Source organism: Petromyzon marinus, chromosome 47 (genome assembly GCF_048934315.1).
Source record: "Petromyzon marinus isolate PM22_M1 ecotype Great Lakes invasive population chromosome 47, UKy_Petmar_22M1.pri1.0, whole genome shotgun sequence".
In the NCBI taxonomy this organism is placed as follows: domain Eukaryota; kingdom Metazoa; phylum Chordata; class Hyperoartia; order Petromyzontiformes; family Petromyzontidae; genus Petromyzon; species Petromyzon marinus.
This window is the reverse complement of record NC_133713.1, coordinates 76984-149072: the sequence shown is the minus strand read 5'-3', so window position 1 is coordinate 149072 and position 72089 is coordinate 76984.

Below are 72089 nucleotides of genomic sequence, written 5' to 3'. Positions count from 1 at the left end.
CCTTAATACATGTTGTTTTATTGGTCGTTCGTCCATTTCATATCCCATAGCTTAACCACTTATAACTTTGGATTCCTCTCGACGAGGCGAGCAGTACGAGTACCACCTTAATGGGTCTGCGACGTTTCCTTCCAGAGTTATAACCAAAAAAACACAAACATCCCAGAATCATCTCGGTATGGGGTCAAAATGTTGTCGCTTATTAAATCCCATGAGAATCGTCGCATCAAAATAAATGTGATTGAATGCTCCCCGTCTGGACGACCGGAATTGAATGGTGCAACTGATTTTGCTGTGCTGTGTTAAATCAGATATTTGCATGACTGCTTTTTTAATTTTGTGAATAGCAAAAAGCATTCAATCCATAATTCATGTTGTTTTATTGGTCCCTCGTCCATTTCATATCCCATAGCTTAACCACTCATATCTTTGGATTCCTCTCGACGAGGCGAGCAGTATGAGTACCAGCTTTATGGGGCTGCGACGTTTCCTTCCAGAGTTATTACCAAAAAAACACAAACATTCCGGAATTCTCTCGGTTTGGGGTCAAAATGTTGTCGCTTATTAAATCCCATAAGAAACGTCGCATCGAATGAATGTGATTGAATTCTCCCCGTCTGGACCAGCGGAATTGAATGGTGCAACTGATTTTGCTGTGCTGTGTTAAATCAGATATTTGCATGACTGCTTTTGTTTAATTTTGTGAATAGCAAAAAGCATTCAACCCCATAATACATGTTTTTTTATTGGTCGCTCGTCCATTTCATATCCCATAGCTTAGCCACTCATATCTTTGGATTCCTCTCGACGAGGTGAGCAGTACGAGTACCACCTTGATGGGTCTCAGACGTTTCCTTCCAGAGTTATTACCAAAAAAACACAAACATCCCAGAATCATATAGGTTTGGGGTCAAAATGTTGTCGCTTATTAAATCCCATAAAAAACGTCGCATCGAATGAATGTGATTGAATTCTCCCCATCTGGACGAGCAGGAATTGAATGGTGCAACTTATTTTGCTGTGCTGTGTTAAATCAGACATTTGCATGACTGCTTTTGTTTAATTTTGTGAATAGCAAAAAGCATTCAACCCCATAATACATGTTGTTTTATTGGTCGCTCGTCCATTTCATATCCCATAGCATAACCACTCAAATCTTTGGATTCCTCTCGACGAGGCGAGCAGTATGAGTACCAGCTTGATGGGGCTGCGACGTTTCCTTCCAGAGTTATTTCCAAAAAAACACAAACATTCCGGAATTCTCTCGGTTTGGGGTCAAAATGTTGTCGCTTATTAAATCCCATAAGAAACGTCGCATCGAATGAATGTGATTGAATTCTCCCCATCTGGACGAGCAGGAATTGAATGGTGCAACTTATTTTGCTGTGCTGTGTTAAATCAGACATTTGCATGACTGCTTTTGTTTAATTTTGTGAATAGCAAAAAGCATTCAACCCCATAATACATGTTGTTTTATTGGTCGCTCGTCCATTTCATATCCCATAGCATAACCACTCAAATCTTTGGATTCCTCTCGACGAGGCGAGCAGTATGAGTACCAGCTTGATGGGGCTGCGACGTTTCCTTCCAGAGTTATTTCCAAAAAAACACAAACATTCCGGAATTCTCTCGGTTTGGGGTCAAAATGTTGTCGCTTATTAAATCCCATAAGAAACGTCGCATCGAATGAATGTGATTGAATTCTCCCCGTCTGGACGAGCGGAATTGAATGGTGCAACTGATTTTGCTGTGCTGTGTTAAATCAGATATTTGCATGACTGCTTTTGTTTTATTTTGTGAATAGCAAAAAGCATTCAATCCATAATTCATGTTGTTTTATTGGTCCCTCGTCCATTTCATATCCTATAGCTAAACCACTCATATCTTTGGATTCCTCTCGACGAGTCGAGCAGTACGAGTACCACCTTCATGGGTCTGCGACGTTTCCTTACAGAGTTATTACCAAAAAACCACAAACATCCCAGAATCCTCTCGTTTTGAGGTCAAAATGTTGTTGCTTATTAAATCCCATAAGAAACGTCGCATCGAATAAATGTGATTGAATACTCAACGTCTGGACGAGTGGAATTGAATCGTGCAACTGATTTTGCTTTGCTGTGTTAAATCAGATATTTGCATGACTGCTTTTGTTTTATTTTGTGAATAGCAAAAAGCATTCAATCCATAATTCATGTTGTTTTATTGGTCCCTCGTCCATTTCATATCCTATAGCTAAACCACTCATATCTTTGGATTCTCTCGACGAGTCGAGCAGTACGAGTACCACCTTCATGGGTCTGCGACGTTTCCTTCCAGAGTTATTACCAAAAAACCACAAACATCCCAGAATCCTCTCGTTTTGAGGTCAAAATGTTGTTGCTTATTAAATCCCATAAGAAACGTCGCATCGAATAAATGTGATTGAATACTCAACGTCTGGACGAGCGGAATTGAATGGTGCAACTGATTTTGCTGTGCTGTGTTAAATCAGATATTTGCATGACTGCTTTTGTTTTATTTTGTGAAAAGCAAAAGCATTCAATCCATAATTCATGTTGTTTTATTGGTCGTTCGTCCATTTCATATCCTATAGCTAAACCACTCATATCTTTGGATTCCTCTCGACGAGTCGAGCAGTACGAGTACCACCTTCATGGGTCTGCGACGTTTCCTTCCAGAGTTATTACCAAAAAACCACAAACATCCCAGAATCCTCTCGTTTTGAGGTCAAAATGTTGTTGCTTATTAAATCCCATAAGAAACGTCGCATCGAATAAATGTGATTGAATGCTCCCCGTCTGGACGAGCGGAATTGAATGGTGCAACTGATTTTGCTGTGCTGTGTTAAATCAGATATTTGCATGACTGCTTTTTTTAATTTTGTGAATAGCAAAAAGCATTCAACCCCTTAATACATGTTGTTTTATTGGTCGTTCGTCCATTTCATATCCCATAGCTTAACCACTTATAACTTTGGATTCCTCTCGACGAGGCGAGCAGTACGAGTACCACCTTAATGGGTCTGCGACGTTTCCTTCCAGAGTTATTACCAAAAAAACACAAACATCCCAGAATCCTATAGGTTTGGGGTCAAAATGTTGTCGCTTATTAAATCCCATAAGAAACGTCGCATCGAATGAATGTGATTGAATTCTCCCCATCTGGACGAGCAGGAATTGAATGGTGCAACTTATTTTGCTGTGCTGTGTTAAATCAGACATTTGCATGACTGCTTTTGTTTAATTTTGTGAATAGCAAAAAGCATTCAACCCCATAATACATGTTGTTTTATTGGTCGCTCGTCCATTTCATATCCCATAGCATAACCACTCAAATCTTTGGATTCCTCTCGACGATGCGAGCAGTATGAGTACCAGCTTGATGGGGCTGCGACGTTTCCTTCCAGAGTTATTTCCAAAAAAACACAAACATTCCGGAATTCTCTCGGTTTGGGGTCAAAATGTTGTCGCTTATTAAATCCCATAAGAAACGTCGCATCGAATGAATGTGATTGAATTCTCCCCGTCTGGACGAGCGGAATTGAATGGTGCAACTGATTTTGCTGTGCTGTGTTAAATCAGATATTTGCATGACTGCTTTTGTTTTATTTTGTGAATAGCAAAAAGCATTCAATCCATAATTCATGTTGTTTTATTGGTCCCTCGTCCATTTCATATCCTATAGCTAAACCACTCATATCTTTGGATTCCTCTCGACGAGTCGAGCAGTACGAGTACCACCTTCATGGGTCTGCGACGTTTCCTTACAGAGTTATTACCAAAAAACCACAAACATCCCAGAATCCTCTCGTTTTGAGGTCAAAATGTTGTTACTTATTAAATCCCATAAGAAACGTCGCATCGAATAAATGTGATTGAATACTCAACGTCTGGACGAGTGGAATTGAATCGTGCAACTGATTTTGCTGTGCTGTGTTAAATCAGATATTTGCCTGCCTGCTTTTGTTTTATTTTGTGAATAGCAAAAAGCATTCAACCCCTTAATACATGTTGTTTTATTGGTCGTTCGTCCATTTCATATCCCATAGCTTAACCACTTATAACTTTGGATTCCTCTCGACGAGGCGAGCAGTACGAGTACCACCTTAATGGGTCTGCGACGTTTCCTTCCAGAGTTATAACCAAAAAAACACAAACATCCCAGAATCATCTCGGTATGGGGTCAAAATGTTGTCGCTTATTAAATCCCATGAGAATCGTCGCATCAAAATAAATGTGATTGAATGCTCCCCGTCTGGACGACCGGAATTGAATGGTGCAACTGATTTTGCTGTGCTGTGTTAAATCAGATATTTGCATGACTGCTTTTTTAATTTTGTGAATAGCAAAAAGCATTCAATCCATAATTCATGTTGTTTTATTGGTCCCTCGTCCATTTCATATCCCATAGCTTAACCACTCATATCTTTGGATTCCTCTCGACGAGGCGAGCAGTATGAGTACCAGCTTTATGGGGCTGCGACGTTTCCTTCCAGAGTTATTACCAAAAAAACACAAACATTCCGGAATTCTCTCGGTTTGGGGTCAAAATGTTGTCGCTTATTAAATCCCATAAGAAACGTCGCATCGAATGAATGTGATTGAATTCTCCCCGTCTGGACCAGCGGAATTGAATGGTGCAACTGATTTTGCTGTGCTGTGTTAAATCAGATATTTGCATGACTGCTTTTGTTTAATTTTGTGAATAGCAAAAAGCATTCAACCCCATAATACATGTTTTTTTATTGGTCGCTCGTCCATTTCATATCCCATAGCTTAGCCACTCATATCTTTGGATTCCTCTCGACGAGGTGAGCAGTACGAGTACCACCTTGATGGGTCTCAGACGTTTCCTTCCAGAGTTATTACCAAAAAAACACAAACATCCCAGAATCATATAGGTTTGGGGTCAAAATGTTGTCGCTTATTAAATCCCATAAAAAACGTCGCATCGAATGAATGTGATTGAATTCTCCCCATCTGGACGAGCAGGAATTGAATGGTGCAACTTATTTTGCTGTGCTGTGTTAAATCAGACATTTGCATGACTGCTTTTGTTTAATTTTGTGAATAGCAAAAAGCATTCAACCCCATAATACATGTTGTTTTATTGGTCGCTCGTCCATTTCATATCCCATAGCATAACCACTCAAATCTTTGGATTCCTCTCGACGAGGCGAGCAGTATGAGTACCAGCTTGATGGGGCTGCGACGTTTCCTTCCAGAGTTATTTCCAAAAAAACACAAACATTCCGGAATTCTCTCGGTTTGGGGTCAAAATGTTGTCGCTTATTAAATCCCATAAGAAACGTCGCATCGAATGAATGTGATTGAATTCTCCCCATCTGGACGAGCAGGAATTGAATGGTGCAACTTATTTTGCTGTGCTGTGTTAAATCAGACATTTGCATGACTGCTTTTGTTTAATTTTGTGAATAGCAAAAAGCATTCAACCCCATAATACATGTTGTTTTATTGGTCGCTCGTCCATTTCATATCCCATAGCATAACCACTCAAATCTTTGGATTCCTCTCGACGAGGCGAGCAGTATGAGTACCAGCTTGATGGGGCTGCGACGTTTCCTTCCAGAGTTATTTCCAAAAAAACACAAACATTCCGGAATTCTCTCGGTTTGGGGTCAAAATGTTGTCGCTTATTAAATCCCATAAGAAACGTCGCATCGAATGAATGTGATTGAATTCTCCCCGTCTGGACGAGCGGAATTGAATGGTGCAACTGATTTTGCTGTGCTGTGTTAAATCAGATATTTGCATGACTGCTTTTGTTTTATTTTGTGAATAGCAAAAAGCATTCAATCCATAATTCATGTTGTTTTATTGGTCCCTCGTCCATTTCATATCCTATAGCTAAACCACTCATATCTTTGGATTCCTCTCGACGAGTCGAGCAGTACGAGTACCACCTTCATGGGTCTGCGACGTTTCCTTACAGAGTTATTACCAAAAAACCACAAACATCCCAGAATCCTCTCGTTTTGAGGTCAAAATGTTGTTACTTATTAAATCCCATAAGAAACGTCGCATCGAATAAATGTGATTGAATACTCAAAGTCTGGACGAGTGGAATTGAATCGTGCAACTGATTTTGCTGTGCTGTGTTAAATCAGATATTTGCCTGCCTGCTTTTGTTTTATTTTGTGAATAGCAAAAAGCATTCAACCCCTTAATACATGTTGTTTTATTGGTCGTTCGTCCATTTCATATCCCATAGCTTAACCACTTATAACTTTGGATTCCTCTCGACGAGGCGAGCAGTACGAGTACCACCTTAATGGGTCTGCGACGTTTCCTTCCAGAGTTATAACCAAAAAAACACAAACATCCCAGAATCATCTCGGTATGGGGTCAAAATGTTGTCGCTTATTAAATCCCATGAGAATCGTCGCATCAAAATAAATGTGATTGAATGCTCCCCGTCTGGACGACCGGAATTGAATGGTGCAACTGATTTTGCTGTGCTGTGTTAAATCAGATATTTGCATGACTGCTTTTTTAATTTTGTGAATAGCCAAAAGCATTCAATCCATAATTCATGTTGTTTTATTGGTCCCTCGTCCATTTCATATCCCATAGCTTAACCACTCATATCTTTGGATTCCTCTCGACGAGGCGAGCAGTATGAGTACAAGCTTTATGGGGCTGCGACGTTTCCTTCCAGAGTTATTACCAAAAAAACACAAACATTCCGGAATTCTCTCGGTTTGGGGTCAAAATGTTGTCGCTTATTAAATCCCATAAGAAACGTCGCATCGAATGAATGTGATTGAATTCTCCCCGTCTGGACGAGCGGAATTGAATGGTGCAACTGATTTTGCTGTGCTGTGTTAAATCAGATATTTGCATGACTGCTTTTGTTTAATTTTGTGAATAGCAAAAAGCATTCAACCCCATAATACATGTTTTTTTATTGGTCGCTCGTCCATTTCATATCCCATAGCTTAGCCACTCATATATTTGGATTCCTCTCAACGAGGCGAGCAGTATGAGTACCAGCTTGATGGGGCTGCGACGTTTCCTTCCAGAGTTATTTCCAAAAAAACACAAACATTCCGGAATTCTCTCGGTTTGGGGTCAAAATGTTGTCGCTTATTAAATCCCATAAGAAACGTCGCATCGAATAAATGTGATTGAATACTCAACGTCTGGACGAGTGGAATTGAATGGTGCAACTGATTTTGCTGTGCTGTGTTAAATCAGATATTTGCATGACTGCTTTTGTTTTATTTTGTGAATAGCAAAAAGCATTCAATCCATAATTCATGTTGTTTTATTGGTCCCTCGTCCATTTCATATCCTATAGCTAAACCACTCATATCTTTGGATTCCTCTCGACGAGTCGAGCAGTACGAGTACCACCTTCATGGGTCTGCGACGTTTCCTTCCAGAGTTATTACCAAAAAACCACAAACATCCCAGAATCCTCTCGTTTTGAGGTCAAAATGTTGTTGCTTATTAAATCCCATAAGAAACGTCGCATCGAATAAATGTGATTGAATACTCAACGTCTGGACGAGTGGAATTGAATCGTGCAACTGATTTTGCTGTGCTGTGTTAAATCAGATATTTGCGTGCCTGCTTTTGTTTTATTTTGTGAATAGCAAAAAGCATTCAACCCCTTAATACATGTTGTTTTATTGGTCGTTCGTCCATTTCATATCCCATAGCTTAACCACTCATATCTTTGGATTCCTCTCGACGAGGCGAGCAGTATGAGTACCAGCTTTATGGGGCTGCGACTTTTCCTTCCAGAGTTATTATCAAAAAAACACAAACATTCCGGAATTCTCTCGGTTTGGGGTCAAAATGTTGTCGCTTATTAAATCCCATAAGAAACGTCGCATCGAATGAATGTGATTGAATTCTCCCCGTCTGGACGAGCAGAATTGAATGGTGCAACTGATTTTGCTGTGCTGTGTTAAATCAGATATTTGCATGACTGCTTTTGTTTAATTTTGTGAATAGCAAAAAGCATTCAACCCCATAATACATGTTTTTTTATTGGTCGCTCGTCCACTTCATATCCCATAGCTTAGCCACTCATATCTTTGGATTCCTCTCGACGAGGCGAGCAGTACGAGTACCACCTTGATGGGTCTCAGACGTTTCCTTCCAGAGTTATTACCAAAAAAACACAAACATCCCAGAATCCTCTCGGTTTGGGGTCAAAATGTTGTCGCTTATTAAATCCCATAAGAAACGTCGCATCGAATGAATGTGATTGAATTCTCCCCATCTGGACGAGCAGGAATTGAATGGTGCAACTTATTTTGCTGTGCTGTGTTAAATCAGACATTTGCATGACTGCTTTTGTTTAATTTTGTGAATAGCAAAAAGCATTCAACCCCATAATACATGTTGTTTTATTGGTCGCTCGTCCATTTCATATCCCATAGCATAACCACTCAAATCTTTGGATTCCTCTCGACGAGGCGAGCAGTATGAGTACCAGCTTGATGGGGCTGCGACGTTTCCTTCCAGAGTTATTTCCAAAAAAACACAAACATTCCGGAATTCTCTCGGTTTGGGGTCAAAATGTTGTCGCTTATTAAATCCCATAAGAAACGTCGCATCGAATAAATGTGATTGAATACTCAACGTCTGGACGAGTGGAATTGAATGGTGCAACTGATTTTGCTGTGCTGTGTTAAATCAGATATTTGCATGACTGCTTTTGTTTTATTTTGTGAATAGCAAAAAGCATTCAATCCATAATTCATGTTGTTTTATTGGTCCCTCGTCCATTTCATATCCTATAGCTAAACCACTCATATCTTTGGATTCCTCTCGACGAGTCGAGCAGTACGAGTACCACCTTCATGGGTCTGCGACGTTTCCTTCCAGAGTTATTACCAAAAAACCACAAACATCCCAGAATCCTCTCGTTTTGAGGTCAAAATGTTGTTGCTTATTAAATCCCATAAGAAACGTCGCATCGAATAAATGTGATTGAATACTCAACGTCTGGACGAGTGGAATTGAATCGTGCAACTGATTTTGCTGTGCTGTGTTAAATCAGATATTTGCGTGCCTGCTTTTGTTTTATTTTGTGAATAGCAAAAAGCATTCAACCCCTTAATACATGTTGTTTTATTGGTCGTTCGTCCATTTCATATCCCATAGCTTAACCACTCATATCTTTGGATTCCTCTCCACGAGGCGAGCAGTATGAGTACCAGCTTTATGGGGCTGCGACGTTTCCTTCCAGAGTTATTATCAAAAAAACACAAACATTCCGGAATTCTCTCGGTTTGGGGTCAAAATGTTGTCGCTTATTAAATCCCATAAGAAACGTCGCATCGAATGAATGTGATTGAATTCTCCCCGTCTGGACGAGCGGAATTGAATGGTGCAACTGATTTTGCTGTGCTGTGTTAAATCAGATATTTGCATGACTGCTTTTGTTTAATTTTGTGAATAGCAAAAAGCATTCAACCCCATAATACATGTTTTTTTATTGGTCGCTCGTCCATTTCATATCCCATAGCTTAGCCACTCATATCTTTGGATTCCTCTCGACGAGGCGAGCAGTACGAGTACCACCTTGATGGGTCTCAGACGTTTCCTTCCAGAGTTATTACCAAAAAAACACAAACATCCCAGAATCCTCTCGGTTTGGGGTCAAAATGTTGTCGCTTATTAAATCCCATAAGAAACGTCGCATCGAATGAATGTGATTGAATTCTCCCCATCTGGACGAGCAGGAATTGAATGGTGCAACTTATTTTGCTGTGCTGTGTTAAATCAGACATTTGCATGACTGCTTTTGTTTAATTTTGTGAATAGCAAAAAGCATTCAACCCCATAATACATGTTGTTTTATTGGTCGCTCGTCCATTTCATATCCCATAGCATAACCACTCAAATCTTTGGATTCCTCTCGACGAGGCGAGAAGTATGAGTACCAGCTTGATGAGGCTGCGACGTTTCCTTCCAGAGTTATTTCCAAAAAAACACAAACATTCCGGAATTCTCTCGGTTTGGGGTCAAAATGTTGTCGCTTATTAAATCCCATAAGAAACGTCGCATCGAATAAATGTGATTGAATACTCAACGTCTGGACGAGTGGAATTGAATGGTGCAACTGATTTTGCTGTGCTGTGTTAAATCAGATATTTGCATGACTGCTTTTGTTTTATTTTGTGAATAGCAAAAAGCATTCAATCCATAATTCATGTTGTTTTATTGGTCCCTCGTCCATTTCATATCCTATAGCTAAACCACTCATATCTTTGGATTCCTCTCGACGAGTCGAGCAGTACGAGTACCACCTTCATGGGTCTGCGACGTTTCCTTCCAGAGTTATTACCAAAAAACCACAAACATCCCAGAATCCTCTCGTTTTGAGGTCAAAATGTTGTTGCTTATTAAATCCCATAAGAAACGTCGCATCGAATAAATGTGATTGAATACTCAACGTCTGGACGAGTGGAATTGAATCGTGCAACTGATTTTGCTGTGCTGTGTTAAATCAGATATTTGCCTGCCTGCTTTTGTTTTATTTTGTGAATAGCAAAAAGCATTCAACCCCTTAATACATGTTGTTTTATTGGTCGTTCGTCCATTTCATATCCCATAGCTTAACCACTCATATCTTTGGATTCCTCTCCACGAGGCGAGCAGTATGAGTACCAGCTTTATGGGGCTGCGACGTTTCCTTCCAGAGTTATTACCAAAAAAACACAAACATTCCGGAATTCTCTCGGTTTGGGGTCAAAATGTTGTCGCTTATTAAATCCCATAAGAAACGTCGCATCGAATGAATGTGATTGAATTCTCCCCGTCTGGACGAGCGGAATTGAATGGTGCAACTGATTTTGCTGTGCTGTGTTAAATCAGATATTTGCATGACTGCTTTTGTTTAATTTTGTGAATAGCAAAAAGCATTCAACCCCATAATACATGTGTTTTTATTGGTCGCTCGTCCATTTCATATCCCATAGCTTAGCCACTCAGATCTTTGGATTCCTCTCGACGAGGCGAGCAGTACGAGTACCACCTTGATGGGTCTCAGACGTTTCCTTCCAGAGTTATTACCAAAAAGCCACAAACATCCCAGAATCCTCTCGGTTTGGGGTCAAAATGTTGTCGCTTATTAAATCCCATGGGAAACGTCGCATCGAATAAATGTGATTGAATGCTCGCCGACTGGACGAGCAGAATTGAATGATGCAACTGATTTTGCTGTGCTGTGTTAAATCAGATATTTGCATGACTGCTTTTGTTTAATTTTGTGAATAGCAAAAAGCATTCAATCCATAATTCATGTTGTTTTATTGGTCCCTCGTCCAATTCATATCTCATAGCTTAACCACTCATATCTTTGGATTCCTCTCGACGAGGCGAGCAGTACGAGTACCAGGTTTATGGGGCTGCGACGTTTCCTTCCAGAGTTATTACCAAAAAAACACAAACATTCCGGAATTCTCTCGGTTTGGGGTCAAAATGTTGTCGCTTATTAAATCCCATAAGAAACGTCGCATCGAATGAATGTGATTGAATTCTCCCCGTCTGGACGAGCGGAATTGAATGGTGCAACTTATTTTGCTGTGCTGTGTTAAATCAGATATTTGCATGACTGCTTTTGTTTAATTTTGTGAATAGCAAAAAGCATTCAACCCCATAATACATGTTTTTTTATTGGTCGCTCGTCCATTTCATATCCCATAGCTTAGCCACTCATATCTTTGGATTCCTCTCGACGAGGCGAGCAGTACGAGTACCACCTTGATGGGTCTCAGACGTTTCCTTCCAGAGTTATTACCAAAAAAACACAAACATCCCAGAATCCTATAGGTTTGGGGTCAAAATGTTGTCGCTTATTAAATCCCATAAGAAACGTCGCATCGAATGAATGTGATTGAATTCTCCCCATCTGGACGAGCAGGAATTGAATGGTGCAACTTATTTTGCTGTGCTGTGTTAAATCAGACATTTGCATGACTGCTTTTGTTTAATTTTGTGAATAGCAAAAAGCATTCAACCCCATAATACATGTTGTTTTATTGGTCGCTCGTCCAATTCATATCCCATAGCATAACCACTCAAATCTTTGGATTCCTCTCGACGAGGCGAGCAGTATGAGTACCAGCTTGATGGGGCTGCGACGTTTCCTTCCAGAGTTATTTCCAAAAAAACACAAACATTCCGGAATTCTCTCGGTTTGGGGTCAAAATGTTGTCGCTTATTAAATCCCATAAGAAACGTCGCATCGAATAAATGTGGTTGAATACTCAACGTCTGGACGAGTGGAATTGAATGGTGCAACTGATTTTGCCGTGCTGTGTTAAATCAGATATTTGCATGACTGCTTTTGTTTTATTTTTGTGAATAGCAAAAAGCATTCAATCCATAATTCATGTTGTTTTATTGGTCCCTCGTCCATTTCATATCCTATAGCTAAACCACTCATATCTTTGGATTCCTCTCGACGAGTCGAGCAGTACGAGTACCACCTTCATGGGTCTGCGACGTTTCCTTCCAGAGTTATTACCAAAAAACCACAAACATCCCAGAATCCTCTCGGTTTGGGGTCAAAATGTTGTCGCTTATTAAATCCCATGGGAAACGTCGCATCGAATAAATGTGATTGAATGCTCGCCGACTGGACGAGCAGAATTGAATGATGCAACTGATTTTGCTGTGCTGTGTTAAATCAGATATTTGCATGACTGCTTTTGTTTAATTTTGTGAATAGCAAAAAGCATTCAATCCATAATTCATGTTGTTTTATTGGTCCCTCGTCCAATTCATATCTCATAGCTTAACCACTCATATCTTTGGATTCCTCTCGACGAGGCGAGCAGTACGAGTACCAGGTTTATGGGGCTGCGACGTTTCCTTCCAGAGTTATTACCAAAAAAACACAAACATTCCGGAATTCTCTCGGTTTGGGGTCAAAATGTTGTCGCTTATTAAATCCCATAAGAAACGTCGCATCGAATGAATGTGATTGAATTCTCCCCGTCTGGACGAGCGGAATTGAATGGTGCAACTGATTTTGCTGTGCTGTGTTAAATCAGATATTTGCATGACTGCTTTTGTTTAATTTTGTGAATAGCAAAAAGCATTCAACCCCATAATACATGTTTTTTTATTGGTCGCTCGTCCATTTCATATCCCATAGCTTAGCCACTCATATCTTTGGATTCCTCTCGACGAGGCGAGCAGTACGAGTACCACCTTGATGGGTCTCAGACGTTTCCTTCAAGAGTTATTACCAAAAAAACACAAACATCCCAGAATCCTATAGGTTTGGGGTCAAAATGTTGTCGCTTATTAAATCCCATAAGAAACGTCGCATCGAATGAATGTGATTGAATTCTCCCCATCTGGACGAGCAGGAATTGAATGGTGCAACTTATTTTGCTGTGCTGTGTTAAATCAGACATTTGCATGACTGCTTTTGTTTAATTTTGTGAATAGCAAAAAGCATTCAACCCCATAATACATGTTGTTTTATTGGTCGCTCGTCCAATTCATATCCCATAGCATAACCACTCAAATCTTTGGATTCCTCTCGACGAGGCGAGCAGTATGAGTACCAGCTTGATGGGGCTGCGACGTTTCCTTCCAGAGTTATTTCCAAAAAAACACAAACATTCCGGAATTCTCTCGGTTTGGGGTCAAAATGTTGTCGCTTATTAAATCCCATAAGAAACGTCGCATCGAATAAATGTGGTTGAATACTCAACGTCTGGACGAGTGGAATTGAATGGTGCAACTGATTTTGCCGTGCTGTGTTAAATCAGATATTTGCATGACTGCTTTTGTTTTATTTTTGTGAATAGCAAAAAGCATTCAATCCATAATTCATGTTGTTTTATTGGTCCCTCGTCCATTTCATATCCTATAGCTAAACCACTCATATCTTTGGATTCCTCTCGACGAGTCGAGCAGTACGAGTACCACCTTCATGGGTCTGCGACGTTTCCTTCCAGAGTTATTACCAAAAAACCACAAACATCCCAGAATCCTCTCGTTTTGAGGTCAAAATGTTGTTGCTTATTAAATCCCATAAGAAACGTCGCATCGAATAAATGTGATTGAATACTCAACGTCTGGACGAGTGGAATTGAATCGTGCAACTGATTTTGCTGTGCTGTGTTAAATCAGATATTTGCCTGCCTGCTTTTGTTTTATTTTGTGAATAGCAAAAAGCATTCAACCCCTTAATACATGTTGTTTTATTGGTCGTTCGTCCATTTCATATCCCATAGCTTAGCCACTCATATCTTTGGATTCCTCTCGACGAGGCGAGCAGTACGAGTACCACCTTGATGGGTCTCAGACGTTTCCTTCCAGAGTTATTACCAAAAAAACACAAACATCCCAGAATCCTATAGGTTTGGGGTCAAAATGTTGTCGCTTATTAAATCCCATAAGAAACGTCGCATCGAATGAATGTGATTGAATTCTCCCCATCTGGACGAGCAGGAATTGAATGGTGCAACTTATTTTGCTGTGCTGTGTTAAATCAGACATTTGCATGACTGCTTTTGTTTAATTTTGTGAATAGCAAAAAGCATTCAACCCCATAATACATGTTGTTTTATTGGTCGCTCGTCCATTTCATATCCCATAGCATAACCACTCAAATCTTTGGATTCCTCTCGACGAGGCGAGCAGTATGAGTACCAGCTTGATGGGGCTGCGACGTTTCCTTCCAGAGTTATTTCCAAAAAAACACAAACATTCCGGAATTCTCTCGGTTTGGGGTCAAAATGTTGTCGCTTATTAAATCCCATAAGAAACGTCGCATCGAATAAATGTGGTTGAATACTCAACGTCTGGACGAGTGGAATTGAATGGTGCAACTGATTTTGCCGTGCTGTGTTAAATCAGATATTTGCATGACTGCTTTTGTTTTATTTTGTGAATAGCAAAAAGCATTCAATCCATAATTCATGTTGTTTTATTGGTCCCTCGTCCATTTCATATCCTATAGCTAAACCACTCATATCTTTGGATTCCTCTCGACGAGTCGAGCAGTACGAGTACCACCTTCATGGGTCTGCGACGTTTCCTTCCAGAGTTATTACCAAAAAAACCACAAACATCCCAGAATCCTCTCGTTTTGAGGTCAAAATGTTGTTGCTTATTAAATCCCATAAGAAACGTCGCATCGAATAAATGTGATTGAATACTCAACGTCTGGACGAGTGGAATTGAATCGTGCAACTGATTTTGCTGTGCTGTGTTAAATCAGATATTTGCCTGCCTGCTTTTGTTTTATTTTGTGAATAGCAAAAAGCATTCAACCCCTTAATACATGTTGTTTTATTGGTCGTTCGTCCATTTCATATCCCATAGCTTAACCACTCATATCTTTGGATTCCTCTCGACGACGCGAGCAGTATGAGTACCAGCTTTATGGGGCTGCGACGTTTCCTTCCAGAGTTATTACCAAAAAAACACAAACATTCCGGAATTATCTCGGTTTGGGGTCAAAATGTTGTCGCTTATTAAATCCCAATAGAAACGTCGCATCGAATGAATGTGATTGAATTCTCCCCGTCTGGACGAGCGGAATTGAATGGTGCAACTGATTTTGCTGTGCTGTGTTAAATCAGATATTTGCATGACTGCTTTTGTTTAATTTTGTGAATAGCAAAAAGCATTCAACCCCATAATACATGTTTTTTTATTGGTCGCTCGTCCATTTCATATCCCATAGCTTAGCCACTCATATCTTTGGATTCCTCTCGACGAGGCGAGCAGTACGAGTACCACCTTGATGGGTCTCAGACGTTTCCTTCCAGAGTTATTACCAAAAAGCCACAAACATCCCAGAATCCTCTCGGTTTGGGGTCAAAATGTTGTCGCTTATTAAATCCCATGGGAAACGTCGCATCGAATAAATGTGATTGAATGCTCGCCGACTGGACGAGCAGAATTGAATGATGCAACTGATTTTGCTGTGCTGTGTTAAATCAGATATTTGCATGACTGCTTTTGTTTAATTTTGTGAATAGCAAAAAGCATTCAATCCATAATTCATGTTGTTTTATTGGTCCCTCGTCCAATTCATATTCCATAGCTTAACCACTCATATCTTTGGATTCCTCTCGACGAGGCGAGCAGTACGAGTACCACCTTGATGGGTCTGCGACGTTTCCTTCCAGAGTTTTAACCAAAAAACCACAAACATCCCAGAATCCTCTCGGTTTGGGGTCAAAATGTTGTCGCTTATTAAATCCCATAAGAAACGTCGCATCGAATAAATGTGATTGAATGCTCCCCGTCTGGACGAGCGGAATTGAATGGTGCAACTGATTTTGCTGTGCTGTGTTAAATCAGATATTTGCATGACTGCTTTTGTTTAATTTTGTGAATAGCAAAAAGCATTCAACCCCATAATACATGTTTTTTTATTGGTCGCTCGTCCATTTCATATCATATAGCTTAGCCACTCATATCTTTGGATTTCTCTCGACGAGGCGAGCAGTACGAGTACCACCTTGATGGGTCTCAGACGTTTCCTTCCAGAGTTATTACCAAAAAAACACAAACATCCCAGAATCCTATAGGTTTGGGGTCAAAATGTTGTCGCTTATTAAATCCCATAAGAAACATCGCATCGAATGAATGTGATTGAATTCTCCCGATCTGGACGAGCAGGAATTGAATGGTGCAACTTATTTTGCTGTGCTGTGTTAAATCAGACATTTGCATGACTGCTTTTGTTTAATTTTGTGAATAGCAAAAGCATTCAACCCCATAATACATGTTGTTTTATTGGTCGCTCGTCCATTTCATATCCCATAGCATAACCACTCAAATCTTTGGATTCCTCTCGACGAGGCGAGCAGTATGAGTACCAGCTTGATGGGGCTGCGACGTTTCCTTCCAGAGTTATTTCCAAAAAAACACAAACATTCCGGAATTCTCTCGGTTTGGGGTCAAAATGTTGTCGCTTATTAAATCCCATAAGAAACGTCGCATCGAATAAATGTGGTTGAATACTCAACGTCTGGACGAGTGGAATTGAATGGTGCAACTGATTTTGCCGTGCTGTGTTAAATCAGATATTTGCATGACTGCTTTTGTTTTATTTTGTGAATAGCAAAAAGCATTCAATCCATAATTCATGTTGTTTTATTGGTCCCTCGTCCATTTCATATCCTATAGCTAAACCACTCATATCTTTGGATTCCTCTCGACGAGTCGAGCAGTACGAGTACCACCTTCATGGGTCTGCGACGTTTCCTTCCAGAGTTATTACCAAAAAAACCACAAACATCCCAGAATCCTCTCGTTTTGAGGTCAAAATGTTGTTGCTTATTAAATCCCATAAGAAACGTCGCATCGAATAAATGTGATTGAATACTCAACGTCTGGACGAGTGGAATTGAATCGTGCAACTGATTTTGCTGTGCTGTGTTAAATCAGATATTTGCCTGCCTGCTTTTGTTTTATTTTGTGAATAGCAAAAAGCATTCAACCCCTTAATACATGTTGTTTTATTGGTCGTTCGTCCATTTCATATCCCATAGCTTAACCACTCATATCTTTGGATTCCTCTCGACGACGCGAGCAGTATGAGTACCAGCTTTATGGGGCTGCGACGTTTCCTTCCAGAGTTATTACCAAAAAAACACAAACATTCCGGAATTATCTCGGTTTGGGGTCAAAATGTTGTCGCTTATTAAATCCCAATAGAAACGTCGCATCGAATGAATGTGATTGAATTCTCCCCGTCTGGACGAGCGGAATTGAATGGTGCAACTGATTTTGCTGTGCTGTGTTAAATCAGATATTTGCATGACTGCTTTTGTTTAATTTTGTGAATAGCAAAAAGCATTCAACCCCATAATACATGTTTTTTTATTGGTCGCTCGTCCATTTCATATCCCATAGCTTAGCCACTCATATCTTTGGATTCCTCTCGACGAGGCGAGCAGTACGAGTACCACCTTGATGGGTCTCAGACGTTTCCTTCCAGAGTTATTACCAAAAAGCCACAAACATCCCAGAATCCTCTCGGTTTGGGGTCAAAATGTTGTCGCTTATTAAATCCCATGGGAAACGTCGCATCGAATAAATGTGATTGAATGCTCGCCGACTGGACGAGCAGAATTGAATGATGCAACTGATTTTGCTGTGCTGTGTTAAATCAGATATTTGCATGACTGCTTTTGTTTAATTTTGTGAATAGCAAAAAGCATTCAATCCATAATTCATGTTGTTTTATTGGTCCCTCGTCCAATTCATATTCCATAGCTTAACCACTCATATCTTTGGATTCCTCTCGACGAGGCGAGCAGTACGAGTACCACCTTGATGGGTCTGCGACGTTTCCTTCCAGAGTTTTAACCAAAAAACCACAAACATCCCAGAATCCTCTCGGTTTGGGGTCAAAATGTTGTCGCTTATTAAATCCCATAAGAAACGTCGCATCGAATAAATGTGATTGAATGCTCCCCGTCTGGACGAGCGGAATTGAATGGTGCAACTGATTTTGCTGTGCTGTGTTAAATCAGATATTTGCATGACTGCTTTTCTTTAATTTTGTGAATAGCAAAAAGCATTCAACCCCATAATACATGTTTTTTTATTGGTCGCTCGTCCATTTCATATCATATAGCTTAGCCACTCATATCTTTGGATTTCTCTCGACGAGGCGAGCAGTACGAGTACCACCTTGATGGGTCTCAGACGTTTCCTTCCAGAGTTATTACCAAAAAAACACAAACATCCCAGAATCCTATAGGTTTGGGGTCAAAATGTTGTCGCTTATTAAATCCCATAAGAAACATCGCATCGAATGAATGTGATTGAATTCTCCCGATCTGGACGAGCAGGAATTGAATGGTGCAACTGATTTTGCTGTGCTGTGTTAAATCAGACATTTGCATGACTGCTTTTGTTTAATTTTGTGAATAGCAAAAAGCATTCAACCCCATAATACATGTTGTTTTATTGGTCGCTCGTCCATTTCATATCCCATAGCATAACCACTCAAATCTTTGGATTCCTCTCGACGAGGCGAGCAGTATGAGTACCAGCTTGATGGGGCTGCGACGTTTCCTTCCAGAGTTATTACCAAAAAAACACAAACATTCCGGAATTCTCTCGGTTTGGGGTCAAAATGTTGTCGCTTATTAAATCCCATAAGAAACGTCGCATCAAATGAATGTGATTGAATTCTCCCCGTCTGGACGAGCGGAATTGAATGGTGCAACTGATTTTGCTGTGCTGTGTTAAATCAGATATTTGCCTGCCTGCTTTTGTGTTATTTTGTGAATAGCAAAAAGCATTCAACCCCTTAATACATGTTGTTTTATTGGTCGTTCGTCCATTTCATATCCCATAGCTTAACCACTTATAACTTTGGATTCCTCTCGACGAGGCGAGCAGTACGAGTACCACCTTAATGGGTCTGCGACGTTTCCTTCCAGAGTTATTACCAAAAAAACACAAACATCCCAGAATCATCTCGGTATGGGGTCAAAATGTTGTCGCTTATTAAATCCCATAAGAAACATCGCATCGAATGAATGTGATTGAATTCTCCCGATCTGGACGAGCAGGAATTGAATGGTGCAACTGATTTTGCTGTGCTGTGTTAAATCAGACATTTGCATGACTGCTTTTGTTTAATTTTGTGAATAGCAAAAAGCATTCAACCCCATAATACATGTTGTTTTATTGGTCGCTCGTCCATTTCATATCCCATAGCATAACCACTCAAATCTTTGGATTCCTCTCGACGAGGCGAGCAGTATGAGTACCAGCTTGATGGGGCTGCGACGTTTCCTTCCAGAGTTATTACCAAAAAAACACAAACATTCCGGAATTCTCTCGGTTTGGGGTCAAAATGTTGTCGCTTATTAAATCCCATAAGAAACGTCGCATCAAATGCATGTGATTGAATTCTCCCCGTCTGGACGAGCGGAATTGAATGGTGCAACTGATTTTGCTGTGCTGTGTTAAATCAGATATTTGCCTGCCTGCTTTTGTGTTATTTTGTGAATAGCAAAAAGCATTCAACCCCTTAATACATGTTGTTTTATTGGTCGTTCGTCCATTTCATATCCCATAGCTTAACCACTTATAACTTTGGATTCCTCTCGACGAGGCGAGCAGTACGAGTACCACCTTAATGGGTCTGCGACGTTTCCTTCCAGAGTTATTACCAAAAAAACACAAACATCCCAGAATCATCTCGGTATGGGGTCAAAATGTTGTCGCTTATTAAATCCCATAAGAAACATCGCATCGAATGAATGTGATTGAATTCTCCCGATCTGGACGAGCAGGAATTGAATGGTGCAACTGATTTTGCTGTGCTGTGTTAAATCAGACATTTGCATGACTGCTTTTGTTTAATTTTGTGAATAGCAAAAAGCATTCAACCCCATAATACATGTTGTTTTATTGGTCGCTCGTCCATTTCATATCCCATAGCATAACCACTCAAATCTTTGGATTCCTCTCGACGAGGCGAGCAGTATGAGTACCAGCTTGATGGGGCTGCGATGTTTCCTTCCAGAGTTATTTCCAAAAAAACACAAACATTCCGGAATTCTCTCGGTTTGGGGTCAAAATGTTGTCGCTTATTAAATCCCATAAGAAACGTCGCATCGAATAAATGTGGTTGAATACTCAACGTCTGGACGAGTGGAATTGAATGGTGCAACTGATTTTGCCGTGCTGTGTTAAATCAGATATTTGCATGACTGCTTTTGTTTTATTTTTGTGAATAGCAAAAAGCATTCAATCCATAATACATGTTGTTTTATTGGTCGCTCGTCCATTTCATATCCCATAGCAAAACCACTCAAATCTTTGGATTCCTCTCGACGAGGCGAGCAGTATGAGTACCAGCTTGATGGGGCTGCGACGTTTCCTTCCAGAGTTATTACCAAAAAAACACAAACATTCCGGAATTCTCTCGGTTTGGGGTCAAAATGTTGTCGCTTATTAAATCCCATAAGAAACGTCGCATCAAATGAATGTGACTGAATTCTCCCCGTCTGGACGAGCGGAATTGAATGGTGCAACTGATTTTGCTGTGCTGTGTTAAATCAGATATTTGCCTGCCTGCTTTTGTGTTATTTTGTGAATAGCAAAAAGCATTCAACCCCTTAATACATGTTGTTTTATTGGTCGTTCGTCCATTTCATATCCCATAGCTTAACCACTTATAACTTTGGATTCCTCTCGACGAGGCGAGCAGTACGAGTACCACCTTAATGGGTCTGCGACGTTTCCTTCCAGAGTTATTACCAAAAAAACACAAACATCCCAGAATCATCTCGGTATGGGGTCAAAATGTTGTCGCTTATTAAATCCCATAAGAAACATCGCATCGAATGAATGTGATTGAATTCTCCCGATCTGGACGAGCAGGAATTGAATGGTGCAACTGATTTTGCTGTGCTGTGTTAAATCAGACATTTGCATGACTGCTTTTGTTTAATTTTGTGAATAGCAAAAAGCATTCAACCCCATAATACATGTTGTTTTATTGGTCGCTCGTCCATTTCATATCCCATAGCATAACCACTCAAATCTTTGGATTCCTCTCGACGAGGCGAGCAGTATGAGTACCAGCTTGATGGGGCTGCGACGTTTCCTTCCAGAGTTATTTCCAAAAAAACACAAACATTCCGGAATTCTCTCGGTTTGGGGTCAAAATGTTGTCGCTTATTAAATCCCATAAGAAACGTCGCATCGAATAAATGTGGTTGAATACTCAACGTCTGGACGAGTGGAATTGAATGGTGCAACTGATTTTGCCGTGCTGTGTTAAATCAGATATTTGCATGACTGCTTTTGTTTTATTTTTGTGAATAGCAAAAAGCATTCAATCCATAATTCATGTTGTTTTATTGGTCCCTCGTCCATTTCATATCCTATAGCTAAACCACTCATATCTGTGGATTCCTCTCGACGAGTCGAGCAGTACGAGTACCACCTTCATGGGTCTGCGACGTTTCCTTCCAGAGTTATTACCAAAAAACCACAAACATCCCAGAATCCTCTCGTTTTGAGGTCAAAATGTTGTTGCTTATTAAATCCCATAAGAAACGTCGCATCGAATAAATGTGATTGAATACTCAACGTCTGGACGAGTGGAATTGAATCGTGCAACTGATTTTGCTGTGCTGTGTTAAATCAGATATTTGCCTGCCTGCTTTTGTTTTATTTTGTGAATAGCAAAAAGCATTCAACCCCTTAATACATGTTGTTTTATTGGTCGTTCGTCCATTTCATATCCCATAGCTTAGCCACTCATATCTTTGGATTCCTCTCGACGAGGCGAGCAGTATGAGTACCACCTTGATGGGTCTCAGACGTTTACTTCCAGAGTTATTACCAAAAAAACACAAACATCCCAGAATCCTATAGGTTTGGGGTCAAAATGTTGTCGCTTATTAAATCCCATAAGAAACGTCGCATCGAATGAATGTGATTGAATTCTCCCCATCTGGACGAGCAGGAATTGAATGGTGCAACTTATTTTGCTGTGCTGTGTTAAATCAGACATTTGCATGACTGCTTTTGTTTAATTTTGTGAATAGCAAAAAGCATTCAACCCCATAATACATGTTGTTTTATTGGTCGCTCGTCCATTTCATATTCCATAGCATAACCACTCAAATCTTTGGATTCCTCTCGACGAGGCGAGCAGTATGAGTACCAGCTTGATGGGGCTGCGACGTTTCCTTCCAGAGTTATTTCCAAAAAAACACAAACATTCCGGAATTCTCTCGGTTTGGGGTCAAAATGTTGTCGCTTATTAAATCCCATAAGAAACGTCGCATCGAATGAATGTGATTGAATTCTCCCCGTCTGGACGAGCGGAATTGAATGGTGCAACTGATTTTGCTGTGCTGTGTTAAATCAGATATTTGCATGACTGCTTTTGTTTAATTTTGTGAATAGCAAAAAGCATTCAACCCCATAATACATGTGTTTTTATTGGTCGCTCGTCCATTTCATATCCCATAGCTTAGCCACTCAGATCTTTGGATTCCTCTCGACGAGGCGAGCAGTACGAGTACCACCTTGATGGGTCTCAGACGTTTCCTTCCAGAGTTATTACCAAAAAGCCACAAACATCCCAGAATCCTCTCGGTTTGGGGTCAAAATGTTGTCGCTTATTAAATCCCATGGGAAACGTCGCATCGAATAAATGTGATTGAATGCTCGCCGACTGGACGAGCAGAATTGAATGATGCAACTGATTTTGCTGTGCTGTGTTAAATCAGATATTTGCATGACTGCTTTTGTTTAATTTTGTGAATAGCAAAAAGCATTCAATCCATAATTCATGTTGTTTTATTGGTCCCTCGTCCAATTCATATCTCATAGCTTAACCACTCATATCTTTGGATTCCTCTCGACGAGGCGAGCAGTACGAGTACCAGGTTTATGGGGCTGCGACGTTTCCTTCCAGAGTTATTACCAAAAAAACACAAACATTCCGGAATTCTCTCGGTTTGGGGTCAAAATGTTGTCGCTTATTAAATCCCATAAGAAACGTCGCATCGAATGAATGTGATTGAATTCTCCCCGTCTGGACGAGCGGAATTGAATGGTGCAACTTATTTTGCTGTGCTGTGTTAAATCAGATATTTGCATGACTGCTTTTGTTTAATTTTGTGAATAGCAAAAAGCATTCAACCCCATAATACATGTTTTTTTATTGGTCGCTCGTCCATTTCATATCCCATAGCTTAGCCACTCATATCTTTGGATTCCTCTCGACGAGGCGAGCAGTACGAGTACCACCTTGATGGGTCTCAGACGTTTCCTTCCAGAGTTATTACCAAAAAAACACAAACATCCCAGAATCCTATAGGTTTGGGGTCAAAATGTTGTCGCTTATTAAATCCCATAAGAAACGTCGCATCGAATGAATGTGATTGAATTCTCCCCATCTGGACGAGCAGGAATTGAATGGTGCAACTTATTTTGCTGTGCTGTGTTAAATCAGACATTTGCATGACTGCTTTTGTTTAATTTTGTGAATAGCAAAAAGCATTCAACCCCATAATACATGTTGTTTTATTGGTCGCTCGTCCAATTCATATCCCATAGCATAACCACTCAAATCTTTGGATTCCTCTCGACGAGGCGAGCAGTATGAGTACCAGCTTGATGGGGCTGCGACGTTTCCTTCCAGAGTTATTTCCAAAAAAACACAAACATTCCGGAATTCTCTCGGTTTGGGGTCAAAATGTTGTCGCTTATTAAATCCCATAAGAAACGTCGCATCGAATAAATGTGGTTGAATACTCAACGTCTGGACGAGTGGAATTGAATGGTGCAACTGATTTTGCCGTGCTGTGTTAAATCAGATATTTGCATGACTGCTTTTGTTTTATTTTTGTGAATAGCAAAAAGCATTCAATCCATAATTCATGTTGTTTTATTGGTCCCTCGTCCATTTCATATCCTATAGCTAAACCACTCATATCTTTGGATTCCTCTCGACGAGTCGAGCAGTACGAGTACCACCTTCATGGGTCTGCGACGTTTCCTTCCAGAGTTATTACCAAAAAACCACAAACATCCCAGAATCCTCTCGGTTTGGGGTCAAAATGTTGTCGCTTATTAAATCCCATGGGAAACGTCGCATCGAATAAATGTGATTGAATGCTCGCCGACTGGACGAGCAGAATTGAATGATGCAACTGATTTTGCTGTGCTGTGTTAAATCAGATATTTGCATGACTGCTTTTGTTTAATTTTGTGAATAGCAAAAAGCATTCAATCCATAATTCATGTTGTTTTATTGGTCCCTCGTCCAATTCATATCTCATAGCTTAACCACTCATATCTTTGGATTCCTCTCGACGAGGCGAGCAGTACGAGTACCAGGTTTATGGGGCTGCGACGTTTCCTTCCAGAGTTATTACCAAAAAAACACAAACATTCCGGAATTCTCTCGGTTTGGGGTCAAAATGTTGTCGCTTATTAAATCCCATAAGAAACGTCGCATCGAATGAATGTGATTGAATTCTCCCCGTCTGGACGAGCGGAATTGAATGGTGCAACTGATTTTGCTGTGCTGTGTTAAATCAGATATTTGCATGACTGCTTTTGTTTAATTTTGTGAATAGCAAAAAGCATTCAACCCCATAATACATGTTTTTTTATTGGTCGCTCGTCCATTTCATATCCCATAGCTTAGCCACTCATATCTTTGGATTCCTCTCGACGAGGCGAGCAGTACGAGTACCACCTTGATGGGTCTCAGACGTTTCCTTCCAGAGTTATTACCAAAAAAACACAAACATCCCAGAATCCTATAGGTTTGGGGTCAAAATGTTGTCGCTTATTAAATCCCATAAGAAACGTCGCATCGAATGAATGTGATTGAATTCTCCCCATCTGGACGAGCAGGAATTGAATGGTGCAACTTATTTTGCTGTGCTGTGTTAAATCAGACATTTGCATGACTGCTTTTGTTTAATTTTGTGAATAGCAAAAAGCATTCAACCCCATAATACATGTTGTTTTATTGGTCGCTCGTCCATTTCATATCCCATAGCATAACCACTCAAATCTTTGGATTCCTCTCGACGAGGCGAGCAGTATGAGTACCAGCTTGATGGGGCTGCGACGTTTCCTTCCAGAGTTATTTCCAAAAAAACACAAACATTCCGGAATTCTCTCGGTTTGGGGTCAAAATGTTGTCGCTTATTAAATCCCATAAGAAACGTCGCATCGAATAAATGTGGTTGAATACTCAACGTCTGGACGAGTGGAATTGAATGGTGCAACTGATTTTGCCGTGCTGTGTTAAATCAGATATTTGCATGACTGCTTTTGTTTTATTTTGTGAATAGCAAAAAGCATTCAATCCATAATTCATGTTGTTTTATTGGTCCCTCGTCCATTTCATATCCTATAGCTAAACCACTCATATCTTTGGATTCCTCTCGACGAGTCGAGCAGTACGAGTACCACCTTCATGGGTCTGCGACGTTTCCTTCCAGAGTTATTACCAAAAAAACCACAAACATCCCAGAATCCTCTCGTTTTGAGGTCAAAATGTTGTTGCTTATTAAATCCCATAAGAAACGTCGCATCGAATAAATGTGATTGAATACTCAACGTCTGGACGAGTGGAATTGAATCGTGCAACTGATTTTGCTGTGCTGTGTTAAATCAGATATTTGCCTGCCTGCTTTTGTTTTATTTTGTGAATAGCAAAAAGCATTCAACCCCTTAATACATGTTGTTTTATTGGTCGTTCGTCCATTTCATATCCCATAGCTTAACCACTCATATCTTTGGATTCCTCTCGACGACGCGAGCAGTATGAGTACCAGCTTTATGGGGCTGCGACGTTTCCTTCCAGAGTTATTACCAAAAAAACACAAACATTCCGGAATTATCTCGGTTTGGGGTCAAAATGTTGTCGCTTATTAAATCCCAATAGAAACGTCGCATCGAATGAATGTGATTGAATTCTCCCCGTCTGGACGAGCGGAATTGAATGGTGCAACTGATTTTGCTGTGCTGTGTTAAATCAGATATTTGCATGACTGCTTTTGTTTAATTTTGTGAATAGCAAAAAGCATTCAACCCCATAATACATGTTTTTTTATTGGTCGCTCGTCCATTTCATATCCCATAGCTTAGCCACTCATATCTTTGGATTCCTCTCGACGAGGCGAGCAGTACGAGTACCACCTTGATGGGTCTCAGACGTTTCCTTCCAGAGTTATTACCAAAAAGCCACAAACATCCCAGAATCCTCTCGGTTTGGGGTCAAAATGTTGTCGCTTATTAAATCCCATGGGAAACGTCGCATCGAATAAATGTGATTGAATGCTCGCCGACTGGACGAGCAGAATTGAATGATGCAACTGATTTTGCTGTGCTGTGTTAAATCAGATATTTGCATGACTGCTTTTGTTTAATTTTGTGAATAGCAAAAAGCATTCAATCCATAATTCATGTTGTTTTATTGGTCCCTCGTCCAATTCATATTCCATAGCTTAACCACTCATATCTTTGGATTCCTCTCGACGAGGCGAGCAGTACGAGTACCACCTTGATGGGTCTGCGACGTTTCCTTCCAGAGTTTTAACCAAAAAACCACAAACATCCCAGAATCCTCTCGGTTTGGGGTCAAAATGTTGTCGCTTATTAAATCCCATAAGAAACGTCGCATCGAATAAATGTGATTGAATGCTCCCCGTCTGGACGAGCGGAATTGAATGGTGCAACTGATTTTGCTGTGCTGTGTTAAATCAGATATTTGCATGACTGCTTTTGTTTAATTTTGTGAATAGCAAAAAGCATTCAACCCCATAATACATGTTTTTTTATTGGTCGCTCGTCCATTTCATATCATATAGCTTAGCCACTCATATCTTTGGATTTCTCTCGACGAGGCGAGCAGTACGAGTACCACCTTGATGGGTCTCAGACGTTTCCTTCCAGAGTTATTACCAAAAAAACACAAACATCCCAGAATCCTATAGGTTTGGGGTCAAAATGTTGTCGCTTATTAAATCCCATAAGAAACATCGCATCGAATGAATGTGATTGAATTCTCCCGATCTGGACGAGCAGGAATTGAATGGTGCAACTTATTTTGCTGTGCTGTGTTAAATCAGACATTTGCATGACTGCTTTTGTTTAATTTTGTGAATAGCAAAAAGCATTCAACCCCATAATACATGTTGTTTTATTGGTCGCTCGTCCATTTCATATCCCATAGCATAACCACTCAAATCTTTGGATTCCTCTCGACGAGGCGAGCAGTATGAGTACCAGCTTGATGGGGCTGCGACGTTTCCTTCCAGAGTTATTTCCAAAAAAACACAAACATTCCGGAATTCTCTCGGTTTGGGGTCAAAATGTTGTCGCTTATTAAATCCCATAAGAAACGTCGCATCGAATAAATGTGGTTGAATACTCAACGTCTGGACGAGTGGAATTGAATGGTGCAACTGATTTTGCCGTGCTGTGTTAAATCAGATATTTGCATGACTGCTTTTGTTTTATTTTGTGAATAGCAAAAAGCATTCAATCCATAATTCATGTTGTTTTATTGGTCCCTCGTCCATTTCATATCCTATAGCTAAACCACTCATATCTTTGGATTCCTCTCGACGAGTCGAGCAGTACGAGTACCACCTTCATGGGTCTGCGACGTTTCCTTCCAGAGTTATTACCAAAAAAACCACAAACATCCCAGAATCCTCTCGTTTTGAGGTCAAAATGTTGTTGCTTATTAAATCCCATAAGAAACGTCGCATCGAATAAATGTGATTGAATACTCAACGTCTGGACGAGTGGAATTGAATCGTGCAACTGATTTTGCTGTGCTGTGTTAAATCAGATATTTGCCTGCCTGCTTTTGTTTTATTTTGTGAATAGCAAAAAGCATTCAACCCCTTAATACATGTTGTTTTATTGGTCGTTCGTCCATTTCATATCCCATAGCTTAACCACTCATATCTTTGGATTCCTCTCGACGACGCGAGCAGTATGAGTACCAGCTTTATGGGGCTGCGACGTTTCCTTCCAGAGTTATTACCAAAAAAACACAAACATTCCGGAATTATCTCGGTTTGGGGTCAAAATGTTGTCGCTTATTAAATCCCAATAGAAACGTCGCATCGAATGAATGTGATTGAATTCTCCCCGTCTGGACGAGCGGAATTGAATGGTGCAACTGATTTTGCTGTGCTGTGTTAAATCAGATATTTGCATGACTGCTTTTGTTTAATTTTGTGAATAGCAAAAAGCATTCAACCCCATAATACATGTTTTTTTATTGGTCGCTCGTCCATTTCATATCCCATAGCTTAGCCACTCATATCTTTGGATTCCTCTCGACGAGGCGAGCAGTACGAGTACCACCTTGATGGGTCTCAGACGTTTCCTTCCAGAGTTATTACCAAAAAGCCACAAACATCCCAGAATCCTCTCGGTTTGGGGTCAAAATGTTGTCGCTTATTAAATCCCATGGGAAACGTCGCATCGAATAAATGTGATTGAATGCTCGCCGACTGGACGAGCAGAATTGAATGATGCAACTGATTTTGCTGTGCTGTGTTAAATCAGATATTTGCATGACTGCTTTTGTTTAATTTTGTGAATAGCAAAAAGCATTCAATCCATAATTCATGTTGTTTTATTGGTCCCTCGTCCAATTCATATTCCATAGCTTAACCACTCATATCTTTGGATTCCTCTCGACGAGGCGAGCAGTACGAGTACCACCTTGATGGGTCTGCGACGTTTCCTTCCAGAGTTTTAACCAAAAAACCACAAACATCCCAGAATCCTCTCGGTTTGGGGTCAAAATGTTGTCGCTTATTAAATCCCATAAGAAACGTCGCATCGAATAAATGTGATTGAATGCTCCCCGTCTGGACGAGCGGAATTGAATGGTGCAACTGATTTTGCTGTGCTGTGTTAAATCAGATATTTGCATGACTGCTTTTCTTTAATTTTGTGAATAGCAAAAAGCATTCAACCCCATAATACATGTTTTTTTATTGGTCGCTCGTCCATTTCATATCATATAGCTTAGCCACTCATATCTTTGGATTTCTCTCGACGAGGCGAGCAGTACGAGTACCACCTTGATGGGTCTCAGACGTTTCCTTCCAGAGTTATTACCAAAAAAACACAAACATCCCAGAATCCTATAGGTTTGGGGTCAAAATGTTGTCGCTTATTAAATCCCATAAGAAACATCGCATCGAATGAATGTGATTGAATTCTCCCGATCTGGACGAGCAGGAATTGAATGGTGCAACTGATTTTGCTGTGCTGTGTTAAATCAGACATTTGCATGACTGCTTTTGTTTAATTTTGTGAATAGCAAAAAGCATTCAACCCCATAATACATGTTGTTTTATTGGTCGCTCGTCCATTTCATATCCCATAGCATAACCACTCAAATCTTTGGATTCCTCTCGACGAGGCGAGCAGTATGAGTACCAGCTTGATGGGGCTGCGACGTTTCCTTCCAGAGTTATTACCAAAAAAACACAAACATTCCGGAATTCTCTCGGTTTGGGGTCAAAATGTTGTCGCTTATTAAATCCCATAAGAAACGTCGCATCAAATGAATGTGATTGAATTCTCCCCGTCTGGACGAGCGGAATTGAATGGTGCAACTGATTTTGCTGTGCTGTGTTAAATCAGATATTTGCCTGCCTGCTTTTGTGTTATTTTGTGAATAGCAAAAAGCATTCAACCCCTTAATACATGTTGTTTTATTGGTCGTTCGTCCATTTCATATCCCATAGCTTAACCACTTATAACTTTGGATTCCTCTCGACGAGGCGAGCAGTACGAGTACCACCTTAATGGGTCTGCGACGTTTCCTTCCAGAGTTATTACCAAAAAAACACAAACATCCCAGAATCATCTCGGTATGGGGTCAAAATGTTGTCGCTTATTAAATCCCATAAGAAACATCGCATCGAATGAATGTGATTGAATTCTCCCGATCTGGACGAGCAGGAATTGAATGGTGCAACTGATTTTGCTGTGCTGTGTTAAATCAGACATTTGCATGACTGCTTTTGTTTAATTTTGTGAATAGCAAAAAGCATTCAACCCCATAATACATGTTGTTTTATTGGTCGCTCGTCCATTTCATATCCCATAGCATAACCACTCAAATCTTTGGATTCCTCTCGACGAGGCGAGCAGTATGAGTACCAGCTTGATGGGGCTGCGACGTTTCCTTCCAGAGTTATTACCAAAAAAACACAAACATTCCGGAATTCTCTCGGTTTGGGGTCAAAATGTTGTCGCTTATTAAATCCCATAAGAAACGTCGCATCAAATGCATGTGATTGAATTCTCCCCGTCTGGACGAGCGGAATTGAATGGTGCAACTGATTTTGCTGTGCTGTGTTAAATCAGATATTTGCCTGCCTGCTTTTGTGTTATTTTGTGAATAGCAAAAAGCATTCAACCCCTTAATACATGTTGTTTTATTGGTCGTTCGTCCATTTCATATCCCATAGCTTAACCACTTATAACTTTGGATTCCTCTCGACGAGGCGAGCAGTACGAGTACCACCTTAATGGGTCTGCGACGTTTCCTTCCAGAGTTATTACCAAAAAAACACAAACATCCCAGAATCATCTCGGTATGGGGTCAAAATGTTGTCGCTTATTAAATCCCATAAGAAACATCGCATCGAATGAATGTGATTGAATTCTCCCGATCTGGACGAGCAGGAATTGAATGGTGCAACTGATTTTGCTGTGCTGTGTTAAATCAGACATTTGCATGACTGCTTTTGTTTAATTTTGTGAATAGCAAAAAGCATTCAACCCCATAATACATGTTGTTTTATTGGTCGCTCGTCCATTTCATATCCCATAGCATAACCACTCAAATCTTTGGATTCCTCTCGACGAGGCGAGCAGTATGAGTACCAGCTTGATGGGGCTGCGATGTTTCCTTCCAGAGTTATTTCCAAAAAAACACAAACATTCCGGAATTCTCTCGGTTTGGGGTCAAAATGTTGTCGCTTATTAAATCCCATAAGAAACGTCGCATCGAATAAATGTGGTTGAATACTCAACGTCTGGACGAGTGGAATTGAATGGTGCAACTGATTTTGCCGTGCTGTGTTAAATCAGATATTTGCATGACTGCTTTTGTTTTATTTTTGTGAATAGCAAAAAGCATTCAATCCATAATACATGTTGTTTTATTGGTCGCTCGTCCATTTCATATCCCATAGCAAAACCACTCAAATCTTTGGATTCCTCTCGACGAGGCGAGCAGTATGAGTACCAGCTTGATGGGGCTGCGACGTTTCCTTCCAGAGTTATTACCAAAAAAACACAAACATTCCGGAATTCTCTCGGTTTGGGGTCAAAATGTTGTCGCTTATTAAATCCCATAAGAAACGTCGCATCAAATGAATGTGACTGAATTCTCCCCGTCTGGACGAGCGGAATTGAATGGTGCAACTGATTTTGCTGTGCTGTGTTAAATCAGATATTTGCCTGCCTGCTTTTGTGTTATTTTGTGAATAGCAAAAAGCATTCAACCCCTTAATACATGTTGTTTTATTGGTCGTTCGTCCATTTCATATCCCATAGCTTAACCACTTATAACTTTGGATTCCTCTCGACGAGGCGAGCAGTACGAGTACCACCTTAATGGGTCTGCGACGTTTCCTTCCAGAGTTATTACCAAAAAAACACAAACATCCCAGAATCATCTCGGTATGGGGTCAAAATGTTGTCGCTTATTAAATCCCATAAGAAACATCGCATCGAATGAATGTGATTGAATTCTCCCGATCTGGACGAGCAGGAATTGAATGGTGCAACTGATTTTGCTGTGCTGTGTTAAATCAGACATTTGCATGACTGCTTTTGTTTAATTTTGTGAATAGCAAAAAGCATTCAACCCCATAATACATGTTGTTTTATTGGTCGCTCGTCCATTTCATATCCCATAGCATAACCACTCAAATCTTTGGATTCCTCTCGACGAGGCGAGCAGTATGAGTACCAGCTTGATGGGGCTGCGACGTTTCCTTCCAGAGTTATTTCCAAAAAAACACAAACATTCCGGAATTCTCTCGGTTTGGGGTCAAAATGTTGTCGCTTATTAAATCCCATAAGAAACGTCGCATCGAATAAATGTGGTTGAATACTCAACGTCTGGACGAGTGGAATTGAATGGTGCAACTGATTTTGCCGTGCTGTGTTAAATCAGATATTTGCATGACTGCTTTTGTTTTATTTTTGTGAATAGCAAAAAGCATTCAATCCATAATTCATGTTGTTTTATTGGTCCCTCGTCCATTTCATATCCTATAGCTAAACCACTCATATCTGTGGATTCCTCTCGACGAGTCGAGCAGTACGAGTACCACCTTCATGGGTCTGCGACGTTTCCTTCCAGAGTTATTACCAAAAAACCACAAACATCCCAGAATCCTCTCGTTTTGAGGTCAAAATGTTGTTGCTTATTAAATCCCATAAGAAACGTCGCATCGAATAAATGTGATTGAATACTCAACGTCTGGACGAGTGGAATTGAATCGTGCAACTGATTTTGCTGTGCTGTGTTAATTCAGATATTTGCCTGCCTGCTTTTGTTTTATTTTGTGAATAGCAAAAAGCATTCAACCCCTTAATACATGTTGTTTTATTGGTCGTTCGTCCATTTCATATCCCATAGCTTAGCCACTCATATCTTTGGATTCCTCTCGACGAGGCGAGCAGTATGAGTACCACCTTGATGGGTCTCAGACGTTTCCTTCCAGAGTTATTACCAAAAAAACACAAACATCCCAGAATCCTATAGGTTTGGGGTCAAAATGTTGTCGCTTATTAAATCCCATAAGAAACGTCGCATCGAATGAATGTGATTGAATTCTCCCCATCTGGACGAGCAGGAATTGAATGGTGCAACTTATTTTGCTGTGCTGTGTTAAATCAGACATTTGCATGACTGCTTTTGTTTAATTTTGTGAATAGCAAAAAGCATTCAACCCCATAATACATGTTGTTTTATTGGTCGCTCGTCCATTTCATATCCCATAGCATAACCACTCAAATCTTTGGATTCCTCTCGACGAGGCGAGCAGTATGAGTACCAGCTTGATGGGGCTGCGACGTTTCCTTCCAGAGTTATTTCCAAAAAAACACAAACATTCCGGAATTCTCTCGGTTTGGGGTCAAAATGTTGTCGCTTATTAAATCCCATAAGAAACGTCGCATCGAATAAATGTGGTTGAATACTCAACGTCTGGACGAGTGGAATTGAATGGTGCAACTGATTTTGCCGTGCTGTGTTAAATCAGATATTTGCATGACTGCTTTTGTTTTATTTTGTGAATAGCAAAAAGCATTCAATCCATAATTCATGTTGTTTTATTGGTCCCTCGTCCATTTCATATCCTATAGCTAAACCACTCATATCTTTGGATTCCTCTCGACGAGTCGAGCAGTACGAGTACCACCTTCATGGGTCTGCGACGTTTCCTTCCAGAGTTATTACCAAAAAAACCACAAACATCCCAGAATCCTCTCGTTTTGAGGTCAAAATGTTGTTGCTTATTAAATCCCATAAGAAACGTCGCATCGAATAAATGTGATTGAATACTCAACGTCTGGACGAGTGGAATTGAATCGTGCAACTGATTTTGCTGTGCTGTGTTAAATCAGATATTTGCCTGCCTGCTTTTGTTTTATTTTGTGAATAGCAAAAAGCATTCAACCCCTTAATACATGTTGTTTTATTGGTCGTTCGTCCATTTCATATCCCATAGCTTAACCACTCATATCTTTGGATTCCTCTCGACGAGGCGAGCAGTATGAGTACCAGCTTTATGGGGCTGCGACGTTTCCTTCCAGAGTTATTACCAAAAAAACACAAACATTCCGGAATTATCTCGGTTTGGGGTCAAAATGTTGTCGCTTATTAAATCCCAATAGAAACGTCGCATCGAATGAATGTGATTGAATTCTCCCCGTCTGGACGAGCGGAATTGAATGGTGCAACTGATTTTGCTGTGCTGTGTTAAATCAGATATTTGCATGACTGCTTTTGTTTAATTTTGTGAATAGCAAAAAGCATTCAACCCCATAATACATGTTTTTTTATTGGTCGCTCGTCCATTTCATATCCCATAGCTTAGCCACTCATATCTTTGGATTCCTCTCGACGAGGCGAGCAGTACGAGTACCACCTTGATGGGTCTCAGACGTTTCCTTCCAGAGTTATTACCAAAAAGCCACAAACATCCCAGAATCCTCTCGGTTTGGGGTCAAAATGTTGTCGCTTATTAAATCCCATGGGAAACGTCGCATCGAATAAATGTGATTGAATGCTCGCCGTGGACGAGCAGAATTGAATGATGCAACTGATTTTGCTGTGCTGTGTTAAATCAGATATTTGCATGACTGCTTTTGTTTAATTTTGTGAATAGCAAAAAGCATTCAATCCATAATTCATGTTGTTTTATTGGTCCCTCGTCCAATTCATATTCCATAGCTTAACCACTCATATCTTTGGATTCCTCTCGACGAGGCGAGCAGTACGAGTACCACCTTCATGGGTCTGCGACGTTTCCTTCCAGAGTTTTAACCAAAAAACCACAAACATCCCAGAATCCTCTCGGTTTGGGGTCAAAATGTTGTCGCTTATTAAATCCCATAAGAAACGTCGCATCGAATAAATGTGATTGAATGCTCCCCGTCTGGACGAGCGGAATTGAATGGTGCAACTGATTTTGCTGTGCTGTGTTAAATCAGATATTTGCATGACTGCTTTTGTTTAATTTTGTGAATAGCAAAAAGCATTCAACCCCATAATACATGTTTTTTTATTGGTCGCTCGTCCATTTCATATCATATAGCTTAGCCACTCATATCTTTGGATTTCTCTCGACGAGGCGAGCAGTACGAGTACCACCTTGATGGGTCTCAGACGTTTCCTTCCAGAGTTATTACCAAAAAAACACAAACATCCCAGAATCCTATAGGTTTGGGGTCAAAATGTTGTCGCTTATTAAATCCCATAAGAAACATCGCATCGAATGAATGTGATTGAATTCTCCCGATCTGGACGAGCAGGAATTGAATGGTGCAACTGATTTTGCTGTGCTGTGTTAAATCAGACATTTGCATGACTGCTTTTGTTTAATTTTGTGAATAGCAAAAAGCATTCAACCCCATAATACATGTTGTTTTATTGGTCGCTCGTCCATTTCATATCCCATAGCATAACCACTCAAATCTTTGGATTCCTCTCGACGAGGCGAGCAGTATGAGTACCAGCTTGATGGGGCTGCGACGTTTCCTTCCAGAGTTATTACCAAAAAAACACAAACATTCCGGAATTCTCTCGGTTTGGGGTCAAAATGTTGTCGCTTATTAAATCCCATAAGAAACGTCGCATCAAATGAATGTGATTGAATTCTCCCCGTCTGGACGAGCGGAATTGAATGGTGCAACTGATTTTGCTGTGCTGTGTTAAATCAGATATTTGCCTGCCTGCTTTTGTGTTATTTTGTGAATAGCAAAAAGCATTCAACCCCTTAATACATGTTGTTTTATTGGTCGTTCGTCCATTTCATATCCCATAGCTTAACCACTTATAACTTTGGATTCCTCTCGACGAGGCGAGCAGTTCGAGTACCACCTTAATGGGTCTGCGACGTTTCCTTCCAGAGTTATTACCAAAAAAACACAAACATCCCAGAATCATCTCGGTATGGGGTCAAAATGTTGTCGCTTATTAAATCCCATAAGAAACATCGCATCGAATGAATGTGATTGAATTCTCCCGATCTGGACGAGCAGGAATTGAATGGTGCAACTGATTTTGCTGTGCTGTGTTAAATCAGACATTTGCATGACTGCTTTTGTTTAATTTTGTGAATAGCAAAAAGCATTCAACCCCATAATACATGTTGTTTTATTGGTCGCTCGTCCATTTCATATCCCATAGCATAACCACTCAAATCTTTGGATTCCTCTCGACGAGGCGAGCAGTATGAGTACCAGCTTGATGGGGCTGCGACGTTTCCTTCCAGAGTTATTACCAAAAAAACACAAACATTCCGGAATTCTCTCGGTTTGGGGTCAAAATGTTGTCGCTTATTAAATCCCATAAGAAACGTCGCATCAAATGAATGTGATTGAATTCTCCCCGTCTGGACGAGCGGAATTGAATGGTGCAACTGATTTTGCTGTGCTGTGTTAAATCAGATATTTGCCTGCCTGCTTTTGTGTTATTTTGTGAATAGCAAAAAGCATTCAACCCCTTAATACATGTTGTTTTATTGGTCGTTCGTCCATTTCATATCCCATAGCTTAACCACTTATAACTTTGGATTCCTCTCGACGAGGCGAGCAGTACGAGTACCACCTTAATGGGTCTGCGACGTTTCCTTCCAGAGTTATTACCAAAAAAACACAAACATCCCAGAATCATCTCGGTATGGGGTCAAAATGTTGTCGCTTATTAAATCCCATAAGAAACATCGCATCGAATGAATGTGATTGAATTCTCCCGATCTGGACGAGCAGGAATTGAATGGTGCAACTGATTTTGCTGTGCTGTGTTAAATCAGACATTTGCATGACTGCTTTTGTTTAATTTTGTGAATAGCAAAAAGCATTCAACCCCATAATACATGTTGTTTTATTGGTCGCTCGTCCATTTCATATCCCATAGCATAACCACTCAAATCTTTGGATTCCTCTCGACGAGGCGAGCAGTATGAGTACCAGCTTGATGGGGCTGCGACGTTTCCTTCCAGAGTTATTACCAAAAAAACACAAACATTCCGGAATTCTCTCGGTTTGGGGTCAAAATGTTGTCGCTTATTAAATCCCATAAGAAACGTCGCATCAAATGAATGTGATTGAATTCTCCCCGTCTGGACGAGCGGAATTGAATGGTGCAACTGATTTTGCTGTGCTGTGTTAAATCAGATATTTGCCTGCCTGCTTTTGTGTTATTTTGTGAATAGCAAAAAGCATTCAACCCCTTAATACATGTTGTTTTATTGGTCGTTCGTCCATTTCATATCCCATAGCTTAACCACTTATAACTTTGGATTCCTCTCGACGAGGCGAGCAGTTCGAGTACCACCTTAATGGGTCTGCGACGTTTCCTTCCAGAGTTATTACCAAAAAAACACAAACATCCCAGAATCATCTCGGTATGGGGTCAAAATGTTGTCGCTTATTAAATCCCATAAGAAACATCGCATCGAATGAATGTGATTGAATTCTCCCGATCTGGACGAGCAGGAATTGAATGGTGCAACTGATTTTGCTGTGCTGTGTTAAATCAGACATTTGCATGACTGCTTTTGTTTAATTTTGTGAATAGCAAAAAGCATTCAACCCCATAATACATGTTGTTTTATTGGTCGCTCGTCCATTTCATATCCCATAGCATAACCACTCAAATCTTTGGATTCCTCTCGACGAGGCGAGCAGTATGAGTACCAGCTTGATGGGGCTGCGACGTTTCCTTCCAGAGTTATTACCAAAAAAACACAAACATTCCGGAATTCTCTCGGTTTGGGGTCAAAATGTTGTCGCTTATTAAATCCCATAAGAAACGTCGCATCAAATGAATGTGATTGAATTCTCCCCGTCTGGACGAGCGGAATTGAATGGTGCAACTGATTTTGCTGTGCTGTGTTAAATCAGATATTTGCCTGCCTGCTTTTGTGTTATTTTGTGAATAGCAAAAAGCATTCAACCCCTTAATACATGTTGTTTTATTGGTCGTTCGTCCATTTCATATCCCATAGCTTAACCACTTATAACTTTGGATTCCTCTCGACGAGGCGAGCAGTACGAGTACCACCTTAATGGGTCTGCGACGTTTCCTTCCAGAGTTATTACCAAAAAAACACAAACATCCCAGAATCATCTCGGTATGGGGTCAAAATGTTGTCGCTTATTAAATCCCATAAGAAACATCGCATCGAATGAATGTGATTGAATTCTCCCGATCTGGACGAGCAGGAATTGAATGGTGCAACTGATTTTGCTGTGCTGTGTTAAATCAGACATTTGCATGACTGCTTTTGTTTAATTTTGTGAATAGCAAAAAGCATTCAACCCCATAATACATGTTGTTTTATTGGTCGCTCGTCCATTTCATATCCCATAGCATAACCACTCAAATCTTTGGATTCCTCTCGACGAGGCGAGCAGTATGAGTACCAGCTTGATGGGGCTGCGACGTTTCCTTCCAGAGTTATTACCAAAAAAACACAAACATTCCGGAATTCTCTCGGTTTGGGGTCAAAATGTTGTCGCTTATTAAATCCCATAAGAAACGTCGCATCAAATGAATGTGATTGAATTCTCCCCGTCTGGACGAGCGGAATTGAATGGTGCAACTGATTTTGCTGTGCTGTGTTAAATCAGATATTTGCCTGCCTGCTTTTGTGTTATTTTGTGAATAGCAAAAAGCATTCAACCCCTTAATACATGTTGTTTTATTGGTCGTTCGTCCATTTCATATCCCATAGCTTAACCACTTATAACTTTGGATTCCTCTCGACGAGGCGAGCAGTACGAGTACCACCTTAATGGGTCTGCGACGTTTCCTTCCAGAGTTATTACCAAAAAAACACAAACATCCCAGAATCATCTCGGTATGGGGTCAAAATGTTGTCGCTTATTAAATCCCATGAGAATCGTCGCATCAAAATAAATGTGATTGAATGCTCCCCGTCTGGACGAGCGGAATTGAATGGTGCAACTGATTTTGCTGTGCTGTGTTAAATCAGATATTTGCATGACTGCTTTTTTTTTATTTTGTGAATAGCAAAAAGCATTCAATCCATAATTCATGTTGTTTTATTGGTCCCTCGTCCATTTCATATCCCATAGCTTAACCACTCATATCTTTGGATTCCTCTCGACGAGGCGAGCAGTATGAGTACCAGCTTTATGGGGCTGCGACGTTTCCTTCCAGAGTTATTACCAAAAAAACACAAACATTCCGGAATTCTCTCGGTTTGGGGTCAAAATGTTGTCGCTTATTAAATCCCATAAGAAACGTCGCATCGAATGAATGTGATTGAATGTTCCCCGTCTGGACGAGCGGAATTGAATGGTGCAACTGATTTTGCTGTGCTGTGTTAAATCAGATATTTGCATGACTGCTTTTGTTTAATTTTGTGAATAGCAAAAAGCATTCAACCCCATAATACATGTTTTTTTATTGGTCGCTCGTCCATTTCATATCCCATAGCTTAGCCACTCATATCTTTGGATTCCTCTCGACGAGGCGAGCAGTACGAGTACCACCTTGATGGGTCTCAGACGTTTCCTTCCAGAGTTATTACCAAAAAGCCACAAACATCCCAGAATCCTCTCGGTTTGGGGTCAAAATGTTGTCGCTTATTAAATCCCATGGGAAACGTCGCATCGAATAAATGTGATTGAATGCTCGCCGTGGACGAGCAGAATTGAATGATGCAACTGATTTTGCTGTGCTGTGTTAAATCAGATATTTGCATGACTGCTTTTGTTTAATTTTGTGAATAGCAAAAAGCATTCAATCCATAATTCATGTTGTTTTATTGGTCCCTCGTCCAATTCATATCCCATAGCTTAACCACTCATATTTTTGGATTCCTCTCGACGAGGCGAGCAGTATGAGTACCAGCTTGATGGGGCTGCGACGTTTCCTTCCAGAGTTATTACCAAAAAAACACAAACATTCCGGAATTCTCTCGGTTTGGGGTCAAAATGTTGTCGCTTATTAAATCCCATAAGAAACGTCGCATCAAATGAATGTGATTGAATTCTCCCCGTCTGTACGAGCGGAATTGAATGGTGCAACTGATTTTGCTGTGCTGTGTTAAATCAGATATTTGCCTGCCTGCTTTTGTTTTATTTTGTGAATAGCAAAAAGCATTCAACCCCTTAATACATGTTTGTTTTATTGGTCGTTCGTCCATTTCATATCCCATAGCTTAACCACTTATAACTTTGGATTCCTCTCGAAGAGGAGAGCAGTACGAGTACCACCTTAATGGGTCTGCGACGTTTCCTTCCAGAGTAATTACCAAAAAAACACAAACATCCCAGAATCATCTCGGTATGGGGTCAAAATGTTGTCGCTTATTAAATCCCATGAGAATCGTCGCATCAAAATAAATGTGATTGAATGCTCCCCGTCTGGACGAGCGGAATTGAATGGTGCAACTGATTTTGCTGTGCTGTGTTAAATCAGATATTTGCATGACTGCTTTTTATTTTATTTTGTGAATAGCAAAAAGCATTCAATCCATAATTCATGTTGTTTTATTGGACCCTCGTCCATTTCATATCCCATAGCTTAACCACTCATATCTTTGGATTCCTCTCGACGAGGCGAGCAGTATGAGTACCAGTTTTATGGGGCTGCGACGTTTCCTTCCAGAGTTATTACCAAAAAAACACAAACATTCCGGAATTCTCTCGGTTTGGGGTCAAAATGTTGTCGCTTATTAAATCCCATAAGAAACGTCGCATCGAATGAATGTGATTGAATTCTCCCCGTCTGGACGAGCGGAATTGAATGGTGCAACTGATTTTGCTGTGCTGTGTTAAATCAGATATTTGCATGACTGCTTTTGTTTAATTTTGTGAATAGCAAAAAGCATTCAACCCCATAATTTCATGTTTTTTTATTGGTCGCTCGTCCATTTCATATCATATAGCTTAGCCACTCATATCTTTGGATTCCTCTCGACGAGGCGAGCAGTACGAGTACCACCTTGATGGGTCTTAGACGTTTCCTTCCAGAGTTATTACCAAAAAAACACAAACATCCCAGAATCCTATAGGTTTGGGGTCAAAATGTTGTCGCTTATTAAATCCCATAAGAAACATCGCATCGAATGAATGTGATTGAATTCTCCCGATCTGGACGAGCAGGAATTGAATGGTGCAACTGATTTTGCTGTGCTGTGTTAAATCAGACATTTGCATGACTGCTTTTGTTTAATTTTGTGAATAGCAAAAAGCATTCAACCCCATAATACATGTTGTTTTATTGGTCGCTCGTCCATTTCATATCCCATAGCATAACAACTCAAATCTTTGGATTCCTCTCGACGAGGCGAGCAGGATGAGTACCAGCTTGATGGGGCTGCGACGTTTCCTTCCAGAGTTATTACCAAAAAAACACAAACATTCCGGAATTCTCTCGGTTTGGGGTCAAAATGTTGTCGCTTATTAAATCCCATAAGAAACGTCGCATCAAATGAATGTGATTGAATTCTCCCCGTCTGGACGAGCGGAATTGAATGGTGCAACTGATTTTGCTGTGCTGTGTTAAATCAGATATTTGCCTGCCTGCTTTTGTGTTATTTTGTGAATAGCAAAATGCATTCAACCCCTTAATACATGTTGTTTTATTGGTCGTTCGTCCATTTCATATCCCATAGCTTAACCACTTATAACTTTGGATTCCTCTCGACGAGGCGAGCAGTACGAGTACCACCTTAATGGGTCTGCGACGTTTCCTTCCAGAGTTATTACCAAAAAAACACAAACATCCCAGAATCATCTCGGTATGGGGTCAAAATGTTGTCGCTTATTAAATCCCATGAGAATCGTCGCATCAAAATAAATGTGATTGAATGCTCCCCGTCTGGACGAGCGGAATTGAATGGTGCAACTGATTTTGCTGTGCTGTGTTAAATCAGATATTTGCATGACTGCTTTTTTTTATTTTGTGAATAGCAAAAAGCATTCAATCCATAATTCATGTTGTTTTATTGGTCCCTCGTCCATTTCATATCCCATAGCTTAACCACTCATATCTTTGGATTCCTCTCGACGAGGCGAGCAGTATGAGTACCAGTTTTATGGGGCTGCGACGTTTCCTTCCAGAGTTATTACCAAAAAAACACAAACATTCCGGAATTCTCTCGGTTTGGGGTCAAAATGTTGTCGCTTATTAAATCCCATAAGAAACGTCGCATCGAATGAATGTGATTGAATTCTCCCCGTCTGGACGAGCGGAATTGAATGGTGCAACTGATTTTGCTGTGCTGTGTTAAATCAGATATTTGCATGACTGCTTTTGTTTAATTTTGTGAATAGCAAAAAGCATTCAACCCCATAATTTCATGTTTTTTTATTGGTCGCTCGTCCATTTCATATCATATAGCTTAGCCACTCATATCTTTGGATTCCTCTCGACGAGGCGAGCAGTACGAGTACCACCTTGATGGGTCTCAGACGTTTCCTTCCAGAGTTATTACCAAAAAAACACAAACATCCCAGAATCCTATAGGTTTGGGGTCAAAATGTTGTCGCTTATTAAATCCCATAAGAAACATCGCATCGAATGAATGTGATTGAATTCTCCCGATCTGGACGAGCAGGAATTGAATGGTGCAACTGATTTTGCTGTGCTGTGTTAAATCAGACATTTGCATGACTGCTTTTGTTTAATTTTGTGAATAGCAAAAAGCATTCAACCCCATAATACATGTTGTTTTATTGGTCGCTCGTCCATTTCATATCCCATAGCATAACCACTCAAATCTTTGGATTCCTCTCGACGAGGCGAGCAGGATGAGTTCCAGCTTGATGGGGCTGCGACGTTTCCTTCCAGAGTTATTACCAAAAAAACACAAACATTCCGGAATTCTCTCGGTTTGGGGTCAAAATGTTGTCGCTTATTAAATCCCATAAGAAACGTCGCATCAAATGAATGTGATTGAATTCTCCCCGTCTGGACGAGCGGAATTGAATGGTGCAACTGATTTTGCTGTGCTGTGTTAAATCAGATATTTGCCTGCCTGCTTTTGTGTTATTTTGTGAATAGCAAAAAGCATTCAACCCCTTAATACATGTTGTTTTATTGGTCGTTCGTCCATTTCATATCCCATAGCTTAACCACTTATAACTTTGGATTCCTCTCGACGAGGCGAGCAGTACGAGTACCACCTTAATGGGTCTGCGACGTTTCCTTCCAGAGTTATTACCAAAAAGCCACAAACATCCCAGAATCCTCTCGGTTTGGGGTCAAAATGTTGTCGCTTATTAAATCCCATGGGAAACGTCGCATCGAATAAATGTGATTGAATGCTCGCCGACTGGACGAGCAGAATTGAATGATGCAACTGATTTTGCTGTGCTGTGTTAAATCAGATATTTGCATGACTGCTTTTGTTTAATTTTGTGAATAGCAAAAAGCATTCAATCCATAATTCATGTTGTTTTATTGGTCCCTCGTCCAATTCATATCCCATAGCTTAACCACTCATATCTTTGGATTCCTCTCGACGAGGCGAGCAGTACGAGTACCACCTTGATGGGTCTGCGACGTTTCCTTCCAGAGTTTTTACCAAAAAACCACAAACATCCCAGAATCCTCTCGGTTTGGGGTCAAAATGTTGTCGCTTATTAAATCCCATAAGAAACGTCGCATCAAATGAATGTGATTGAATTCTCCCCGTCTGGACGAGCGGAATTGAATGGTGCAACTGATTTTGCTGTGCTGTGTTAAATCAGATATTTGCCTGCCTGCTTTTGTGTTATTTTGTGAATAGCAAAAAGCATTCAACCCCTTAATACATGTTGTTTTATTGGTCGTTCGTCCATTTCATATCCCATAGCTTAACCACTTATAACTTTGGATTCCTCTCGACGAGGCGAGCAGTACGAGTACCACCTTAATGGGTCTGCGACGTTTCCTTCAGAGTTATTACCAAAAAAACACAAACATCCCAGAATCATCTCGGTATGGGGTCAAAATGTGGTCGCTTATTAAATCCCATGAGAATCGTCGCATCAAAATAAATGTGATTGAATGCTCCCCGTCTGGACGAGCGGAATTGAATGGTGCAACTGATTTTGCTGTGCTGTGTTAAATCAGATATTTGCATGACTGCTTTTTTTTTATTTTGTGAATAGCAAAAAGCATTCAATCCATAATTCATGTTGTTTTATTGGTCCCTCGTCCATTTCATATCCCATAGCTTAACCACTCATATCTTTGGATTCCTCTCGACGAGGCGAGCAGTATGAGTACCAGTTTTATGGGGCTGCGACGTTTCTTTCCAGAGTTATTACCAAAAAAACACAAACATTCCAGAATTCTCTCGGTTTGGGGTCAAAATGTTGTCGCTTATTAAATCCCAAAAGAAACGTCGCATCGAATGAATGTGATTGAATTCTCCCCGTCTGGACGAGCGGAATTGAATGGTGCAACTGATTTTGCTGTGCTGTGTTAAATCAGATATTTGCATGACTGCTTTTGTTTAATTTTGTGAATAGCAAAAAGCATTCAACCCCATAATACATGTTTTTTTATTGGTCGCTCGTCCATTTCATATCTCATAGCTTAGCCACTCATATCTTTGGATTCCTCTCGACGAGGCGAGCAGTACGAGTACCACCTTGATGGGTCTCAGACGTTTCCTTCCAGAGTTATTACCAAAAAGCCACAAACATCCCAGAATCCTCTCGGTTTGGGGTCAAAATGTTGTCGCTTATTAAATCCCATGGGAAACGTCGCATCAAATAAATGTGATTGAATGCTCGCCGACTGGACGAGCAGAATTGAATGATGCAACTGATTTTGCTGTGCTGTGTTAAATCAGATATTTGCATGACTGCTTTTGTTTAATTTTGTGAATAGCAAAAAGCATTCAATCCATAATTCATGTTGTTTTATTGGTCCCTCGTCCAATTCATATCCCATAGCTTAACCACTCATATCTTTGGATTCCTCTCGACGAGGCGAGCAGTACGAGTACCACCTTGATGGGTCTGCGACGTTTCCTTCCAGAGTTTTTACCAAAAAACCACAAACATCCCAGAATCCTCTCGGTTTGGGGTCAAAATGTTGTCGCTTATTAAATCCCATAAGAAACGTCGCATCGAATAAATGTGATTGAATGCTCCCCGTCTGGACGAGCGGAATTGAATGGTGCAACTGATTTTGCTGTGCTGTGTTAAATCAGATATTTGCCTGCCTGCTTTTGTTTTATTTTGTGAATAGCAAAAAGCATTCAACCCCTTAATACATGTTGTTTTATTGGTCGTTCGTCCATTTCATATCCCATAGCTTAACCACTTATAACTTTGGATTCCTCTCGACGAGGCGAGCAGTACGAGTACCACCTTAATGGGTCTGCGACGTTTCCTTCCAGAGTTATTACCAAAAAAACACAAACATCCCAGAATCATCTCGGTATGGGGTCAAAATGTTGTCGCTTATTAAATCCCATGAGAATCGTCGCATCAAAATAAATGTGATTGAATGCTCCCCGTCTGGACGAGCGGAATTGAATGGTGCAACTGATTTTGCTGTGCTGTGTTAAATCAGATATTTGCATGACTGCTTTTTTTATTTTGTGAATAGCAAAAAGCATTCAATCCATAATTCATGTTGTTTTATTGGTCCCTCGTCCATTTCATATCCCATAGCTTAACCACTCATATCTTTGGATTCCTCTCGACGAGGCCAGCAGTATGAGTACCAGTTTTATGGGGCTGCGACGTTTCCTTCCAGAGTTATTACCAAAAAAACACAAACATTCCGGAATTCTCTCGGTTTGGGGTCAAAATGTTGTCGCTTATTAAATCCCATGAGAATCGTCGCATCAAAATAAATGTGATTGAATGCTCCCCGTCTGGACGAGCGGAATTGAATGGTGCAACTGATTTTGCTGTGCTGTGTTAAATCAGATATTTGCATGACTGCTTTTTTTATTTTGTGAATAGCAAAAAGCATTCAATCCATAATTCATGTTGTTTTATTGGTCCCTCGTCCATTTCATATCCCATAGCTTAACCACTCATATCTTTGGATTCCTCTCGACGAGGCGAGCAGTAGGAGTACCACCTTGATGGGCCTCAGACGTTTCCTTCCAGAGTTATTACCAAAAAGCCACAAACATCCCAGAATCCTCTCGGTTTGGGGTCAAAATGTTGTCGCTTATTAAATCCCATAAGAAACGTCGCATCAAATGAATGTGATTGAATTCTCCCCGTCTGGACGAGCGGAATTGAATGGTGCAACTGATTTTGCTGTGCTGTGTTAAATCAGATATTTGCCTGCCTGCTTTTGTGTTATTTTGTGAATAGCAAAAAGCATTCAACCCCTTAATACATGTTGTTTTATTGGTCGTTCGTCCATTTCATATCCCATAGCTTAACCACTTATAACTTTGGATTCCTCTCGACGAGGCGAGCAGTACGAGTACCACCTTAATGGGTCTGCGACGTTTCCTTCAGAGTTATTACCAAAAAAACACAAACATCCCAGAATCATCTCGGTATGGGGTCAAAATGTGGTCGCTTATTAAATCCCATGAGAATCGTCGCATCAAAATAAATGTGATTGAATGCTCCCCGTCTGGACGAGCGGAATTGAATGGTGCAACTGATTTTGCTGTGCTGTGTTAAATCAGATATTTGCATGACTGCTTTTTTTTTATTTTGTGAATAGCAAAAAGCATTCAATCCATAATTCATGTTGTTTTATTGGTCCCTCGTCCATTTCATATCCCATAGCTTAACCACTCATATCTTTGGATTCCTCTCGACGAGGCGAGCAGTATGAGTACCAGTTTTATGGGGCTGCGACGTTTCTTTCCAGAGTTATTACCAAAAAAACACAAACATTCCAGAATTCTCTCGGTTTGGGGTCAAAATGTTGTCGCTTATTAAATCCCAAAAGAAACGTCGCATCGAATGAATGTGATTGAATTCTCCCCGTCTGGACGAGCGGAATTGAATGGTGCAACTGATTTTGCTGTGCTGTGTTAAATCAGATATTTGCATGACTGCTTTTGTTTAATTTTGTGAATAGCAAAAAGCATTCAACCCCATAATACATGTTTTTTTATTGGTCGCTCGTCCATTTCATATCTCATAGCTTAGCCACTCATATCTTTGGATTCCTCTCGACGAGGCGAGCAGTACGAGTACCACCTTGATGGGTCTCAGACGTTTCCTTCCAGAGTTATTACCAAAAAGCCACAAACATCCCAGAATCCTCTCGGTTTGGGGTCAAAATGTTGTCGCTTATTAAATCCCATGGGAAACGTCGCATCAAATAAATGTGATTGAATGCTCGCCGACTGGACGAGCAGAATTGAATGATGCAACTGATTTTGCTGTGCTGTGTTAAATCAGATATTTGCATGACTGCTTTTGTTTAATTTTGTGAATAGCAAAAAGCATTCAATCCATAATTCATGTTGTTTTATTGGTCCCTCGTCCAATTCATATCCCATAGCTTAACCACTCATATCTTTGGATTCCTCTCGACGAGGCGAGCAGTACGAGTACCACCTTGATGGGTCTGCGACGTTTCCTTCCAGAGTTTTTACCAAAAAACCACAAACATCCCAGAATCCTCTCGGTTTGGGGTCAAAATGTTGTCGCTTATTAAATCCCATAAGAAACGTCGCATCGAATAAATGTGATTGAATGCTCCCCGTCTGGACGAGCGGAATTGAATGGTGCAACTGATTTTGCTGTGCTGTGTTAAATCAGATATTTGCCTGCCTGCTTTTGTTTTATTTTGTGAATAGCAAAAAGCATTCAACCCCTTAATACATGTTGTTTTATTGGTCGTTCGTCCATTTCATATCCCATAGCTTAACCACTTATAACTTTGGATTCCTCTCGACGAGGCGAGCAGTACGAGTACCACCTTAATGGGTCTGCGACGTTTCCTTCCAGAGTTATTACCAAAAAAACACAAACATCCCAGAATCATCTCGGTATGGGGTCAAAATGTTGTCGCTTATTAAATCCCATGAGAATCGTCGCATCAAAATAAATGTGATTGAATGCTCCCCGTCTGGACGAGCGGAATTGAATGGTGCAACTGATTTTGCTGTGCTGTGTTAAATCAGATATTTGCATGACTGCTTTTTTTATTTTGTGAATAGCAAAAAGCATTCAATCCATAATTCATGTTGTTTTATTGGTCCCTCGTCCATTTCATATCCCATAGCTTAACCACTCATATCTTTGGATTCCTCTCGACGAGGCCAGCAGTATGAGTACCAGTTTTATGGGGCTGCGACGTTTCCTTCCAGAGTTATTACCAAAAAAACACAAACATTCCGGAATTCTCTCGGTTTGGGGTCAAAATGTTGTCGCTTATTAAATCCCATGAGAATCGTCGCATCAAAATAAATGTGATTGAATGCTCCCCGTCTGGACGAGCGGAATTGAATGGTGCAACTGATTTTGCTGTGCTGTGTTAAATCAGATATTTGCATGACTGCTTTTTTTATTTTGTGAATAGCAAAAAGCATTCAATCCATAATTCATGTTGTTTTATTGGTCCCTCGTCCATTTCATATCCCATAGCTTAACCACTCATATCTTTGGATTCCTCTCGACGAGGCGAGCAGTAGGAGTACCACCTTGATGGGCCTCAGACGTTTCCTTCCAGAGTTATTACCAAAAAGCCACAAACATCCCAGAATCCTCTCGGTTTGGGGTCAAAATGTTGTCGCTTATTAAATCCCATGGGAAACGTCGCATCGAATAAATGTGATTGAATGCTCGCCGACTGGACGAGCAGAATTGAATGATGCAACTGATTTTGCTGTGCTGTGTTAAATCAGATATTTGCATGACTGCTTTTGTTTAATTTTGTGAATAGCAAAAAGCATTCAATCCATAATTCATGTTGTATTATTGGTCCCTCGTCCAATTCATATCCCATAGCTTAACCACTCATATCTTTGGATTCCTCTCGACGAGGCGAGCAGTACGAGTACCACCTTGATGGGTCTGCGACGTTTCCTTCCAGAGTTTTTACCAAAAAACCACAAACATCCCAGAATCCTCTCGGTTTGGGGTCAAAATGTTGTCGCTTATTAAATCCCATAAGAAACGTTGCATCGAATAAATGTGATTGAATGCTCCCCGTCTGGACGAGCGGAATTGAATGGTGCAACTGATTTTGCTGTGCTGTGTTAAATCAGATATTTGCATGACTGCTTTTGTTTAATTTTGTGAATAGCAAAAAGCATTCAACCCCTTAATACATGTTGTTTTATTGGTCGTTCGTCCATTTCATATCCCATAGCTTAACCACTTAAAACTTTGGATTCCTCTCGACGAGGCGAGCAGTACGAGTACCACCTTAATGGGTCTGCGACGTTTCCTTTCAGAGTTATTACCAAAAAAATACAAACATCCCAGAATCATCTCGGTATGGGGTCAAAATGTTGTCGCTTATTAAATCCCATGAGAATCGTCGCATCAAAATAAATGTGATTGAATGCTCCCCGTCTGGACGAGCGGAATTGAATGGTGCAACTGATTTTGCTGTGCTGTGTTAAATCAGATATTTGCATGACTGCTTTTTTTTATTTTGTGAATAGCAAAAAGCATTCAATCCATAATTCATGTTGTTTTATTGGTCCCTCGTCCATTTCATATCCCATAGCTTAACCACTCATATCTTTGGATTCCTCTCGACGAGGCGAGCAGTATGAGTACCAGTTTTATGGGGCTGCGACGTTTCCTTCCAGAGTTATTACCAAAAAAACACAAACATTCCGGAATTCTCTCGGTTTGGGGTCAAAATGTTGTCGCTTATTAAATCCCATAAGAAACGTCGCATCGAATGAATGTGATTGAATTCTCCCCGTCGGGACGAGCGGAATTGAATGGTGCAACTGATTTTGCTGTGCTGTGTTAAATCAGATATTTGCATGACTGCTTTTGTTTAATTTTGTGAATAGCAAAAAGCATTCAACCCCATAATACATGTTTTTTTATTGGTCGCTCGTCCATTTCATATCCCATAGCTTAGCCACTCATATCTTTGGATTCCTCTCGACGAGGCGAGCAGTAGGAGTACCACCTTGATGGGCCTCAGACGTTTCCTTCCAGAGTTATTACCAAAAAGCCACAAACATCCCAGAATCCTCTCGGTTTGGGGTCAAAATGTTGTCGCTTATTAAATCCCATGGGAAACGTCGCATCGAATAAATGTGATTGAATGCTCGCCGACTGGACGAGCAGAATTGAATGATGCAACTGATTTTGCTGTGCTGTGTTAAATCAGATATTTGCATGACTGCTTTTGTTTAATTTTGTGAATAGCAAAAAGCATTCAATCCATAATTCATGTTGTTTTATTGGTCCCTCGTCCAATTCATATCCCATAGCTTAACCACTCATATCTTTGGATTCCTCTCGACGAGGCGAGCAGTACGAGTACCACCTTGATGGGTCTGCGACGTTTCCTTCCAGAGTTTTTACCAAAAAACCACAAACATCCCAGAATCCTCTCGGTTTGGGGTCAAAATGTTGTCGCTTATTAAATCCCATAAGAAACGTCGCATCGAATAAATGTGATTGAATGCTCCCCGTCTGGACGAGCGGAATTGAATGGTGCAACTGATTTTGCTGTGCTGTGTTAAATCAGATATTTGCATGACTGCTTTTGTTTAATTTTGTGAATAGCAAAAAGCATTCAACCCCATAATACATGTTTTTTTATTGGTCGCTCGTCCATTTCATATCATATAGCTTAGCCAGTCATATCTTTGGATTCCTCTCGACGAGGCGAGCAGTACGAGTACCACCTTGATGGGTCTCAGACGTTTCCTTCCAGAGTTATTACCAAAAAAACACAAACATCCCAGAATCCTATAGGTTTGGGGTCAAAATGTTGTCGCTTTTTAAATCCCATAAGAAACATCGCATCGAATGAATGTGATTGAATTCTCCCGATCTGGACGAGCAGGAATTGAATGATGCAACTGATTTTGCTGTGCTGTGTTAAATCAGATATTTGCATGACTGCTTTTGTTTAATTTTGTGAATAGCAAAAAGCATTCAATCCATAATTCATGTTGTTTTATTGGTCCCTCGTCCAATTCATATCCCATAGCTTAACCACTCATATCTTTGGATTCCTCTCGACGAGGCGAGCAGTACGAGTACCACCTTGATGGGTCTGCGACGTTTCCTTCCAGAGTTTTTACCAATAAACCACAAACATCCCAGAATCCTCTCGGTTTGGGGTCAAAATGTTGTCGCTTATTAAATCCCATAAGAAACGTCGCATCGAATAAATGTGATTGAATGCTCCCCGTCTGGACGAGCGGAATTGAATGGTGCAACTGATTTTGCTGTGCTGTGTTAAATCAGATATTTGCCTGCCTGCTTTTGTTTTATTTTGTGAATAGCAAAAAGCATTCAACCCCTTAATACATGTTGTTTTATTGGTCGTTCGTCCATTTCATATCCCATAGCTTAACCACTTATAACTTTGGATTCCTCTCGACGAGGCGAGCAGTACGAGTACCACCTTAATGGGTCTGCGACGTTTCCTTCCAGAGTTATTACCAAAAAAACACAAACATCCCAGAATCATCTCGGTATGGGGTCAAAATGTTGTCGCTTATTAAATCCCATGGGAAACGTCGCATCGAATAAATGTGATTGAATGCTCGCCGACTGGACGAGCAGAATTGAATGATGCAACTGATTTTGCTGTGCTGTGTTAAATCAGATATTTGCATGACTGTTTTGTTTAATTTTGTGAATAGCAAAAAGCATTCAATCCATAATTCATGTTGTTTTATTGGTCCCTCGTCCAATTCATATCCCATAGCTTAACCACTCATATCTTTGGATTCCTCTCGACGAGGCGAGCAGTACGAGTACCACCTTGATGGGTCTGCGACGTTTCCTTCCAGAGTTTTTACCAAAAAACCACAAACATCCCAGAATCCTCTCGGTTTGGGGTCAAAATGTTGTCGCTTATTAAATCCCATAAGAAACGTCGCATCGAATAAATGTGATTGAATGCTCCCCGTCTGGACGAGCGGAATTGAATGGTGCAACTGATTTTGCTGTGCTGTGTTAAATCAGATATTTGCATGACTGCTTTTGTTTAATTTTGTGAATAGCAAAAAGCATTCAACCCCATAATACATGTTTTTTTATTGGTCGCTCGTCCATTTCATATCATATAGCTTAGCCACTCATATCTTTGGATTCCTCTCGACGAGGCGAGCAGTACGAGTACCACCTTGATGGGTCTCAGACGTTTCCTTCCAGAGTTATTACCAAAAAAACACAAACATCCCAGAATCCTATAGGTTTGGGGTCAAAATGTTGTCGCTTATTAAATCCCATAAGAAACATCGCATCGAATGAATGTGATTGAATTCTCCCGATCTTGACGAGCAGGAATTGAATGGTGCAACTGATTTTGCTGTGCTGTGTTAAATCAGACATTTGCATGACTGCTTTTGTTTAATTTTGTGAATAGCAAAAAGCATTCAACCCCATAATACATGTTTTTTTATTGGTCCCTCGTCCATTTCATATCCCATAGCTTAACCACTCATATCTTTGGATTCCTCTCGACGAGGCGAGCAGTATGAGTACCAGCTTGATGGGGCTGCGACGTTTCCTTCCAGAGTTATTACCAAAAAAACACAAACATTCCGGAATTCTCTCGGTTTGGGGTCAAAATGTTGTCGCTTATTAAATCCCATAAGAAACGTCGCATCGAATGAATGTGATTGAATTCTCCCCGTCTGGACGAGCGGAATTGAATGGTGCAACTGATTTTGCTGTGCTGTGTTAAATCAGATATTTGCATGACTGCTTTTGTTTAATTTTGTGAATAGCAAAAAGCATTCAACCCCATAATACATGTTTTTTATTGGTCGCTCTCCATTTCATATCCCATAGCTTAGCCACTCATATCTTTGGATTCCTCTCGACGAGGCGAGCAGTACGAATACCACCTTGATGGGTCTCAGACGTTTCCTTCCAGAGTTATTACCAAAAAGCCACAAACATCCCAGAATCCTCTCGGTTTGGGGTCAAAATGTTGTCGCTTATTAAATCCCATGGGAAACGTCGCATCGAATAAATGTGATTGAATGCTCGCCGACTGGACGAGCAGAATTGAATGATGCAACTGATTTTGCTGTGCTGTGTTAAATCAGATATTTGCATGACTGCTTTTGTTTAATTTTGTGAATAGCAAAAAGCATTCAATCCATAATTCATGTTGTTTTATTGGTCCCTCGTCCAATTCATATCCCATAGCTTAATCTCTCATATCTTTGGATTCCTCTCGACGAGGCGAGCAGTAGGAGTACCACCTTGATGGGTCTGCGACGTTTCCTTCCAGAGTTTTTACCAAAAAACCACAAACATCCCAGAATCCTCTCGGTTTGGGGTCAAAATGTTGTCGCTTATTAAATCCCATAAGAAACGTCGCATCGAATAAATGTGATTGAATGCTCCCCGTCTGGACGAGCGGAATTGAATGGTGCAACTGATTTTGCTGTGCTGTGTTAAATCAGATATTTGCATGACTGCTTTTGTTTAATTTTGTGAATAGCAAAAAGCATTCAACCCCATAATACATGTTTTTTTATTGGTCGCTCGTCCATTTCATATCATATAGCTTAGCCACTCATATCTTTGGATTCCTCTCGACGAGGCGAGCAGTTCGAGTACCACCTTGATGGGTCTCAGACGTTTCCTTCCAGAGTTATTACCAAACAAACACAAACATCCCAGAATCCTATAGGTTTGGGGTCAAAATGTTGTCGCTTATTAAATCCCATAAGAAACGTCGCATCGAATGAATGTGATTGAATTCTCCCCATCTGGACGAGCAGGAATTGAATGGTGCAACTGATTTTGCTGTGCTGTGTTAAATCAGACATTTGCATGACTGCTTTTGTTTAATTTTGTGAATAGCAAAAAGCATTCAACCCCATAATACATGTTGTTTTATTGGTCGCTCGTCCATTTCATATTCCATAGCATAACCACTCAAATCTTTGGATTCCTCTCGACGAGGCGAGCAGTATGAGCACCAGCTTGATGGGGCTGCGACGTTTCCTTCCAGAGTTATTACCAAAAAAACACAAACATTCCGGAATTCTCTCGGTTTGGGGTCAAAATGTTGTCGCTTATTAAATCCCATAAGAAACGTCGCATCAAATGAATGTGATTGAATTCTCCCCGTCTGGACGAGCGGAATTGAATGGTGCAACTGATTTTGCTGTGCTGTGTTAATTCAGATATTTGCATGACTGCTTTTGTTTAATTTTGTGAATAGCAAAAAGCATTCAATCCATAATTCATGTTGTTTTATTGGTCCCCCGTCCATTTCATATCCCATAGCTAAACCACTCATATCTTTGGATTCCTCTCGACGAGGCGAGCAGTACGAGTACCACCTTCATGGGTCTGCGACGTTTCCTTCCAGAGTTATTACCAAAAACCACAAACATCCCAGAATCCTCTCGTTTTGAGGTCAAAATGTTGTTGCTTATTAAATCCCATAAGAAACGTCGCATCGAATAAATGTGATCGAATACTCAACGTCTGGACGAGTGGAATTGAATCTTGCAACTGATTTTGCTGTGCTGTGTTAAATCAGATATTTGCCTGCCTGCTTTTGTTTTATTTTGTGAATAGCAAAACGCATTCAACCCCTTAATACATGTTGTTTTATTGTTCGCTCGTCCATTTCATATCCCATAGCTTAACCACTTATAACTTTGGATTCCTCTCGACGAGCCGAGCAGTACGAGTACCACCTTAATGGGTCTGCGACGTTTCCTTCCAGAGTTATTACCAAAAAACCACAAACATCGCTGAATCATCTCGGTATGGGGTCAAAATGTTGTCGCTTATTAAATCCCATGACAATCGTCGCATCAAAATAAATGTGATTGAATGCTCCCCGTCTGGACGAGCGGAATTGAATGGTGCAACTGATTTTGCTGTGCTGTGTTAAATCAGATATTTGCATGACTGCTTTTTTTTTATTTTGTGAATAGCAAAAAGCATTCAATCCATAATTCATGTTGTTTTATTGGTCCCTCGTCCATTTCATATCACATACCTAAAGCACTCATATCTTTGGATTCCTCTCGACGAGGCGAGCAGTACGAGTACAACCTTCATGGGTCTGCGACGTTTCCTTCCAGAGTTATTACCAAAAAGCCACAAACATCCCAGAATCCTCTCGGTTTGGGGTCAAAATGTTGTCGCTTATTAAATCCCATGGGAAACGTCGCATCGAATAAATGTGATTGAATGCTCCCCGTCTGGACGAGCGGAATTGAATGGTGCAACTGATTTTGCTGTGCTGTGTTAAATCAGGTATTTGCATGACTGCTTTTGTTTAATTTTGTGAATAGCAAAAAGCATTCAACCCCATAATACAAGTTTTTTATTGGTCCCCCGTCCATTTCATATCCCATAGCTAAAACACTCATATCTTTGGATTCCTCTCGACGAGGCGAGCAGTACGAGTACCAGCTTCATGGGTCTGCGACGTTTCCTTCCAGAGTTATTACCAAAAAGCCACAAACATCTCAGAATCCTCTCGGTTTGGGGTCAAAATGTTGTCGCTTATTAATTCCCATAAGAAACGTCGCATCGAATGAATGTGATTGAATGCTCCCCGTCTGGACGAGCGGAATTGAATGGTGCAACTGATTTTGCTGTGCTGTGTTAAATCAGACATTTGCATGACTGCTTTTGTTTAATTTTGTGAATAGCAAAAAGCATTCAACCCCATAATACATGTTGTTTTATTGGTCGCTCGTCCATTTCATATTCCATAGCATAACCACTCAAATCTTTGGATTCCTCTCGACGAGGCGAGCAGTATGAGCACCAGCTTGATGGGGCTGCGACGTTTCCTTCCAGAGTTATTACCAAAAAAACACAAACATTCCGGAATTCTCTCGGTTTGGGGTCAAAATGTTGTCGCTTATTAAATCCCATAAGAAACGTCGCATCAAATGAATGTGATTGAATTCTCCCCGTCTGGACGAGCGGAATTGAATGGTGCAACTGATTTTGCTGTGCTGTGTTAATTCAGATATTTGCATGACTGCTTTTGTTTAATTTTGTGAATAGCAAAAAGCATTCAATCCATAATTCATGTTGTTTTATTGGTCCCCCGTCCATTTCATATCCCATAGCTAAACCACTCATATCTTTGGATTCCTCTCGACGAGGCGAGCAGTACGAGTACCACCTTCATGGGTCTGCGACGTTTCCTTCCAGAGTTATTACCAAAAACCACAAACATCCCAGAATCCTCTCGTTTTGAGGTCAAAATGTTGTTGCTTATTAAATCCCATAAGAAACGTCGCATCGAATAAATGTGATCGAATACTCAACGTCTGGACGAGTGGAATTGAATCTTGCAACTGATTTTGCTGTGCTGTGTTAAATCAGATATTTGCCTGCCTGCTTTTGTTTTATTTTGTGAATAGCAAAACGCATTCAACCCCTAAATACATGTTGTTTTATTGTTCGCTCGTCCATTTCATATCCCATAGCTTAACCACTTATAACTTTGGATTCCTCTCGACGAGCCGAGCAGTACGAGTACCACCTTAATGGGTCTGCGACGTTTCCTTCCAGAGTTATTGCCAAAAAACCACAAACATCGCTGAATCATCTCGGTATGGGGTCAAAATGTTGTCGCTTATTAAATCCCATGACAATCGTCGCATCAAAATAAATGTGATTGAATGCTCCCCGTCTGGACGAGCGGAATTGAATGGTGCAACTGATTTTGCTGTGCTGTGTTAAATCAGATATTTGCATGACTGCTTTTTTTTTTATTTTGTGAATAGCAAAAAGCATTCAATCCATAATTCATGTTGTTTTATTGGTCCCTCGTCCATTTCATATCACATACCTAAAGCACTCATATCTTTGGATTCCTCTCGACGAGGCGAGCAGTACGAGTACAACCTTCATGGGTCTGCGACGTTTCCTTCCAGAGTTATTACCAAAAAGCCACAAACATCCCAGAATCCTCTCGGTTTGGGGTCAAAATATTGTCGCTTATTAAATCCCATGGGAAACGTCGCATCGAATAAATGTGATTGAATGCTCCCCGTCTGGACGAGCGGAATTGAATGGTGCAACTGATTTTGCTGTGCTGTGTTAAATCAGGTATTTGCATGACTGCTTTTGTTTAATTTTGTGAATAGCAAAAAGCATTCAACCCCATAATACAAGTTTTTTATTGGTCCCCCGTCCATTTCATATCCCATAGCTAAAACACTCATATCTTTGGATTCCTCTCGACGAGGCGAGCAGTACGAGTACCAGCTTCATGGGTCTGCGACGTTTCCTTCCAGAGTTATTACCAAAAAGCCACAAACATCCCAGAATCCTCTCGGTTTGGGGTCAAAATGTTGTCGCTTATTAATTCCCATAAGAAACGTCGCATCGAATGAATGTGATTGAATGCTCCCCGTCTGGACGAGCGGAATTGAATGGTGCAACTGATTTTGCTGTGCTGTGTTAAATCAGGTATTTGCATGACTGCTTTTGTTTAATTTTGTGAATAGCAAAAAGCATTCAACCCCATAATACAAGTTTTTTATTGGTCGCTCGTCCATTTCATATCCCATAGCTTAACCACTCATATCTTTGGATTCCTCTCGACGAGGCGAGCAGTACGTGTTCCACCTTCATGGGTCTGCGACGTTTCCTTCCAGAGTTATTACCAAAAAAACACAAACATCCCAAAATCCTCTCGGTTTGGGGTCAAAATGTTGTCGCTTATTAAATCCCATAGAAACGTCGCATCGAATAAATGTGATTGAATGCTCCCCGTCTGGACGAGTGGAATTGAATGGTGCAACTGATTTTGCTGTGCTGTGTTAAATCAGATATTTGCCTGCCTGCTTTTGTTTTATTTTGTGAATAGCAAAAAGCATTCAACTCCTTAATACATGTTGTTTTATTAGTCGCTCGTCCATTTCATATCCCATAGCTTAACCACTTATATCTTTGGATTCCTTTCGACGAGGCGAGCAGTACGAGTACAACCTTGATGGGTCTGCGACGTTTCCTTCCAGAGTTATTACCAAAAAAACACAAACATCCCAAAATCCTCTCGGTTTGGGGTCAAAATGTTGTTGCTTATTAAATCCCATAGAAACGTCGCATCGAATGAATGTGATTGAATGCTCCCCGTCTGGACGAGTGGAATTGAATGGTGCAACTGATTTTGCTGTGCTGTGTTAAATCAGATATTTGCCTGCCTGCTTTTGTTTTATTTTGTGAATAGCAAAAAGCATTCAACTCCTTAATACATGTTGTTTTATTAGTCGCTCGTCCATTTCATATCCCATAGCTTAACCACTTATATCTTTGGATTCCTTTCGACGAGGCGAGCAGTACGAGTACAACCTTGATGGGTCTCCGACGTTTCCTTCCAGAGTTATTACCAAAAAAACACAAACATCCCAGAATCCTCTAGGTTTGGGGTCAAAATGTTGTCGCTTATTAAATCCCATAATAAACGTCGCTGGGAATGAATGTGATTGAATTCTCCCCAACTGGACGAGCAGGAATTGAATGGGGCAACTGATTTTGCTGTGCTGTGTTAATTCAGATATTTGCATGACTGCTTTTGTTTAATTTTGTGAATAGCAAAAAGCATTCAATCCATAATTCATGTTGTTTTATTGGTCGCCCGTCCATTTCATATCCCATAGCTAAACCACTCATATCTCTGGATTCCTCTCGACGAGGCGAGCAGTAAGAGTACCACCTTCATGGGTCTGCGACGTTTCCTTCCAGAGTTATTACCAAAAAGCCACAAACATCCCAGAATCCTCTCGGTTTGGGGTCAAAATGTTGTCGCTTATTAAATCCCATAAGAAACGTCGCATCGAATAAATGTGATTGAATGCTCCCCGTCTGGACGAGCGGAATTGAATGGTGCAACTGATTTTGCTGTGCTGTGTTAAATCAGATATTTGCATGACTGCTTTTGTTTAATTTTGTGAATAGCAAAAAGCATTCAACCCCATAATACATGTTTTTTTTTTTATTGGTCGCTCGTCCATTTCATATCCCATAGCTTAACCACTCATATCTTTGGATTCCTCTCGACGAGGCGAGCAGTACGAGTACCACCTTGATGGGTCTCCGACGTTTCCTTCCAGAGTTATTACAAAAAAAACACAAACATCCCAGAATCCTCTCGGTTTGGGGTCAAAATGTTGTCGCTTATTAAATCCCATAAGAAACGTCGCTGGGAATGAATGTGATTGAATTCTCCCCATCTGGACGAGTAGGAATTGAATGGTGCAACTGATTTTGCTGTGCTGTGTTAATTCAGATATTTGCATGACTGCTTTTGTTTAATTTTGTGAATAGCAAAAAGCATTCAATCCATAAGTCATGTTGTTTTATTGGTCCCCGTCCATTTCATATCCCATAGCTAAACCACTCATATCTTTGGATTCCTCTCGACGAGGCGTGCAGTACGAGTACCAGCTTCATGGGTCTGCGACGTTTCCTTCCAGAGTTATTACCAAAAAGCCACAAACATCCCAGAATCCTCTCGGTTTGGGGTCAAAATGTTGTCGCTTATTAATTCCCATAAAAAACGTCGCATCGAATGAATGTGATTGAATGCTCCCCGTCTGGACGAGCGGAATTGAATGGTGCAACTGATTTTGCTGTGCTGTGTTAAATCAGATATTTGCATGACTGCTTTTTTTTATTTTGTGAATAGCAAAAAGCATTCAATCCATAATTCATGTTGTTTTATTGGTCCCTCGTCCATTTCATATCACATACCTAAAGCACTCATATCTTTGGATTCCTCTCGAGGAGGCGAGCAGTACGAGTACAACCTTGATGGGTCTGCGACGTTTCCTTCCAGAGTTATTACCAAAAAGCCACAAACATCCCAGAATCCTCTCGGTTTGGGGTCAAAATGTTGTCGCTTATTAAATCCCATGGGAAACGTCGCATCGAATAAATGTGATTGAATGCTCCCCGTCTGGACGAGCAGAATTGAATGGTGCAACTGATTTTGCTGTGCTGTGTTAAATCAGATATTTGCATGACTGCTTTTGTTTAATTTTGTGAATAGCAAAAAGCATTCAACCCCATAATACAAGTTTTTTATTGGTCGCTCGTCCATTTCATATCCCATATCTTAACCACTCATATCTTTGGATTCCTCTCGACGAGGCGAGCAGTACGTGTTCCACCTTCATGGGTCTGCGACGTTTCCTTCCAGAGTTATTACCAAAAAACCACAAACATCCCAAAATCCTCTCGGTTTGGGGTCAAAATGTTGTCGCTTATTAAATCCCATAAGAAACGTCGCATCGAATAAATGTGATTGAATGCTCCCCGTCTGGACGAGTGGAATTGAATGGTGCAACTGATTTTGCTGTGCTGTGTTAAATCAGATATTTGCCTGCCTGTTTTTGTTTTATTTTGTGAATAGCAAAAAGCATTCAACCCCTTAATATATGTTGTTTTATTAGTCGCTCGTCCATTTCATATCCCATAGCTTAACCACTTATATCTTTGGATTCCTTTCGACGAGGCGAGCAGTACGAGTACCAGCTTCATGGGTCTGCGACGTTTCCTTCCAGAGTTATTACCAAAAAAACACAAACATCCCAGAATCCTCTCGGTTTGGGGTCAAAATGTTGTCGCTTATTAATTCCCATAAGAAACGTCGCATCGAATGAATGTGATTGAATGCTCCCCGTCTGGACGAGCGGAATTGAATGGTGCAACTGATTTTGCTGTGCTGTGTTAATTCAGATATTTTCATGACTGCTTTTGTTTAATTTTGTGAATAGCAAAAAGCATTCAATCCATAATTCATGTTGTTTTATTGGTCCCGCGTCCATTTCATATCCCATAGCTAAACCACTCATATTTTTGGATTCCTCTCGACGAGGCGAGCAGTACGAGTACCACCTTCATGGGTCTGCGACGTTTCCTTCCAGAGTTATTACCAGAAAGCCACAAACATCCCAGAATCCTCTCGGTTTGGGGTCAAAATGTTGTCGCTTATTAAATCCCATGGGAAACGTCGCATCGAATAAATGTGATTTAATGCTCCCCGTCTGGACGAGCGGAATTGAATGGTGCAACTGATTTTGCTGTGCTGTGTTAAATCAGATATTTGCATGACTGCTTTTGTTTAATTTTGTGAATAGCAAAAAGCATTCAACCCCATAATACAAGTTTTTTATTGGTCGCTCGTCCATTTCATATCCCATAGCTTAACCACTCATATCTTTGGATTCCTCTCGACGAGGCGAGCAGTACGAGTACCACCTTGATGGGTCTGCGACGTTTCCTTCCAGAGTTATTACCAAAAAAACACCAACAATCCCAGAATTCTCTAGGTTTGGGGTCAAAATGTTGTCGCTTATTAAATCCCATAAGAAACGTCGCTGGGAATGAATGTGATTGAATTCTCCCCATCTGGACGAGCAGGAATTGAATGGTGCAACTGATTTTGCTGTGTTGTGTTAATTCAGATATTTGCATGACTGCTTTGGTTTAATTTTGTGAATAGCAAAAAGCATTCAATCCATAATTCATGTTGTTTTATTGGTCCCCCGTCCATTTCATATCCCATAGCTAAACCACTCATATCTTTGGATTCCTCTCGACGAGGCGAGCAGTACGAGTACCACCTTCATGGGTCTGCGATGTTTCCTTCCAGAGTTATTACCAAAAAGCCACAAAATTCCCAGAATCCTCTCGGTTTGGGGTCAAAATGTTGTCGCTTATTAATTCCCATAAGATACGTCGCATCGAATGAATGTGTTTGAATGCTCCCCGTCTGGACGAGCGGAATTGAATGGTGCAACTGATTTTGCTGTGCTGTGTTAATTCAGATATTTGCATGACTGCTTTTTTTAATTTTGTGAATAGCAAAAAGCATTCAACCCCATAATACATGTTTTTTTTTAATTGGTCGCTCGTACATTTCATATCCCATATCTTAACCACTCATATCTTTGGATTCCTCTCGACGAGGCAAGCAGTACGTGTTCCACCTTCATGGGTCTGCGACGTTTCCTTCCAGAGTTATTACCAAAAAACCACAAACATCCCAAAATCCTCTCGGTTTGGGGTCAAAATGTTGTCGCTTATTAAATCCCATAAGAAACGTCGCATCGAATAAATGTGATTGAATGCTCCCCGTCTGGACGAGTGGAATTGAATGGTGCAACTGATTTTGCTGTGCTGTGTTAAATCAGATATTTGCCTGCCTGCTTTTGTTTTATTTTGTGAATAGCAAAAAGCATTCAACCCCTTAATACATGTTGTTTTATTAGTCGCTCGTCCATTTCATATCCCATAGCTTAACCACTTATATCTTTGGATTCCTTTCGACGAGGCGAGCAGTACGAGTACAACCTTGATGGGTCTCCGACGTTTCCTTCCAGAGTTATTACCTAAAAAACACAAACATCCCAGAATCCTCTAGGTTTGGGGTCAAAATGTTGTCGCTTATTAAATCCCATAATAAACGTCGCTGGGAGTGAATGTGATTGAATTCTCCCCGTCTGGACGAGCGGAATTGAATGGTGCAACTGATTTTGCTGTGCTGTGTTAAATCAGATATTTGCATGACTGCTTTTTTAATTTTGTGAATAGCAAAAAGCATTCAATCCATAATTCATGTTGTTTTATTGGTCCCCCGTCCATTTCATATCCCATAGCTAAACCACTCATATCTTTGGATTCCTCTCTACGAGGCGAGCAGTACGAGTACCACCTTGATGGGTCTGCGACGTTTCCTTCCAGAGTTTTTACCAAAAAACCACAAACATCCCAGAATCCTCTCGGTTTGAGGTCAAAATGTTGTCGCTTATTAAATCCCATAAGAAACGTCGCATCGAATAAATGTGATTGAATGCTCCCCGTCTGGAAGAGCGGAATTGAATGGTGCAACTGATTTTGCTGTGCTGTGTTAAATCAGATATTTGCATGACTGCTTTTGTTTAATTTTGTGAATAGCAAAAAGCATTCAACCCCATAATACATGATTTTTTTATTGGTCGCTCGTCCATTTCATATCCCATAGCTTAACCACTCATATCTTTGGATTCCTCTCGACGAGGCGAGCAGTACGAGTACCACCTTGATGGGTCTCCGACGTTTCCTTCCAGAGTTATTACCAAAAAAACACAAACATCCCAGAATCCTCTCGGTTTGGGGTCAAAATGTTGTCGCTTATTAAATCCCATAAAAAACGTCGCTGGGAATGAATGTGATTGAATTCTCCCCATCTGGACGAGTAGGAATTGAATGGTGCAACTGATTTTGCTGTGCTGTGTTAATTCAGATATTTGCATGACTGCTTTTGTTTAATTTTGTGAATAGCAAAAAGCATTCAATCCATAATTCATGTTGTTTTATTGGTCCCCCGTCCATTTCATATCCCATAGCTAAACCACTCATATCTTTGGATTCCTCTCGACGAGGCGAGCAGTACGATTACCAGCTTCATGGGTCTGCGACGTTTCCTTCCAGAGTTATTACCAAAAAGCCACAAACATCCCAGAATCCTCTCGGTTTGGGGTCAAAATGTTGTCGCTTATTAATTCCCATAAGAAACGTCGCATCGAATGAATGTGATTGAATGCTCCCCGTCTGGACGAGCGGAATTGAATGGTGCAACTGATTTTGCTGTGCTGTGTTAAAACAGATATTTGCATGACTGCTTTTGTTTAATTTTGTGAATAGCAAAAAGCATTCAACCCCATAATACAAGTTTTTTATTGGTCGCTCGTCCATTTCATATCCCATAGCTTAACCACTCATATTATTGGATTCCTCTCGAAGAGGCGAGCAGTACGAGTACCAGCTTCATGGGTCTGCGACGTTTCCTTCCAGAGTTATTACCAAAAAGCCACAAACATCCCAGAATCCTCTCGGTTTGGGGTCAAAATGTTGTCGCTTATTAAATCCCATGGGAAACGTCGCATCGAATAAATGTGATTGAATGCTCCCCGTCTGGACGAGCGGAATTGAATGGTGCAACTGATTTTGCTGTGCTGTGTTAAATCAGATATTTGCATGACTGCTTTTGTTTAATTTTGTGAATAGCAAAAAGCATTCAACCCCATAATACAAGTTTTTTATTGGTCGCTCGTCCATTTCATATCCCATAGCTTAACCACTCATATCTTTGGATTCCTCTCGACGAGGCGAGCAGTACGAGTACCACCTTGATGGGTCTGCGACGTTTCCTTCCAGAGTTATTACCAAAAAAACACCAACAATCCCAGAATCCTCTAGGTTTGGGGTCAAAATGTTGTCGCTTATTAAATCCCATAAGAAACGTCGCTGGGAATGAATGTGATTGAATTCTCCCCATCTGGACGAGCAGGAATTGAATGGTGCAACTGATTTTGCTGTGTTGTGTTAATTCAGATATTTGCATGACTGCTTTGGTTTAATTTTGTGAATAGCAAAAAGCATTCAATCCATAATTCATGTTGTTTTATTGGTCCCCCGTCCATTTCATATCCCATAGCTAAACCACTCATATCTTTGGATTCCTCTCGACGAGGCGAGCAGTACGAGTACCACCTTCATGGGTCTGCGATGTTTCCTTCCAGAGTTATTACCAAAAAGCCACAAAATTCCCAGAATCCTCTCGGTTTGGGGTCAAAATGTTGTCGCTTATTAAATCCCATAAGAAACGTCGCTGGGAATGAATGTGATTGAATTCTCCCCATCTGGACGAGCAGGAATTGAATGGTGCAACTGATTTTGCTGTGTTGTGTTAATTCAGATATTTGCATGACTGCTTTGGTTTAATTTTGTGAATAGCAAAAAGCATTCAATCCATAATTCATGTTGTTTTATTGGTCCCCCGTCCATTTCATATCCCATAGCTAAACCACTCATATCTTTGGATTCCTCTCGACGAGGCGATCAGTACGAGTACCACCTTCATGGGTCTGCGATGTTTCCTTCCAGAGTTATTACCAAAAAGCCACAAAATTCCCAGAATCCTCTCGGTTTGGGGTCAAAATGTTGTCGCTTATTAATTCCCATAAGATACGTCGCATCGAATGAATGTGTTTGAATGCTCCCCGTCTGGACGAGCGGAATTGAATGGTGCAACTGATTTTGCTGTGCTGTGTTAATTCAGATATTTGCATGACTGCTTTTTTTAATTTTGTGAATAGCAAAAAGCATTCAACCCCATAATACATGTTTTTTTTTAGTTGGTCGCTCGTACATTTCATATCCCATATCTTAACCACTCATATCTTTGGATTCCTCTCGACGAGGCGAGCAGTACGTGTTCCACCTTCATGGGTCTGCGACGTTTCCTTCCAGAGTTATTACCAAAAAACCACAAACATCCCAAAATCCTCTCGGTTTGGGGTCAAAATGTTGTCGCTTATTAAATCCCATAAGAAACGTCGCATCGAATAAATGTGATTGAATGCTCCCCGTCTGGACGAGTGGAATTGAATGGTGCAACTGATTTTGCTGTGCTGTGTTAAATCAGATATTTGCCTGCCTGCTTTTGTTTTATTTTGTGAATAGCAAAAAGCATTCAACCCCTTAATACATGTTGTTTTATTAGTCGCTCGTCCATTTCATATCCCATAGCTTAACCACTTATATCTTTGGATTCCTTTCGACGAGGCGAGCAGTACGAGTACAACCTTGATGGGTCTCCGACGTTTCCTTCCAGAGTTATTACCAAAAAAACACAAACATCCCAGAATCCTCTAGGTTTGGGGTCAAAATGTTGTCGCTTATTAAATCCCATAACAAACGTCGCTGGGAATGAATGTGATTGAATTCTCCCCGTCTGGACGAGCGGAATTGAATGGTGCAACTGATTTTGCTGTGCTGTGTTAAATCAGATATTTGCATGACTGCTTTTTTAATTTTGTGAATAGCAAAAAGCATTCAATCCATAATTCATGTTGTTTTATTGGTCCCCCGTCCATTTCATATCCCATAGCTAAACCACTCATATCTTTGGATTCCTCTCTACGAGGCGAGCAGTACGAGTACCACCTTGATGGGTCTGCGACGTTTCCTTCCAGAGTTTTTACCAAAAAACCACAAACATCCCAGAATCCTCTCGGTTTGGGGTCAAAATGTTGTCGCTTATTAAATCCCATAAGAAACGTCGCATCGAATAAATGTGATTGAATGCTCCCCGTCTGGACGAGCGGAATTGAATGGTGCAACTGATTTTGCTGTGCTGTGTTAAATCAGATATTTGCATGACTGCTTTTGTTTAATTTTGTGAATAGCAAAAAGCATTCAACCCCATAATACATGATTTTTTTATTGGTCGCTCGTCCATTTCATATCCCATAGCTTAACCACTCATATCTTTGGATTCCTCTCGACGAGGCGAGCAGTACGAGTACCACCTTGATGGGTCTCCGACGTTTCCTTCCAGAGTTATTACCAAAAAAACACAAACATCCCAGAATCCTCTCGGTTTGGGGTCAAAATGTTGTCGCTTATTAAATCCCATAAAAAACGTCGCTGGGAATGAATGTGATTGAATTCTCCCCATCTGGACGAGTAGGAATTGAATGGTGCAACTGATTTTGCTGTGCTGTGTTAATTCAGATATTTGCATGACTGCTTTTGTTTAATTGTGTGAATAGCAAAAAGCATTCAATCCATAATTCATGTTGTTTTATTGGTCCCGCGTCCATTTCATATCCCATAGCTAAACCACTCATATTTTTGGATTCCTCTCGACGAGGCGAGCAGTACGAGTACCACCTTCATGGGTCTGCGACGTTTCCTTCCAGAGTTATTACCAAAAAGCCACAAACATCCCAGAATCCTCTCGGTTTGGGGTCAAAATGTTGTCGCTTATTAAATCCCATGGGAAACGTCGCATCGAATAAATGTGATTGAATGCTCCCCGTCTGGACGAGCGGAATTGAATGGTGCAACTGATTTTGCTGTGCTGTGTTAAATCAGATATTTGCATGACTGCTTTTGTTTAATTTTGTGAATAGCAAAAAGCATTCAACCCCATAATACAAGTTTTTTATTGGTCGCTCGTCCATTTCATATCCCATAGCTTAACCACTCATATCTTTGGATTCCTCTCGACGAGGCGAGCAGTACGAGTACCACCTTGATGGGTCTGCGACGTTTCCTTCCAGAGTTATTACCAAAAAAACACCAACAATCCCAGAATCCTCTAGGTTTGGGGTCAAAATGTTGTCGCTTATTAAATCCCATAAGAAACGTCGCATCGAATAAATGTGATTGAATGCTCCCCGTCTGGACGAGTGGAATTGAATGGTGCAACTGATTTTGCTGTGCTGTGTTAAATCAGATATTTGCCTGCCTGCTTTTGTTTTATTTTGTGAATAGCAAAAAGCATTCAACCCCTTAATACATGTTGTTTTATTAGTCGCTCGTCCATTTCATATCCCATAGCTTAACCACTTATATCTTTGGATTCCTTTCGACGAGGCGAGCAGTACGAGTACAACCTTGATGGGTCTCCGACGTTTCCTTCCAGAGTTATTACCAAAAAAACACAAACATCCCAGAATCCTCTAGGTTTGGGGTCAAAATGTTGTCGCTTATTAAATCCCATAACAAACGTCGCTGGGAATGAATGTGATTGAATTCTCCCCGTCTGGACGAGCGGAATTGAATGGTGCAACTGATTTTGCTGTGCTGTGTTAAATCAGATATTTGCATGACTGCTTTTTTAATTTTGTGAATAGCAAAAAGCATTCAATCCATAATTCATGTTGTTTTATTGGTCCCCCGTCCATTTCATATCCCATAGCTAAACCACTCATATCTTTGGATTCCTCTCTACGAGGCGAGCAGTACGAGTACCACCTTGATGGGTCTGCGACGTTTCCTTCCAGAGTTTTTACCAAAAAACCACAAACATCCCAGAATCCTCTCGGTTTGGGGTCAAAATGTTGTCGCTTATTAAATCCCATAAGAAACGTCGCATCGAATAAATGTGATTGAATGCTCCCCGTCTGGACGAGCGGAATTGAATGGTGCAACTGATTTTGCTGTGCTGTGTTAAATCAGATATTTGCATGACTGCTTTTGTTTAATTTTGTGAATAGCAAAAAGCATTCAACCCCATAATACATGATTTTTTTATTGGTCGCTCGTCCATTTCATATCCCATAGCTTAACCACTCATATCTTTGGATTCCTCTCGACGAGGCGAGCAGTACGAGTACCACCTTGATGGGTCTCCGACGTTTCCTTCCAGAGTTATTACCAAAAAAACACAAACATCCCAGAATCCTCTCGGTTTGGGGTCAAAATGTTGTCGCTTATTAAATCCCATAAAAAACGTCGCTGGGAATGAATGTGATTGAATTCTCCCCATCTGGACGAGTAGGAATTGAATGGTGCAACTGATTTTGCTGTGCTGTGTTAATTCAGATATTTGCATGACTGCTTTTGTTTAATTGTGTGAATAGCAAAAAGCATTCAATCCATAATTCATGTTGTTTTATTGGTCCCGCGTCCATTTCATATCCCATAGCTAAACCACTCATATTTTTGGATTCCTCTCGACGAGGCGAGCAGTACGAGTACCACCTTCATGGGTCTGCGACGTTTCCTTCCAGAGTTATTACCAAAAAGCCACAAACATCCCAGAATCCTCTCGGTTTGGGGTCAAAATGTTGTCGCTTATTAAATCCCATGGGAAACGTCGCATCGAATAAATGTGATTGAATGCTCCCCGTCTGGACGAGCGGAATTGAATGGTGCAACTGATTTTGCTGTGCTGTGTTAAATCAGATATTTGCATGACTGCTTTTGTTTAATTTTGTGAATAGCAAAAAGCATTCAACCCCATAATACAAGTTTTTTATTGGTCGCTCGTCCATTTCATATCCCATAGCTTAACCACTCATATCTTTGGATTCCTCTCGACGAGGCGAGCAGTACGAGTACCACCTTGATGGGTCTGCGACGTTTCCTTCCAGAGTTATTACCAAAAAAACACCAACAATCCCAGAATCCTCTAGGTTTGGGGTCAAAATGTTGTCGCTTATTAAATCCCATAAGAAACGTCGCTGGGAATGAATGTGATTGAATTCTCCCCATCTGGACGAGCAGGAATTGAATGGTGCAACTGATTTTGCTGTGTTGTGTTAATTCAGATATTTGCATGACTGCTTTGGTTTAATTTTGTGAATAGCAAAAAGCATTCAATCCATAATTCATGTTGTTTTATTGGTCCCCCGTCCATTTCATATCCCATAGCTAAACCACTCATATCTTTGGATTCCTCTCGACGAGGCGAGCAGTACGAGTACCACCTTCATGGGTCTGCGATGTTTCCTTCCAGAGTTATTACCAAAAAGCCACAAAATTCCCAGAATCCTCTCGGTTTGGGGTCAAAATGTTGTCGCTTATTAATTCCCATAAGATACGTCGCATCGAATGAATGTGTTTGAATGCTCCCCGTCTGGACGAGCGGAATTGAATGGTGCAACTGATTTTGCTGTGCTGTGTTAATTCAGATATTTGCATGACTGCTTTTTTTAATTTTGTGAATAGCAAAAAGCATTCAACCCCATAATACATGTTTTTTTTTAATTGGTCGCTCGTACATTTCATATCCCATATCTTAACCACTCATATCTTTGGATTCCTCTCGACGAGGCGAGCAGTACGAGTACCACCTTGATGGGTCTCCGACGTTTCCTTCCAGAGTTATTACCAAAAAAACACAAACATCCCAGAATCCTCTCGGTTTGGGGTCAAAATGTTGTCGCTTATTAAATCCCATAAAAAACGTCGCTGGGAATGAATGTGATTGAATTCTCCCCATCTGGACGAGTAGGAATTGAATGGTGCAACTGATTTTGCTGTGCTGTGTTAATTCAGATATTTGCATGACTGCTTTTGTTTAATTTTGTGAATAGCAAAAAGCATTCAATCCATAATTCATGTTGTTTTATTGGTCCCCCGTCCATTTCATATCCCATAGCTAAACCACTCATATCTTTGGATTCCTCTCGACGAGGCGAGCAGTACGATTACCAGCTTCATGGGTCTGCGACGTTTCCTTCCAGAGTTATTACCAAAAAGCCACAAACATACCAGAATCCTCTCGGTTTGGGTTCAAAATGTTGTCGCTTATTAATTCCCATAAGAAACGTCGCATCGAATGAATGTGATTGAATGCTCCCCGTCTGGACGAGCGGAATTGAATGGTGCAACTGATTTTGCTGTGCTGTGTTAAATCAGATATTTGCATGACTGCTTTTGTTTAATTTTGTGAATAGCAAAAAGCATTCAACCCCATAATACATGATTTTTTTATTGGTCGCTCGTCCATTTCATATCCCATAGCTTAACCACTCATATCTTTGGATTCCTCTCGACGAGGCGAGCAGTACGAGTACCATCTTGATGGGTCTCCGACGTTTCCTTCCAGAGTTATTACCAAAAAAACACAAACATCCCAGAATCCTCTCGGTTTGGGGTCAAAATGTTGTCGCTTATTAAATCCCATAAAAAACGTCGCTGGGAATGAATGTGATTGAATTCTCCCCATCTGGACGAGTAGGAATTGAATGGTGCAACTGATTTTGCTGTGCTGTGTTAATTCAGATATTTGCATGACTGCTTTTGTTTAATTTTGTGAATAGCAAAAAGCATTCAATCCATAATTCATGTTGTTTTATTGGTCCCGCGTCCATTTCATATCCCATAGCTAAACCACTCATATTTTTGGATTCCTCTCGACGAGGCGAGCAGTACGAGTACCACCTTCATGGGTCTGCGACGTTTCCTTCCAGAGTTATTACCAAAAAGCCACAAACATCCCAGAATCCTCTCGGTTTGGGGTCAAAATGTTGTCGCTTATTAAATCCCATGGGAAACGTCGCATCGAATAAATGTGATTGAATGCTCCCCGTCTGGACGAGCGGAATTGAATGGTGCAACTGATTTTGCTGTGCTGTGTTAAATCAGATATTTGCATGACTGCTTTTGTTTAATTTTGTGAATAGCAAAAAGCATTCAACCCCATAATACAAGTTTTTTATTGGTCGCTCGTCCATTTCATATCCCATAGCTTAACCACTCATATCTTTGGATTCCTCTCGACGAGGCGAGCAGTACGAGTACCACCTTGATGGGTCTGCGACGTTTCCTTCCAGAGTTATTACCAAAAAAACACCAACAATCCCAGAATCCTCTAGGTTTGGGGTCAAAATGTTGTCGCTTATTAAATCCCATAAGAAACGTCGCTGGGAATGAATGTGATTGAATTCTCCCCATCTGGACGAGCAGGAATTGAATGGTGCAACTGATTTTGCTGTGTTGTGTTAATTCAGATATTTGCATGACTGCTTTGGTTTAATTTTGTGAATAGCAAAAAGCATTCAATCCATAATTCATGTTGTTTTATTGGTCCCCCGTCCATTTCATATCCCATAGCTAAACCACTCATATCTTTGGATTCCTCTCGACGAGGCGAGCAGTACGAGTACCACCTTCATGGGTCTGCGATGTTTCCTTCCAGAGTTATTACCAAAAAGCCACAAAATTCCCAGAATCCTCTCGGTTTGGGGTCAAAATGTTGTCGCTTATTAATTCCCATAAGATACGTCGCATCGAATGAATGTGTTTGAATGCTCCCCGTCTGGACGAGCGGAATTGAATGGTGCAACTGATTTTGCTGTGCTGTGTTAATTCAGATATTTGCATGACTGCTTTTTTTAATTTTGTGAATAGCAAAAAGCATTCAACCCCATAATACATGTTTTTTTTTAATTGGTCGCTCGTACATTTCAT